We start from the raw sequence: 72089 nt of genomic DNA, 5'->3' as shown, positions 1-72089 counted from the left end.
TAAGAAATCGGAATAGAATTGATAACCTGCAATTTAGAAAACACATGTATGCAATTCAATCAATCCCAAAACTCAATTGAGTCCTCAATATTTCAAGGTTCTCTAAATTAATCCTAATGGGCAAAGTTTTTGAAAAACTTTTGAAAAATATGGTTTTGAGAATAAATATATGTATAGTTTTCATAATAACAACATAATTTAATCAAAACACAATAATTTGAAAATTAATTTTTTTTTATTTCGAAAATTTAGAAAATTTTGAAAAAAAATATTGTGTTTTTGATGAAATTAGTTGTAATATCTAGTTTCTAATCACTAAATAATCAATGCCCGATCAAAAATTCAACCTAGAACTAATTAAAACTAGTTATATGTTCATAAATTGATAAAAAGAAGTTTTGGAAAAATACCTTGAATGATTTCGGATTTGAGTGAGATTAGATGAAGTTTGCACGTTTTTTATGATTCCAACAGGTTTAGAGGATGATATTTGAAGTGAATTTCGATTAAAAACGTTGATTTGAGGCAAGAATGGAGATTTGAGAGAGTAGAGGGAAGAAACGGCGTGAAGGAATAAGAGAGGGTTTGAGCAAATATTGGGTTCTGCCCGTGTTAAAACCAGAACCCTAGGGGGGTATCGATTCCCCTGTGGGGGGAATCGGTTCCCCTTCAAAGGGGGAATTGGTTCCTTTAAGGGGGGATCGATTCCCTCTGCACCAAAATGCTAAAATCCGATTTTAAACATCTAAAATGCTAAATTAATTTCCTCTAGTGGTATTGGAAACTCATATATTGAAAATTAATCATGTTCAAACAATTCAATTAATCTTTAAACGATATTTGAACATAAAATTAATTTTTCATCAAGAATCATAAACTCCCCCTAACTAATAGCAATGAATGCAATCAAAAAAATTATTATTATAAGCATTTTTCATTTATTATTAAAAGTGCTAAAATTATTTTAAACACTCAGTGAAGATAGATTGGTCAAACCTAATTCTCTCCTAAGTGTCCAAAATCGTTCCTTGTCTAAAGGTTTTGTAAAGATATCCGCTAATTGGTGTAAAGTATCAACAAATTCTAGAACTACATCTTCCTTAGTGACATGGTCTCTAATGAAGTGATGTCTTATTTCAATGTGCTTAGTTCTAGAGTGTTGGATGGGATTTTTAGTGAGACAAATAGCACTAGTATTGTCACACTTGATAGGAATGGTACCTACTTCAATTCCATAATCAAAAAGTTATTGTTTCATCCATAAAACTTGTGCACATCAACTACCAGCTGAAATGTATTCGGCTTCAGTGGTAGATAATGCAACACAATTTTGTTTCTTTGAAAACCAAGAAATTAGCATATTTCCAAGGAATTGGCAAGTACCAGAGGTGCTTTTCCTATATAATTTGAATCCTCCATAATCCGCATCAGAAAAAGCATGCAAGCTAAAGCTAGAGTCTCTAGGATACCAAAGTCCTAAACTAGGAGTGTCTTTAAGTTATCTAAAGATTCTCTTAACAGCTAGTAAATGTGATTCCTTAGGACATGATTGAAATCTAGCACATAAGCAAACACTAAACATAATATCCGGTCTACTTGCAGTTAGATAAAGTAGAGATTCAATCATTGACCTATATAATTTAACATCTACACATTTACCTCCTTCATCTAAGTCAAGCTTTGTTGAAGAGCTCATTGGAGTGTCATGAGGTTTCCCATTTTCCAGTCCAAACTTCTTGAGCATATCTTTAACGTACTTAGCTTGACTGATGAAGATGCCATATTTTCTTTGCTTGATTTGGAGTCCCAAGAAAAATGAGAGCTCCCCCATCATGCTCATCTCAAACTCACTTTGCATTAGCTTAGAAAATTCTTGGCAAAGAACATCATTAGTAGAACCAAATATTATATCATACATAAATTTGAACTACTAAAAATCTTTACCTTTATGCTTCAAAAATAATGTAGTGTCAACCTTCCCTTTTGAAACCCCTTTTTCAATTAAAAAATTTGACAATCTTTCATAGCAAGCTCTAGGAGCTTGCTTTAAACCATAAAGAGCTTTTGTCAATTTTAAAACATGATCCGGAAAATTTGAATCTTCAAACCTGGAGGTTTTCACATACACTTATTTTTTATAAACCATTTAAAAATGCACTTTTAACATCCATTTGATATAATTTAAATTCATTGAAACATGCAAATGAGCAACAAGTCTAGCCTTGTTTCTCACTATATTACCACTCTCATCAAGCTTATTCCTAAATACCCATCTAGTACCTAATAGATTTATTACTAGGCCTTTCAACTAATGTCCATACTTTACTTCTCTCAAATTGATTTAACTCTTCTTGCATAGCCATAATCCAATGTTCATCATTTAATGCTTCTTTAATATTCTTAGGCTCTATGCATGAGATAAATGCAACATAATTACAAATATTTCTAAGAGAAGATCGAGTTGTTACCCCTTTTGATGGATCACCTATAATTTCACCATCCTTGACATAGTTGTACTCTCTTGGATAAGATACTTCCCTTTCTTCAATGGTTGGATTCTCAAGAGGATCATGAGTTTCCTTTTTTCGTTTCTTCCTTTGATGATGGTTCTCCAATGTCATGTCTAACGTCATTTGTATTTATAACACCTACATCATCATTCACACAAGAATCCTTCATCGAAAGGGGATTATCATCGAAAACAACATGTATAGACTCTTCTACAACTAAAGTTCTTTTATTAAATACACGATAGGCTTTAGAATTTAAGGAATAACCCAGAAAAATTCCTTCATCACTTTTAGCATCAAATTTGCCAAGGTTTTCTTTACCGTTGTTTAAAACAAAACATTTACATCCAAAAGGATGAAAATAACTAATGTTAGGCTTTTTATTTTTGAAAATTTCATATGGAGTTTTCTTTAAAATTGGCCTAATCATTACTCGATTTACAACATAACAAGCGGTATTTGTGGCTTCCGCCCAAAAATATTTTGACAAATTATTTTCACAAAGCATGGTTCTAGCCATTTCTTCTAAAGTTCAATTTTACCTCTCAACAACTCCATTTTGTTGAGGGGTTCTAGGTGCTGAAAAATTATGGCTAATACCGTTAGAGTTACAAAATTAAGTAAATCCAAGATTTTCAAATTCAGTTCCATGATCACTCCTAACACTAGTTATAGAGTAACCTTTTTCATTTTGGATTACTTTTGAAAAAGTGATGAATTGTTCTAATGCTTCATCTTTAGTATTTAAAATAGAACCCAAGTATATCTAGAATAGTTATCTACCAAGACAAATGCATATTGTTTTCCACCCAAGCTAGTAGTTCTAGTTGGCCCAAAAAGATCTAAATGGATCAATTATAAAACTCTACTAGTTGATACATCATTAATGCCATAACCACTATCATGTTCATCCTTAGCAACTAGGCATAAATTAGTCATTCAAAAGAATCTAAATGCATGTATTGTTTCCTATTCTATGACCAACAAGCATAATCCGATTAGATGCAATGTCAATGACTTTACAACCGTTAATTTCAAATAAGACATTGAATCCTTTATCGCATAATTGACTAATACTCAATAGATTATGCTTTAATCCATTCACATATAAAACTTTTTAATTTGTATGGAAGAGGTATTACCTATTGTACCAATACCTTCAATGTGACCTTTTGAATTGTCTCCAAAGTCACTTCTCCTCCATTTTTGGCGTTAAGCTCAATGAACCGGCTTTTGTCTCCGGTCATGTGTCTTGAGCATCCACTATCAAGATACCATGAATTTGAATTTGTTTCTCATGCCTTGTAGCAATGCTCCTTTCCCTACAAACATAGATTAATTTTTGATTTTTGGTACCCAAATTCTTTTGGGTCCATATTCATTCGTTTCCAAAATCCTAGTCCCCTTAGGTATCCATTTGTGTATGATATTTTTATCTTTAGTAGTAATGAGTTCTTTAGGAACCCACATACTTCTAACGATTTTTCCATTAGAGGTTCTTTGGGGACCTCTATGATTGTAGTTTCTAAAACTTTTTCTAACAAAGTTGGATTTGAATTTCCACCTTTTTCAAATATTTTGTTCCAACTTTATCAAAAGAAGTTTTAAGATCATCAATTTTCTTTTGATGATCATCATTGATCTTTGAAAGTAAATTTTGCAAATCTAAATTTTTCTTTTCAAACTCTTCTAGTTTGATTTGCAAATCTTTGATTTTACTTTCAAGATCGTTGTTGGTTTTGGATATGAGTTTGTTTTCATTTTTCAATTTTGAAACATCATTTTTATATTTTAAAAATAATTTCTCATAATTCGAAGCCAACCCATTATATTCCTCTAATAACTCATCATAGGATAAATCATCAAAATCGGATGAGTTAGAGGTTACCTTAGAATCTTCCCCAAATGCCATCAAGCACAAGTTAGCTACTTCTTGTTCCTCTTCATCAGAACTTTCTTCATCGCTCCATGTAGCCACATGAGCCTTGTGCTTATTCTTTGATTGACCCTTTTTCTTCAATTGTGGGCAATCATATTTGACATGCCCTGCTTTTTGCATTCGTAGCAAATGATTGACCCTTCTCTTTCAGTTCATTTTTGAAGCCTTCATTTCGTTTGAATTTTCTTCCTCAATAATAAGGTCTCATCATTTTTCTGAACCGTTTGGCAAACAATGTCATTTCCTCGTCATCGTCATCGTTATTTGAACCACTCTCATCTTTTGTGGATTTGAGAGCAACTCCAATGTTTTTCTTCTTCTCCTTCTCCTTTGGTGTCTCGTCAATCTTGTCGAGGTCCACCTCATCTTCGACCATCATTTCATGAGTGAGGAGTGACCCAATTAACTCTTCAAGAGTTAAGGACGTTAAGTCCTTAGACTCGATGATTACCGTCTTCTTTGATTGCCACGATTTTGGGAGGGAGTAAACTAACTTCCTCACAAGCTTTTCATTTGAAATGATCTCTCCATATGATTTGAGACCATTGACAATCGTTGAATATCTATCCGTCATAGCTTTGATATCTTCATTTGGTTTCATCCTGAAATTTTCATAGCTATGCGTTAGAATACTAATTTTAGATTTTTTTACCTCATCGGTACCTTCATGAGTGACTTAAAGTTTGTCCCATATTTTTTTGGCGGTTGTACACGATGAAACTCTTATGTATTCATCTGGTCCAAGAGCACAAAAAAATGATATGGATGGCTTTGGAGTTGAGCTGGAACATTCTTGTCTCTCATTCACTCCACAACCTTGGATGAGTGAGAGGTTTGATGTATCCTTCTTCTACAGCATTCCATGCTCCCATGTCACTTTCTTGAATGAAGTACATCCTTCTATTCTTCCAATAGGCATAGTTAGCTCCATTGAAGAAAGGAGGCTTATTGACGGGCATCGAGTCGAGACCGGAGTCTAAGTTTGAAGAGGAGGCCATTGATGACTTTGATTATCGATATAACTCTTCCCGAATCAACTCAAGAGGCGATTAAACCTTCAAATGAGTTAGGCTCTGATGCCAATTGTTGATTAATCGATTGACTGAATCGACCAAGAGGGGGGTGAATTGGCAATAAATATTTTGGTGGAAGCTTTTGCAGAAAATTGAAAGAAATTGCACAGCGATTTAGAGTGGTTCGACTTTATCAACCAAAGTCTACGTCCACTACCTTAGCTATCCACACTAAGGATTTTCCAACAATTCACTAATTTGTTCTTTCTTTTGAGGCCAAAGAGATAACCTTACAACTCCCTCAGATATACCTCAATTCTTGAGAACACTCTTTTCTCAAAGAATACAAATTGCAAACTTACAAGAAAAACCTCACAAGGCAAATATGTTTTGCACAATTCTAGAACAAAGAAAGAACACTCAAGAATAAATACAATTGAGCACAATAAGTGTTCTTGAAAGCAAAATGAATATTGAATGAAAATAGGCTTGAAATGCTCAAACTTGAGGTTTGATGCTTTCTCTTTGATTCTCTCTTGATTCTAATTGCTTGATGTTTCTTGTTATTGATCAATGGCTTCTAAGCTTGCTTAAATACACCTTGAATCACTTCTGAACGTTGGGGATAATTAGAGAAAATAATATAGCCGTTTTAGTGTGAAAACAATTAATAAAACAGTTTGGAGCGTAGGGGGAATCGGTACCCCCGATGGGGAATCGGTTCCCTAAGTGTAAAATTTAAATATTTCGACCGTTATACAAGGGGGAATCGGTACCCCCTGGGGGGGGGAATCGGTTCCCTCCGAGCATACTAGAATTCTCGGAGCCAAGCCATTCAGAGGGGAATCGGTTCCCTCTGAGCAATCTGGAATTTTTGGCTTTGAAATGGTTCGAAATACTTTGTAAAATTATTTTGAAATTGTTTTAAGATTAAAACTTTATTTTACACTTTGAGTAAGGATTAAAAATGATCTTTGAAAGATTTGGAGTAATGTTTTGATATTCGAATAATTCTATCGAATATACTTAGAAAATCATTTGGAAAATCTTAAAATTCATTTAACTTAATTTGTTATATCGAAATATCAAAATGTTTTCAACAAACTATAAATACCCTAGCTCATTTAGCTTCAAAATCATCCCAAAGCATTCTAGCTTTCTTCCAATAATAGAGAGAATTTAGAGAGTTTCTTAAGAGTTGTTTTCTCCTTTTTATCAAGAGAGAATTATCATTGATTTATCCTTGGTAGATTGAGAGAAGTTGTAATTCTTATTTTCTCATAGTGAATTCTTCTATCGTTGCCCGTGGTTTTTACCCGATACTATTTAGGGGTTTTCCACGTAAATTTTATGTCTCTTTTATCTTCATTTTTATTTTCTCAAATTATAAGTTGTGATTTTGCTCTATTCGATAGCCGTCTTTCGCAACAAAAAGTGATGTGGAGGCTGAATATTCTACCCTTTTGAAGAATGGTACCTAGGTTTTGGAAACATTGCCGCCCACTCGTAAATCAGTTGGGTGTAAATGGTTGTTCAAAGTGAAACGAACACCAGATGGCTCTGTGGATCGGTTTAAAGCCAGACTTGTGGTAAAGGGCTATTCACAAATTGTGGGAAGTGATTTTCGACGATCAGGCAAATTGACATCAACAATACTTTTTTAAATGGTGATTTGTGTTGAGTTAATCGATCTACGGAATCGGCCAAGAGGGGGGTGAATTGGCAATTAAAAATTTCGTGGAAGCTTTTGTAGAAAATTTAAAGTAATTGCACAGCGATTTACAGTGGTTCGACTTTCTTAAACAAAGTCTACGTCCACTACCTTAGCTATCCACACTAAGGATTTTCCAACAAATTCACTAATTTGTTCTTTCTTTTGAGGCCAAAGAGATAACCTTACAAAATCCCTCAAGAGTATACCCCAACTCTTGAGAACACTCTTTTTCCCAAAGAGAAGATTACAAATTTGCAAACTTACAAGAAAACCTCACAAGGTAAGATGTTTGCACAATTCTAGAACAAAGAAAAGAACACTCAAGGATAAATACAATTGAGTACAAAAGTGTTCTTGAAAGAAAATGAATATTGGATGAAAAATAGGCTTGAAATACTCAAACTTGAGGTTTGATGCTTTTCTCTTTGATTCTCTCTTGATTCTATTGATTGATGTTTCTTGTTGTTGATCAATGGCTCCAGAACTTGTTTAAATACCCTTGAATCAATTCTGAACGTTGGTGATAATTAGTGGGGATAATAGAGCCGTTTAAGTGTGAAACATTAATTTTTCTAGGTGGAGCGTCTCATGCATCGATGCATGATCAAGTATGCATCGGTGCATTCGTGTAAAATTCAAATATTTTGACCGTTGAACACTTGATGCATCGTGCACCAAGTGTGCATCGATGCATGAAATGCATTCGATGTTTGAAAATAGCCTGATGCATCGATGCATGGCTTGTGCATCGATGCATCAAATGCATTCAATGTTTTGAAAATATTCAGAGTGCATCGATGCATGGAGAGTGCATCGGTGCATGGAATGCATTCGATGTTCAATTAATTCATCGATGCATCGACTGATGCATCGGTGCATGCCTTTGAATAATTGATTTAAGGCATGTTTTTGGTTCAAAATACTTTGTGAAAATTGTTTCAAAAATAGTTTAAGTACAAATCACAATTTTACACATTTAGTAAGGATTAAAATTGATCTTGAAAAACTTGGAGTAATAATTTGATATTCGTTAATTGAATCGAATTTGTAAAATCATTTGTGAAATCTTAAAATTCATTTAACTTAATTTGTTATATCGAAATATCAAAAAATATTTTCAACAATCTCCCCCTTTTTGATATAACAAAACATTTGAATAATTTTAAGATTTGTTTAAGAAATTATTTTTGAAATCGATTTTGAAAAACTTACTCCCCCTTACTATAGCACATCTTAAATTTTCTCCCCCTTTTTGTTAAATCAAAAGACTCTATATAAACGTTTTAAACAAGAATTTGAAAAACATTAGCCAATTGATTTATTAATAAAGCTGCTAAGATCACAATCAAAAGAGAGATTAGCCATTAGTTTCATAAACAATATTCATAATAAAATGAAATGGCATAATTGGTCATATATCTAATGATGCAAAATAAAAAATTCAAACCAAATATATTAAAATTAAGTTCAAACATTCAAGCATCCAAACATCCAAACAAACATAAACATTCAAATCAAAAGTTTAACAATCCAAGTTCTTAAAGTTTAAAACCAATATCATCAAATAACGTTTAATCATCCATAGCGGAATCGGAGGAGGAGGATATGAGCTCTAACTTCAAGAGTAAGAGCATCCATACGATCACGCATCTCCCTCTGAAACTCAGTAATCGTAGACTCCATGGAAGCAAAACGCAGATCAAACGACTCTAGAAATGATTGGAAATAAGGTGGCGTTTGATCATCTTGCCGAGCTGGTACTTCCTCGTCAATATCTCTCATAAGCTTTTGAAGCTCTGGATCATTATCAGCGTCAGGAGCTGGAGGAGGAGGAGGAGCACGAGAAGAACTAGTAGCAGCTCGTGAAGAACTAGCTCCCGGGGTTTGCTTACCGGGTCGAAAAGACCATAGTCCGGTGTTCTCATCCAATTTCCAATCCGATTTCTTTAAGGATGTGATATTGATTGGGTTTTGGAGCAGAATAGGATTGTCAAAGGAGACATCTAGGCCGAGTTTGATAAAAAAATTGCTTATTAGACAACCATAAGGTAGGGTTTATACATGCTTTGAGGGAATGATGTTTATGATATCGACAAGCGCGCTAAAGACAATATGTGGAAAATTGATTTTCTTTTTGTTCTTTATACAGTGCATCCACCATAAGTCTGTAGTACATAGTGTGGAGTACCGACCTGCGGATGGTCTAAACCACCAAGAGATCATTAAGTGAAGAAATCGATCGTGGTGAGACCTAAAGGTACTGACACTAGCATTAGGGAGATATGGATATTCCACATCTTCCTTCTCATTAAATAAACCCTTGTCATCTAAACCAAAATGAGATGCGATGGATTCAGAAGTAATAGTGATATATTGTCCTAAAAGATAGGATCTAATCGCTATAGTACCGCCTGAGTTGTGTTCTGAATACAAACCGCATTGGAATAAAAGATGCGGACAAGTTGGTGAAAGACGATGGGTTGAAGAGAAAAGAGTTTATCAAACTTCCATCGGCGAAGAATTGAGAGGTATTCAAATTCAAGTTTTATCATAGCTTGTAGAGAAGGAATACGCTCTTCCCTAATACGATAGGATTGGAAGGAGTTCATGTACCTAGAGTACAATTCATCCCTACGGTTTTCAGGCATGTTAAAACAAGTACTAATGAGGGATGAAGGAATATTGGATGGATTTTGAGGTCTAGGAGCGGGAGGACGGTTTTGGTGAGACCGACTCAAGGATGATCTAGGGCGTTTGGGATTAGACATGATTAGGGAAGTTGAAAAAGAAATATCACCTGCAATTTAAAAACACATGTATGCAAAAATTCAATCCCAAAACTCAAATGAGTCCTCAATAATTCAAGGTTCTCAAACATAATTCTAATGGGCAAAGTTTTGAAAACTATTTAAAATTAATATCATAATACGCATAGTTTTCATGAAAACAACACAATTGAGTCAATAATTTTCGAAATAAATTTTTTTTTAAATTCAAAATTTCCAAATAACTTTGAAAAATTATGCGTTTTTGATGAAATTCGTTGTAGAAACTAGTTTTGAATCATCATATAGCCAATGCCTGATAATTATTTCAAACTAGAACTAATCTAAACTAGTCCTAAGTTCAAAAATTTAATGAAATAGAGTTTTTGTGAAAATACCTTGAAAAATTCGGATTGAGGGGAATGAGGAGATGTTTTTCGCGATTTAATGAGTGTAGCAGGTTTGTAGGATGAAAAACTTGAAGAATCCGATGTTTTCCCGAAGATTTTGAGCAAAAATAGAGATTTGAGGTGAGAGTGGGACGAACGGCCGTGAGTTTATGTTTTAGGTTTTGAGAAAAATGAAGAAGATGAAGATTTTAAACCTAAAACCCGACGGATGCATCGGTGCATGGTCTTATGCATCGATGCATATTCAAGGATGCATCGATGCATTGTTAAATGCATCGGTGCATGAAGCACAAAAATGTCAAAAATCCGTTTTAAAACACTTAAAATGCTAAATATTTGGCTCTAATGGTAATGGCAACTCATATATCAAAAATTAATTATGTTCAATCAATCAAATTAATCTTCAAACTTTATTTGAACATAAAATTAATTTTTATTAAGAATCATAAACTCCCCCTAACTAATAGCAAGAATACAATCAAAAATTATTATTATAAGCATTTTTCAGTATTTATTAAAGTGCTAAATTATTTTAACACTAAGTGAAGATAGGTCAGTTAAACCTAATTCTCTTCTAAGTGTCCAAAATCTTCTTTATCTAAGGGTTTTGTAAAATATCCGCTAATTGGTGCAAAGTATCAACAAATTCTAGAACTACATCTTCCTTAGTGACATGGTCCCTAATGAAGTGATGTCTTATTTCAATATGCTTAGTTCTAGAGTGTTGGATGGGATTTTAGTGAGACAAATAGCACTAGTATTGTCACACTTGATAGGAATGGTACCTACTTCAATTCCATAATCAAAAAGTTGTTGTTTCATCCATAAAACTTGTGCACAACAACTACCGGCTGAAATGTATTCCGCTTCAGTAGTAGATAATGCAACACAATTTTGTTTCTTTGAAAACCAAGAAATCAACATATTTCCAATGAATTGACAAGTACCGGAGGTGCTTTTCCTATCTAATTTGCATCCTCCATAATCCGCATCAGAAAAGGCATGCAAGCTAAAGCTAGAGTCTCTAGGATACCAAAGTCCTAAACTAGGAGTGTCCTTAAGGTATCTAAAGATTCTCTTAACAGCTAGTAAATGTGATTCCTTAGGACATGATTGAAATCTAGCACATAAGCAAACACTAAACATAATGTCTGGTCTACTTGCAGTTAGATAAAGCAAAGAGCCAATCATTGACCTATATAATTTAACATCTACACATTTACCTCCTTCATCTAAGTCAAGCTTTGCTGAAGAGCTCATTGGAGTGTTATGAGGTTTCCCATTTTCCTGTCCAAACTTCTTGAGCATATCTTTGACGTACTTAGCTTGATTAATGAAGATGCCATCTTTTCTTTGCTTGATTTGGAGTCCCAAGAAAAATGAGAGCTCCCCCATCATGCTCATCTCAAACTCACTTTGCATTAGCTTAGAAAATTCTTGGCAAAGAACATCATTAGTAGAGCCAAATATTATATCATCAACATAAATTTGAACTACTAATAAATCTTTACCTTTATGTTTTAAAAACAATGTAGTGTCAACCTTTCCTTTTGAAAAACCTTTTTCAATTAAAAAATTTGACAATCTTTCATACCAAGCTCTAGGAGCTTGTTTTAAACCATAAAGAGCTTTTGTCAATTTAAGAACGTGATCTGGAAATTTTGAATCTTCAAAACCTGGAGGTTGTTCCACATACACTTCTTCTTTTATAAAACCATTTAAAAATGCACTTTTAACATCCATTTGATATAATTTAAATTCATGAAAACATGCAAATGCTAATAACATTCTAATTGCTTCCATCCTAGCTACGGGAGCGTATGTTTCATCATAGTCTATGCCCTCTTCTTGAGTATAGCCTTGAGCAACAAGTCTAGCCTTGTTCCTCACTATATTACCACTTTCATCAAGTTTATTTCTAAAAACCCATCTAGTACCTACAGTAGATTTATTACTAGGCCTTTCAACTAATGTCCATACTTTACTTCTCTCAAATTGATTTAATTCTTCTTGCATAGCCATAATCCAATGTTCATCTTTTAATGCTTCTTTGATGTTCTTAGGCTCTATGCATGAAATAAATGCAACATAATTACAGATATTTCTAAGAGAAGATCGAGTAGTTACCCCTTTTGATGGACCACCTATAATTTCACTATCCTTGACATAGTTGTACTCTCTTGGAAAAGATACTTCCATTTCTTCAATGGTTGGATTCTCGAGGGGATCATGAGTTTCCTCATCTTTTGTTTCTTCATTTGATGATGATTCTCCAACGTCATGTCTAACGTCATTTGCTTGTACAATACCTACATCATCATTAACAGAAGAATCCTTCCTTGGAAGGGGATTATCATCGAAAACAACATGTATAGACTCTTCTACAACTAAAGTTCTTTTATTAAATACACGATAAGCTTTAGAATTTAAGGAATAACCCAGAAAAATTCCTTCATCACTTTTAGCATCAAATTTGCCAAGATTTTCTTTACCGTTGTTTAAAACAAAACATTTACATCCAAAAGGATGAAAATAGCTAATGTTAGGCTTTTTATTTTTGAGAATTTCATATGGAGTTTTCTTTAAAATTGGTCTAATCATTACTCGATTTACAACATAACAAGCGGTATTTGTGGCTTCCGCCCAAAATATTTGGCAAATTATTTTCACAAAGCATGGTTCTAGCCATTTCTTCTAAAGTTCGATTTTTCCTCTCAACAACTCCATTTTGTTGAGGGGTTCTAGGTGCTGAAAAATTATGGCTAATACCATTAGAATTACAAAACTCAATAAATCCAAGATTTTCAAATTCAGTTCCATGATCACTTCTAACACTAGTGATAGAGTAACCTTTTTCATTTTGGATTATTTTTGAAAATGTGATGAAATTTTCTAATGCTTCATCTTTAGTACTTAAGAATAGAACTCAAGTGTATCTAGAATAGTCATCTACCAAGACAAATGCATATTGTTTTCCTCCCAAGCTAGTAGTTCTAGTTGGCCCAAAAAGATCTAAATGGATCAATTGTAATACTCTACTAGTTGATACATCATTAATAGATTTAAAAGAAACTCGTTTTTGTTTTCCTTTAGCACAAGCATCACAGATTTAATCATTATCAAATTTAAGCTTAGGCAACCCTCTTACTAAGTCTCCTTGAATTAACCGTTGCAAAACACTCATACTAGCATGACCTAGTCTCCTATGCCATAACCAACTATCATGCTCATCCTTAGCAACTAGGCATAAATTAGTCATATCAATAGAATCTAAATGCACCATGTAAATGTTTCCTATTCTATGACCAACAAGCATAATCCGATTAGATGCAATGTCAATGACTTTACAACCATTAATTTCAAATAAGACATTGAATCCTTTATCGCATAATTGACTAATACTCAATAGATTATGCTTTAATCCATTTACATATAAAACATTCTTAATTTGTATGGAAGAGGTATTACCTATTGTACCAATACCTTCAATGTGACCTTTTGAATTGTCTCCAAAAGTCACTTCTCCTCCATTTTTGGCGTTAAGCTCAATGAATCGGCTTTTGTCTCCGGTCATATGTCTTGAGCTTCCACTATCAAGGTACCATGAGTTTGAATTTGTTTCCCGTGCCTTGTAGCAATGCTCCTTTCCCTACAAACATAGATTAATTTTTGATTTTTGGTACCCAAATTCTTTTGGGTCCATATTCATTAGTTTCCAAAATCCTAGTCCCCTTAGGTATCCATTTGTGTAGGATATTTTTATCTTTAGTAGTAATGAGTTCTTTAGGAACCCACATTCTTCTAATGATTTTTCCATTAGAGGTTATTTGGGGACCTCTATGATTGTAGTTTCTAAAACTTTTTCTAACAAAGTTGGATTTTGAATTTCCACCTCTTTCAAAATGTTTTGTTCCAACTTTATCAAAAGAAGTTTTAAGATCATCAATTTTCTTTTGATGATCATCATTGATCTTTGAAAGTAAATTTTGCAAATCTAAATTTTTCTTTTCAAACTCTTCTAGTTTGATTTGCAAATCTTTGATTTTACTTTCAAGATCGTTGTTGGTTTTGGATATGAGTTTGTTTTCATTTTTCAATTTTGAAACATCATTTTTATATTTTAAAAACAATTTCTCATAATCCGAAGCCAACCCATTGTACTCCTCAAATAACTCATCATAAGATAAATCATCAAAATCGGATGAGTTAGAGGTTACCTTAGAATCTTCCCCGAATGCCATCAAGCACAAGTTTGCTACTTCTTGTTCCTCTTCATCGGAACCTTCTTCATCGCTCCATGTAGCCACATGAGCCTTGTGCTTATTCTTTGATTGACCCTTTTTCTTCAATTGTGGGCAATTATATTTGACATGCCCCGGCTTTTTGCATTCATAGCAAATGATTGGGTCCTTCTCTTTTGGTTCATTTTTGAGGCCTTCGTTTCGTTTGAATTTTCTTCCTTGGTAAGGTCTCATCATTTTTCTGAACCGTTTGGCAAACAATGCCATTTCCTCGTCATCATCATCATTATTAGAATCACTCTCATCTTTTGTGGATTTGAGAGCAACTCCAATATTTTTCTTCTTCTCATTTTCCTTTGGTGTCTCTTCAACTTTATCAAGGTCCACCTCATCTTCGAGCATCATCTCATGAGTGAGGAGTGAACCGATAAGTTCTTCAAGAGTTAAGGACGATAGGTCCTTAGACTCGATGATTACCGTCTTCTTTGATTGCCATGATTTTGGGATGGAGTAGACTAACTTCCTCACAAGCTTTTCATTTGAGATGATCTCTCCATATGATTTTAGACCATTGACAATCGTTGAAAATCTATCCGTTATAGCTTTGATGTCTTCATTTGGTTTCATCCTGAAATTTTCATAGCTATGCGTTAGAATACTAATTTTTGATTTCTTTACCTCATATGTACCTTCATGTGTGACTTGAAGCTTGTCCCATATTTCTTTGGCGGTTGTACACGATGAAACTCTTCCGTATTCATCTGGTCCAAGAGCACAAAAAATAATATGGATGGCTTTGGAGTTGAGCTGGAACATTCTTGTCTCTCCTTCACTCCACAACCTTGGATGAGTGATAGGCTTGATGTATCCTTCTTCTACGGCATTCCATGCTCCCATGTCACTTGCTTGAATGAAGTACATCATTCTATTCTTCCAATAGGCGTAATTAGCTCCATTGAAGAAAGGAGGCTTGTTGACGGGCATCGAATCAAGACCGGAGTCGTAATTTGAAGTGGAGGCCATTGATGACTTGGTAATCGATGTAACTCTTCCCGAATCGACTCAAGAGGCGATTAAACCTTCAAATGAGTGAGGCTCTAATACCAATTGTTAAGTTAATCGATCTACGGAATCGGCCAAGAGGGGGGCGAATTGGCAATTAAAAATTTCTTGGAAGCTTTTGCAGAAAATTTAAAGTAATTGCACAACGATTTACAGTGGTTTGACTTTCTTAAACAAAGTCTACGTCCACTACCTTATCTATCCACACTAAGGATTTTCCAACAAATTCACTAATTTGTTCTTTCTTTTGAGGCCAAAGAGATAACCTTACAAAATCCCTCAAGAGTATACCCCAACTCTTGAGAACACTCTTTTTCCCAAAGAGAAGATTACAAATTTGCAAACTTACAAGAAAACCTCACAAGGTAAGATGTTTGCACAATTCTAGAACAAAGAAAAGAACACTCAAGGATAAATACAATTGAGTACAAAAGTGTTCTTGAAAGCAAATGAATATTGGATGAAAAATAGGCTTGAAATACTCAAACTTGAGGTTTGATGCTTTCTCTTTGATTCTCTCTTGATTCTAGTTGATTGATGTTTCTTGTTATTGATCAATGGCTCCAGAACTTGTTTAAATACCCCTTGAATCAATTCTGAACGTTGGTGATAATTAGTGGGGATAATAGAGCCGTTTAAGTGTGAAAACAATTAATTTTTCTAGGTGGAGTGTCTCATGCATCGATGCATGATCAAGTATGCATCGGTGCATTCGTGTAAAATTCAAATATTTTGACCGTTGGAACACTTGATGCATCGGTGCACCAAGTGTGCATCGATGCATGAAATGCATTCGATGTTTGAAAAATAGCCTGATGCATCGATGCATGGCTTGTGCATCGATGCATCAAATGCATTCGATGTTTTGAAAATATTCAGAGTGCATCGGTGCATGGAATGCATTCGATGTTCAATTAATTCATCGATGCATCGATGCATGGACTGATGCATCGGTGCATGCCTTTGAATAATTGATTTAAGGCTTGTTTTTGGTTCAAAATACTTTGTGAAAATTGTTTCAAAAATAGTTTAAGTACAAATCACAATTTTACACATTTAGTAAGGATTAAAATTGATCTTGAAAAACTTGGAGTAATAATTTGATATTCGGTTAATTGAATCGAATTTGTAAAATCATTTGTGAAATCTTAAAATTCATTTAACTTAATTTGTTATATCGAAATATCAAAAAATGTTTTCAACAATTTGTCTGAAGATATCTACATGGATCAACCGGCAGGGTTTGAGCGACGAGGACCAAATGGAGAAAAATTGGTTTGTCATCTAAAGAAAACTATTTATGGTCTTCGACAAGCTCCTCGGGTATGGTATAAAACACTGACAACTGCTCTTACTGCCAAGTTATGGTTCACTACATCCAAGGCTGATCCCTCTCTTTTTATTCGAAATAGTGATTGCTCTAAGCTACTTTTAATGGTCTATGTGGATGATATTATCATCACATGTAGTGGTCCAAGTGAGGTATATGATGTTGTATGAAAGATAAAATGCATAATTCTCTTTAAAGATATAGGGCAGATTGAGTTTTTCCTTGGAATAGAAATTCAACAGTGTCATAGTGGTCTAATGCTCAGTCAAAAACGATACATTGGTAAGCTGCTTGAAAAGGTTAAAATGTCATGTTTAACCCCTACTCTTACTACCATGGTTCAGGTTGAATGTGGTTGTGTTTTTGAGGATGTTCAAATGTATAGGAGCATTGTAGGTGGTTTGCAGTATCTTACGTTGACAAGGCCAGATATTGCCTTTGCAATCAACAGGGTAAGTCAGTACATGAATAATCTTGGAGAGTCACATTGGTGGGCTGTCAAGTGCATTCTCCGATACCTGCGAGGCACGATGGAGCACGGTTTGTTGTTTCAGCCTTCTGGAAATTTTGAGCTAGTTTGCTATGCTGATGCCGATTGGGTAACGTCTGTTTAAGATCAACGTTCAACCAAGGGGTATTGCATTTACCTTGGTGGAAACCTTGTGAGATGGTGCTCCAAGAAGCAAACCGTTGTGTATAGATCCACCTCGAAAGCCGAGTATAGGAGAATTGCTAATGATGTGTACGAATTAGTTTGCATTAAACACTTATGGAAATTGGATTAAAGGTGCATGGGACACCGATAGTTTAGTGTGACAATTCTTCTGCTGTTTCTATGACAGCAAACTCCACTCATCATGCTCGTGTCAAGCATGTTGAGATTGACATCTATTTCGTTTGAGAAAGGGTTCTTGTAAGACAACTTTTGGTTATTTTTTTGCCTTTAGTAGAGCATATTGTTGACGTGCTTACAAAACCCATACCTTCAGCCTATTTTTCTCGGATGCATGCTTGGCTTGGTGTTGTTTCTTTGTATGATTTTTTCAGAAGAGAGAAGAAAACCAGGAAAGTATCAGAGTAAAGACTAATGTGTGATCAGTTGTATTAGAATAATTGGTTAGTCTATTGAGGAGTTTGTTAGACTGTTAGGCTTTACTCTTGTATTGGGCTATATGAACTGATGTATGATATAGTTTTGAGCTATGAAACTTTAACAAGAACAAATAATCTTTAACAAATATTATTTTCCTGTTTTGTTTTATTGTTCAGTTTCTTCTTCTTCTTTCGTTTCTACTCCATTCATCACTATTTATAGCTTCATTCACTGGAGTTATAAAAGTTCAATAATAACGACCATACAAGGAAAGATTAAAATATAATCAAGAAAACTCGAACAAAAATAGATACAAACAGATCTGATTATATCGACAAATGAACCACAAAAGGGGATCAAACTATTGAAAGACCACAAAAAATCATAAATAAAAAACGTGTCATACAGGCAGACTTATTGAAAATAAAAAACAAGAGTAAATAAAAGGATAATAAAGAATACTAACGGTTGGCAACCAACAATAAATTTGGTGCCTCCAACTATTATCAAAAGTAAAAAGAATAAAAAATAGACGACTTATCAATAAGAGAAATTAGTTATATGATAATGGGTTTTACTACTTTTTATTTGGGTATTTAAAGGAATGATAGACTCAATCCAAATAATTAAGAATTAAATCAAATTAAATACAAATTCATATTACTTTGGTCTCGTTTTTTATATATATTTTATATTGGGATAAATAGGAGTGTTAAAAAATACTCAATCCGATTGACCCTCCAACCTGAATTTAAAAAAACCAAACAATTTTCTTTAAAAAATACATGACTCGTGATTCTTTTTCAGATAGTAGGGTCGGTTCTAAGCTGAATTTTTTATAATTGGGTACCTACCCGACCTGGTAGTTTTAATATATATATAGTTTAAATTATATTTTTATTTTAGGTTACTTAATATTTTTACCTTAAAAGTAAATTTAAATCCCTAATTTCTTTTTAGGTTTGTATTATGTACTTTTAAGTTTTTTTTATTAATTTATCAATATGATATTCGAAGGAAATAATCACGATCAATATTAATATTTTTGATATTTTCTTTTGGAAATAAACTTTAATATATATATATATATATATATATATATATATATATATATATTCAAATATTTATTCGTAAAACTAACTTTAAATCACTAATTTTTGTGTATGAATTGTGTGTATTATGAACTTTTAAAATTTATGTATCTTTTATGTGATTTAAAAAAATTAAATTAAAAAAAAGAAAATATATGATATGGGTATTTGTGACCCGAAAATACGAGTACATGAATTTTACAGATATCCAAACTTAATGGGTCGGGTCATGAACCAAAAAATATGCTACCCTGTACTTCGGTTACTTGAAGTACCCAAATTTAAATACCCCTAGGGATAAACATGAGACCTAGAGTCGATCCTATTTTATCATATTATTTTAAATAAATTTATATTCATGTCATGTATAAAATAACTGAATAAAGAGTCCTATCAGATTCAGATATAGAATGAAAAATATCTAACCAGATTTGATCTAAAATAAAAATTTAGTTATATATTATATATTTAGAGATAACTACAATAATGCTCATCCTTCTATACTTTTCTAATTATCTCTCTATTTTTACTAATGCTTATCTCTTTATACTTTTTCAATTATCTCTCTGCTTTTACCAAATTAAAAAGAAAATTGAAAATAAGGATAATTAATATAAATATTTTTTTTATTTTTTTATTATCCCTAGTTTTTAATGAAAAAGGGAGTTTTTTCCCTAATTTTTTTGAGTCGGGATAAGTTTTAATCTCAAAATTTAAGTCATGTTCATATCAAATGAAAAATCATCAAATGTCGGGTCAAATTGAACTCAAATAGAAACTTTAAATTTTTATATTGAGTTCAAGTCGACTGAAAATCGAATTCATGTCTATCCTTAATCTATTGATGACTTATTCTTCAGTTAGAAGAATTTTGTTGTGGATTTGCTTGAAAATAATAATGTGAGTGGTGTTAAACTTATTACCACACATATTGTAATCTCTCCTAACCTCAAAAATCACGATGGTCTAAATTTGTTGAGTGCTTGTCTACATAAAAGTGTTGTTGGAGTTTTGCAGTATGTTTTAGAAACTAGGCCTACTATTTTCTTCTCAGTTAAAAAAGTTGTTCAAATTATGAAATAACCTAAAGATATCCGTTGGTCTATTGTCAATATCTTAGATACATGAAGGGACACTTAGTTATGGATTGTGGTTTTTGTTCCCAGTAAGATACAACTGTTACTCTTACTTCATTTTTAGAAGTTGATTGGGAAAGTGATGTGAATTATTAAATATATGTAATTGTGTTGAATTTATATTTTAATATAATAAATTTTGGTAGAAACAATTTTGAATTTAATCGAGTATATTAAATATCTATAAAATATTTCAAATTCTAAATGAGTTTGAAAATTGTTTTTAAAATCTTTTTCAACTAGGTTGGATTTTTTCAAATTCATTCACGATTATTTTTGTATTTAAAAGTTAAGTTTCTCAAGATTTTTGGCTAAAAGGATTGACCATTTCTTAAAAAGGATCGACCACTTCTTAAAAAGGATTGATATTTGGATTCTAGTAACCATTGGATTGGTCCAACGCATAAATGAATCAATCCTTTTCTAGGAAAGGAAAAAGAAATCGATTCATTCTCTCGAATGATTAATCCCTTTGAGGTAACGATCGAAAACTTTGAAAAAAGATTGATCTCTCATGTACTAAATGCAATATTTCTATGTAGGCACAACTCTTTAGCTTCCCAACGACTAATAATCATAGAGATGATATAAAGAAAAAGTCAAAGCATCTTATGATATAAAGACAAAGTCAAAGCATCTTAACAATAAGATGAAATATTATTGACAGCACATACTAACTTCAAAGGGTCATTTAGAGCTTAATCGTTGTAAATTTTATTGTATAATGCTTGTGAGTTTCATTGTCAATATTGCTCAAGTATTCTTTGGGTGAGAGTTTAATTTGTACAAACATATTTATCGAAGTGACGTTTTTTCTTTAATTTGATTTATATGTATTTAATCTTAAAGATAGTGTGTACTCAAGGTTTTGCGATATAAATTTTGAGAGAATTTGTAAGGCTACACATTGCCCTTAAAGGTGATCAAATCTAGTGAACCTTAGAAATCCTTAGTGTAGATAGTTAAGATAGTGAATGTAGACTTAGTTTAGAAGTCGAAACAATCTAAATGGTTGTGTAAAATATTCTATCTTTTGATTGCTTACACCACAAATTTTTAACACCCAATTCACCTCCCTATTGACATATTTTGGTTGATCAATCGAGTTAATAATTGGTATGAGAATCTGACTCATTTGAAGGTCTAATAACATCTCGAAAAGATTCTTAAAGAACTCTGCCTATTTCTACATCAACCAATAAAGACAACTTCTACCTCCGATTTTTACAACATTAAAGATTGTTAAAAAAAATCTCAAGACCTTACTATTTCAATTGTACAAGTTATTCTTATGAAAAAAATATAATAATATTATTCATTCAAGCAACTAATTCAATGATATGAGATATTGTTATAGAATAAAAAAGACAAATGGAATGATGAAGAATAAAAAGAAAGGAGAGTTTCTTGTGCCTAAGAATAAAACGAAATGGAATGGTGAAAATAAAAGATAAATTTAACTAAACATTAAGATCTTGGACCGCATGAATATAATAGAGTATCTTATTCAAATGCCAAATATATTTAGGAAAAGTTGGAGGTCACTTATTAAAGTATCAATCAAGCTTCAAGAAAAGATGATGTTTGTTCGATTCATTTTAAGTGAGGGCAGTTTAATATGTATACCAATGATGTTTGCAAATGTTGTGAACACTGTAATGCTAATACTGCCGAAAATTCCTCCCCCCGCCCCTTTTTTTAATCAATGATAAAACCTTAAACTCATTGTTGGTAAACATTCAATGTGCATCGATTATATCCATAAGATTTGGCATTTTACTTAGGTGTGTATATATTCTTAAAATATTTGGCCATAAAAGCTTAAACCCTTGCAATCTCTAGAGTTCGAACTTAAGACTTCTAAAGATAACAACCGTCCTTTTAGCCAACTTAATTTATGCATATATTTTTAAAATATCAAAAATTTAAAATATCAATATATATATATATATATGATGAAATACTCGAAAACTCTATAGTATTATTGAAACTAACCCCTAACCTAGAATTTTATAAATTTATTTTTTCTTAAAATTTTAGTAATTCGTCTCCCTTAACCTAAAATTCTGTGTGTGTTCCAACTTACCTCAACTGTAAATTCTTCTCATTGATTGAGTTTGCAAGTATAACCATCTATGGTAGCTGATATCGTTACATCAGTTGTAGTTCATATACTAACTGGAGAGAGAGAGAGAGAGAGAGAATATGTAGGACCTGCAATCTTTTTGAGTCCTATGATATGACTTCTAAAGGGTTATATGGAGAACTGGATCTTTGTTTCATGCTCCTCATAATTAGGGCAATTGATTGTTGAATGATTATTGGCCCATGATGTTTTAGACTTTCATGGCCATTAATAGCCTCCAGGAGTTTGTCTTATTTATGTCTTTAGGTGGATAGCTTTCATTAATGCATGCCTCGTCAATTTGCTTGAATTACAAAATGCATGTCGCTTGAAATTGGCCTGTATCTAGTATATACTACCAAATCCTTTGGCTTCTTTGGCATAATCCATTTGATCCGATTGAAAATACTTGTTTACTATCTTTTGCTGAGTTGTGTACAAGTTGGATGCTTATAGAAATATTAGATGTGAAACTTGAATTTGATCTGTTCTTGTTAGGGTGAGAGCATTGACGTGCATGAACAAGTATGTTCGTTTACTAATAGTTACTCTAGTTTCGGATTCGGTTTCATATTCAAGACATTGCTGAGTTGATTATTGATATCCTTATCTGAAAACACTTCAATAATGGTATGAATTATTTGTTGGAAAACAATACTACTGCAAAACAATTCCGTTAATAATGACTAGCAAGTAATAATAAATTAATGAAAGAAATTGAACTATGTATTGTGTTGTGGAAAAAGGTATTGTTTTAGAAACAATTTCGTCCAAATTGATGTAATTTCTAAAGTGGACGTTGACCCCTCAAGATTAACACAACGTTCCAAACCTTGTGCACTCGAAGTGAGGAAGTGGAACTCACTTGTGCTGCTCTCTTTGACATAATATTTTTTGATAAGGAAATACAAGATACATAAAAATTTGTGTCTTTGATTAGGGATTGAACAATCCCTTTTATAGGAGAGGTAGAGAAATGAAATTATCAAATGACAATTACCCACCTTAACCACTCATTAAATATAGAAAACCCAATCCCTAAAATAAACTTTCACAATGTGAATTACTAACATTATTAGTATAGTTACCTTGATTTAGAGTCAGCATTTGTTTCTTTAAGGAAAAATGAATTATAGTTGTTATACCTCCTCCACGAAGGGCAGTTCCTGCTGCATTCGCTTACCGAACGTTAAGACCTCCAGAGTTTGTTGAAATCTCTAGAGTTTCATATCTTTTGAAATTTGTTGAAGTCTTCGGAATCTCATGTCCTTCGAGAAGCTACAATCCCTTGGCGTGACTTGTTAGAGTCAAATCTATCGTCTGACAATCATATTTATCTGTCATCCTACATATAGCCATCATGACATTAGGCCTGACACTACTACTAAAAATCAGTATACAAGTCATTACGCATGACTATATCAGATGAAAAATTCTCTCTCTCTCATAATCTCTATCTCTACATCGTATATCATCTGTTTCAGCTCAATAAAACCATCAGCCATAACTTTCCACTCAAATAAAAAAGATGAACCACCTAAAACTACCACAACCCTGCCTTTTGCATCAACAATAACATTGGATGCTTTGGATAGAAAACTATCCGAAACCATGCAAGGGATTAATATAGCACATGATCTGCAAATGATTTTATTTTTATATAATCTTCTTATGTCCTGTACTAGAAATGTAATTGCTGTTTTAGAACATAATTATTATAATTTTGTTTGGACATGAAGTTTTCATGAGTGATGTGAAACAAGGCACCCAGACCAAAAGTGTGACTAAATTAGCATCCAAGCACCTTCATCTATCCAGCCAAAATTTGAGCCCTTTTTATCAAAGAAAACAATAATGTTTTTTTTGGTGGTTTTCATCCAAGTGGGCTCATCAGTCATCTGAATGTTGACCACTAAGCACAACAACCCTGCCTAAACCTTCCCAATCCCAGACCAGCCCATGGAGCTGATGTTACCTCCTCTTAAGGACATATATATATAATTTTATAATCAATAGAGAAAAAATTTAAATTAAATGAGAATTTAAAATTTTTATGAGAGATGATTATTCATGGTCGTTCCCCCCTTATCCATCCCTTCCTCCTCTATACGCACCTAATACCATCAGTTCTTGCTAGCAGACACCAAATCACAGATCTGATATGATCAATTCGATACATTTATACTTTGTTATATACATATCGATCATGTCAAGTGCATGTAGGGATGGATTGATGGAGGTGGGTGGAGTAGCCGACTTCCCTGAAAATTTTAAATTAGCATATATTTTAGATATATTCTTTATATCTTAAATTGATTATATATTTTCGTCCCTCTAAAATTTTATAAATCTATTCCATTATAAAATTTAAAAATTCATCTCTTAATATAAAATCATACGTCCGTCATGTACGAATGATTCATGAAAATTGATTAACTGAGAATATGAGTGGAAATATTGAAATTATGTACAGTCTTAATAAGGTGAAACTATCCGTGAAAGATTCGAATAACAATATTGGAAGGCATCAGCGTCAGAATGAGAGATAAATTACATAACAACAGCAGTTTTTGAAAGCTTCCTGAAATACACGTGTATACAGTTTACAAATAAATACACAAAATCCATTTTATCTGAAATTTTCGAATCTCTTATAAAAAAAAAACAAATATTCTTCTTACGTAAAAGGGGGGGGGGGCCGAACTTGCCGTGTTTTTAAAATATTTAGGAAATATCTCACGCATACTTTATTTTGTTTCCCGGCTAATTATTATGATTAATTAATAATTATAGTGTCCCGTTGCTTTTAGTTTAGAATTACACGAAAAGAAACGGATCAAAGGATCCAATTAAATTAAAAAGACATAAACATTAGCTGTTGTTTAATGATTTTTCTGACCTGGAAATAGCTTAGATCAACAGAGTCTAGTTAGGCTGATAGGGTTTTTAATTTCTAAAAAACAGATTCTCTGTTGTTTATATGTTGCTGTCTTTATGATATGAGATGCATGCATGCATGGATAGAAGGTCGAGTGGGTGGAGGGCATCGTTTTAGAAAATTTAAATTATTATATTTTTAAAATAATTTTTATGATTTTTGTTGATAATTTATTTTTATCTATAAAAATTTTAAAAGTTCGCTGTCTTAAAATAAGATCTTACGTCCGTTATGAGTTCATAATTTATATAAGTTTTGTTCTAATAATTTAATTTTTTTCATATCGTGTTTAATATATTTTGTGGGTGTGTACTATTTCACTTTAAGGTGGGGATTGAGAGTTTGTTTGTTATTTGGTGGATGCATATGATGCAAGTGTTGTTTTAAGGAAATTTGTTTGAGGCCTGGTTGGCTTAATTTGATGATTATTCATTCAAGTTTATGATCTGTCGTTTCATCAAACTTTTTGCCTTTGTAATTCTTTTCCATTGTTATGCTTTGAGATTCATTTTATTTCCGTTTAGGGTTTCATTTAGGGTGTATTGTTTTTTTCTCTCATAAGATCACTGATTCTTCGTTGGAATGATTATTCAATGATGGGTGTACTTTGGGCAAATGAAAAAGTTTTCATCTTATCTAATCCTCCACGAAAAGTAAGAAATTATGCAGGTTGATGCCCATTTTATCTGGGTTATTATTATTATTATTATTATTATTATTATTATTATTATATGTTTTTGGTTACAAGCCTAAAATCGGACCCAACCTATTACAACCCAGCAGCCCAAGACCCAACCAAACTAGGGTTTCATCCTTTTCCCTCTGTCGCCGCCACCAATGTATCACAACCGTTGGATCTGATGAATGATCCAACGGTCCAGCTTCAACCCGAGGACTCCAACCATCCATATCTCACGCTTGAGATGCACACGCATCGATCCAAGAGCCACCACGCGTCGATCAACCTACACGCGCCCGACCAAACTGCTCATCCTTGACTCGCTGGTTCCCAATGTCTACCATCGCCACCAGATTTTACGCTGGTCACCGAAAGAAGACAAAAGAGGCCTCAGGTAAAACCATTTTACCCCCTATTTAACCCATGTCACCGCCATATTTCACTCCTCGGCCAGAGCATCGAAAGAAAAAAAAGGAAAACAAACAAATAGGTTAAAACTTTCAAAATGCAACCAAAAGAGGAAAAAGAAGATTTCGAACGATAATAAAAGAGAACGAGGGGGGATTTCGGGAAAAAGGAGGTAGATCTCGAAAAATAATCAACAACCAAAGAGGGGAGATTTGAAAAAGAGGAGAGGGTTTGTCGAAGAACAAAACAAGAAAATAGAAAGAGAAAAGAGAGAGACTTACCCTTGGAGCCGAGACTCTCACCATCGGAGCGAGAAATTGTCGTCAAAAATCGAAGGTAACCCTTTGTTTGTTCTAGATCTAGGGCCAGGTGTTGTTTTTAGGGTGAATGCATGTCATTTTCGGGTTGGGGAGAGAGAAAAGAGCATCTTGGGTTGGTTTTCTAAATCTCCGACCGCCGTGTATGGCGGCTGAGTGCTCCGATAAGTGGTGGCCGGAGGCTTTCGGCCTTCCCCAACGAGGAAGAAAGGGGAGAGAGTTGAGCCAGCTTGGCAAAGAAAAAGGAAATGAGGCAAATGAGAAAACCATGCCATTTTTGGCCATAGGTTAGGTATATATACTCACTCCTGGACGACATCGTTTTAGGCGCATGGGAAAACCATCTCCGCATCCCTTCGGGTTTTATAACCATTTCGAATTAGCCACTAAATGCATATTTTGATTGTTATGATATGAACTTCAAGTTTATTCCTGTTTACATTTTAGTCATCATGCATGTTCTGAGGAGCTTTGGTTTAATAATTGTTTTGGTCCTAAAATTTTGGGTCTAATACTCTTTAATCCTCAATTAGTTGTGTGTTAACACGTGATATTCGTGTGTGTAGGCCCCATATTATATTATTTAAATTGCTTACCTGTTACCTATTATATGTTTTTTTTACTTAAACATAATGTTTGTTGTATATATATATTTATATGTTAAGTAATTTTTCACGCTTTATATTACATATGCGTATATGGTATATATACGTAGACATGTAGCCTATATTTTCCATATTAACCTTATATGATGTTCGGCGTATTATTTTAATTTTAATATTTTTGTTTTGTTTTATTGACATTTTCAAAACTTTCCTTGTGTTCGATATTTTTATTTCCATTTCGTCTCATTCATGTGTTTATTCTTTGGGTTATTTTAATTTAATCCTTGTGAGCAACCTCTATTTATGATTTTAGCTTATCGTTTGGCATTTAATCTATTTCGACCCTTTATTCTTTATCATTTAGTATTACAATTTGTTTTCGCCCACTCTAACCCATTTTACATATTCTCTCAAATGCTTAGTAGTATAATATTCATTTGTATATTCATTTTTGATACGTATATGGCTATATATTACAAATAATTAGTAATGTACGTTATGCATTGTTTTTATATATTATGATATTATTAATGTATATATATATTTATCTTGATGTTATGAATAAGGTTTATGAATTTTCTTGTATTTCGTTACATACATATTATTTGTTCACATTTTAAGACGCTATTTATTTGTGCGAATAATTTATGGAGATGCGCTTTAAGTGACAAGAAGTGTGTCTCCGAGAACTATTCATACAAAATGGTATATTTTTATTCAAGAAAATGTTTAATATTTTTTATTTAAAAATTTGAGGCAATTTCATTTCGTAAGGAAATCTAGGGAAACACGCTTTAACTAATGAGGAGTGTGTTTTTTAAGATGGTCTGTACAAAGTAATACCCTTTTCGAATTTTTTTTGGATCATAATTTAAATTTATATTCAAATTTGTAAGTTTCAATATTTAGATGACATATAATTGCTTAGATATTGATTTTGGGCGTTGTGGGGTGCTCATCATTGCCCACACGTTAACGACTCCCGAACCCTTTTCAAAATGAGTTTCTGGTTAAATGGATATCACTTTTTATCTTTTAAAATCATTTTTTTAAAATTATTTTAAAAGATATTTTTTAGGTATTCGACCAACTTAACCCAAAAGTCGATGGCGACTCCAAATTTGTTTATTTATGCACTTATTTTAAAACCCAGTATTTTCCAATTAAGTTTGATCGCTCCCCTTCTTAGACCCAAAAGCTTAAAGACCGTTCCGACAACACATATTTTAATCAATTCAAGGTAAAAAAAATGGATTGCTCCCTCAACAAATTTGGGTTTAAGTTCAGTTAAAAGATTACGATTCAAGATAAATTCATGGAGAAGTGAAATCCCTGTGTTCAACATTTAAAAATTGATTTATCGATAAAAATACATATACTTAATATCTCGCCCAAGAAAAGGACCCACGGCTTAGTAGCCCTTCCTTTATTTTCTTAATAAAAAAATAAAATTAATGTTTATACAATATTTAAGTTATCTAAATCCCGTACCATCTCTAATTTAAAGTAAAAAAACTAAACACTTAAATATATATTTGATTTTGTGATTTTTTATATTACTTCAACAAGAATATTAATGGCAATTTTTAAAAGTTAAAATTTAAAATAAAGAAAGAAAAATACTGAAAGCCCGTGATACCCAAACTGGCAAAGAATATCATATAAAACTTGATACAAGGCATTAATGCTGATTCTTTCTGAATATTTTCTAATTATTCTTAACATTTGACCTTCTAATTAATTATTATTATTTATAATCAATTGTACATGTTTCAATCCACTGGAATTTATAATTCTTAAGCTCATATCTGCAACTGTAACAATATTAAACTTAGTATATATTATACAGAGACAAACAAAGGATGGGTTAATCAGCAGCGGTATATTGTAATGGAATCAATTGCCTTGAGTAGAAGAAAATAAATTGCATGACAAGAAGTTGGGTAATTGATTAATTGTAGGTCCTCCCAAAATCAACATAGAAGAAGAAAAAAACAATATCCATCTAATAGTTTGGGGTTTAGATTTGGATGTGTGTGTGGATCCCATAGTTGCATACAATGTGCAATCTAACATCTAGGGCTGTAAATTAGACAAGATATATAAATCTAAATTATTTGAGTTCGATTTGGTTAAAGTTTGGTTAATACTCGATTTGAATTTAACTCAAGTTCTTAACGAGCAAAAACAAGATACTTGATATCCAACTCTAAAAGTTCACCAACAGCTAAAAAGATAATATATTAAAATTTTAATGTTTTAAAATTAAATTATTAATAATATCAGCATTTATATATTGTTGTTTTTTAAATACAATATAAGATTTTCATGTACTTAATGTTTATATTTGAGCTCGAGCTTGAGCTTCAACCGAGCTAAGTCTGAAAATATTTCAAGTTCAAGTTTTGTCAATTTCAAGTCGAACTTCAATTTTTAATATTGAGTTTTAATCAAACTTGACAATTTTAAAATCACGAATTTTCAAATCAAATCGAATCCAACTTTTAACTTTTTAAATCGAATAAAATTCAACAATACTCAAATTCAAATAATCTCATTTACAACCGTACCAACATCCTTAGCAGTTCGCACCTTAGTACCTATACATCGAACCACTTCATTTATATTTATATATTGCAATATCGTCTTTCCTTCTTTAACTTTTTTGTTTTATTATGGAAGATGGTGGGCCATTTGATTTACATGTATAGAATCCGAGATTGATTGATAGATAGCTTGCCTGTGAAAACATTGTCCATTTTTTTTAACTTTCGACAATAAGACATTACAGGACACGCGTCTTCTTTATATATACATCGAAAATTCGAATAATTAGATAATTAGGAAGAGAATTATGAGAGGATGGGGCAATCTCATCCACGTAAAAGCTGAGATGTTGGTACTGGTAGAGTTAATGATGTTGGATAAGTGGGTCTTTTAACATTGAAATTATTACCAACAAAACGAAAAGAATTCTTCATGTGATAGTTATGCTTATGCATGATATTCTTTATCTTTTCTTCTTCACTTTGTGGTGATTCATATTATATTATCCAGACAATAATCCAGGTGTCGATGCATGAAGCATGCAACGTCACCATTCTTTCAAATCCAAATAAAATAATATTTTCACTAATAATTGTACATATTTATTACTGTTGAATGATGTCCTAAATTAATTAAGTTAATGACCAAACAATTAGTAATAATTAGGTTCAAGTAAATACAATTGTCGAAGTAGCTTTTATGACTGCCAATCATGTCAATGGCTGCCTGATCAACGATGCTTCTACTTGTAAATAACAACTTCCCACATTTTCAAGCTACCAACCGAATCTTTTGACGTGCTTTCAGTTTTTTTTCTCCATAATAATTATATAATTTTTCTACTTTGAATACGACATAAAGCTATACATGATTTTATTTCTCTTGTCATGAGATTAAATGTCTAATGGATCAACATTTCAATATTTTTTGATGTTTTTTATAGTATATATTAATTGAAATTAATATAATCGAAATTGTAACAGGAATATGGTGTTTATATCAACTGTTATAAGTTCATTTTTTTATTTAAATAGAGAATTGTAGTCAATGGCTGGACAATCGTTAGTTAATATAAATATTTTCTCTTTGTGAGAAAAAAATGATAGATGCAAGGGATCTTTTCCTTCTTTCAGTCTTGATCGAGAAATCTTATGGTAACTGATTTGAGTGTTGGTATCATGTAATAAACTGATAATAACTATTTGTAGACTAGTAGGATAGACAAGCTTGTTTAATTTGATTGACCGTCGATTGACTCTAACACATCATATATGTTAAAACACATGTAAAAAATACCTCATTCCTTCTTATTATTAACCATTTCAGTACTCTATATTTATATACAATTTGATTACATCAACTAGCATACTAACTAACGTCTAACCAACTGCTAACTAATTAACAAATATGCTAATTAATTTCTAACTTCTCAACACTCCCCCTCAAGTTGGTAGTCTAAAGACATCTTTGACTCCCAACTTGGAAATTAAATACTCATGCTGATGTGCTCCCAAGGCTTTGGTTAAAACATCTGCCAATTGATTTGCTGATGGAACATAAGCTGTGTTGATCACCCCTTCTTGTATTTTTTCTCGGATGAAATGACAATATATTTCAATATGTTTGGTTCTCTCATGGAAGACTGGGTTTATTGCTATTTGCAGTGCTGCCTTACTGTCACAGTAAAGTCTGGCTGGTTGAAATTTCTTTGCACCCAGCTCTATTAACAGACCTCTTAGCCACACAATTTCAGCTGCCACCATTGCCATGCTTCTGTACTCTGCCTCTGCTTATGACCTTGCTATAGTATTTTTCTTTTTTGACTTCCAAGAGATTAAAGAATCTCCCAGTTTAACACAAAATCCAATAACTGACCTCCTTGTCATCAAACAAGCTACCCAGTCAGCATCACAAAAAGCTGTTAGCTAACATTGTCCTGAAGAAGACAACAAAATTCCTTGACCATGATTCTTTTTTTATATACTTAACCACTCGAAGAGCAGCTTCCAAGTGTGATCTTTTTGGTTACTGCATAAACTGGCTTAAATGGTGTACCACAAAAGTGATATCTGGTCTTGTATGAGTGAGATAGATCAACCTTCCTATCAACCTCTGGAAGACTTCTTTCTCACCCTGCAATACTTCATCATCTAACTTCTCTTTATCACTTTCAATCAAATCATAGCCAGTAGAAGTAAGCTTTACATTCTGTTCCATAGGAGTACAAACAGGTTTTACACCTCCTAATCTTGTTTCTTCTATTAACTCTAGTGCATGCTTCATTTGGTTCAACAGAATTCCTTCACTATATCTAAGTATCTCAAAACCAATAAAATACTTAAGTTCCCCTAGATCCTTCATTCTGAAACTAGCATGCAAGATAACTTTCAACTCTTCTATCATGGCATCATTATTTCCAGTAATCAACAGATCATCAATATATATAAGCATGACCACTGTATTTGTTCCTTCTCTCTTTGTAAAAAGTGAGTAATCGAACTTAATTTGAATGTATCCAGCATCAACCAATGCTTCAGTCAACCTCATGTTCCACTGCCTAGATGCTTGTTTAAGGCCATAAATTAACTTTTGCAGCCTACACACCGTGTTCTCCCCCTGGCTGTAGAATCCTTGAGGTAGCTGCATGTAAACCTCCTCAAGCAAATTGCCTTGAAGAAACGCATTATATACATCCATTTGAAACAAAGACCAACATTGCAAGGAGGCAAGTGCCAAAACAGTTCGTATCGTGACAAGCTTAGCAACAGGCGAGAAGGTTTCAACAAAATCTACACCTTCTCGCTAATTGTACCCCTTTGCAACCAAACGTGCCTTGTAACGTTCAATCTCACCATTGGATCGAAACTTGACCTTATACACCCACTTGCATCCAATGGGAACCTTACCCGGTGGCAAAGGAATGACACACCAAGTGTTGTTTAATTCTAATTATTGAATCTCCTTTTGCATGGCAATAACCCATAAAGGATCTTTAATGGCATCATTATAACTAGTAGGCTCAACAATAGAAGTGGAAGAAAGAAAAGATTGAGCGTAAAGTGGTAGATGAGAATAGGAAATATGATTTGAAATGGGATAATTGGTAGAAGTGGATGATTGGCAAGAAACATACTCATTTAACCATAGTGGAGGCTTTGACACTCTAGAGGACCTCCTAACAACCGGATCAATAGGAACAGTAGAAGAACGAGAAGTAACAAATGTAGGAGACACTTGATCACCAACACTATGACTAGATGAAGAAGACAAATTAGAAAGATTATTATGTGCTGAAGACGCATCTGACATAGGCAAGTCAGTGACAAAAAACTCTGAATCGGGTATAATAGGTTGAGAAGGAAATAACCTAGACGCCAATTCAGGTGAATGAAAAGGAAAAGAATGCTCATGAAACCTAACATCCCTACTAACAAAAAAGGTCTTAGAAACAAGACTAAACATCAAATAACCCTTTTGAGTATCCGAATATCCCATAAAAACTGAAGGAAAAGCTCTAGGGAAAAACTTATCACGAGGCTTAGTATTAGTAGAATAACCTAAGAAACCAAAGACCTTTAAATGTAACAAAGAAGGAGGCTTATGATGAAACAATTCATATGGAGATTTCCAATTAAGAACAGCAGAAGGAAGCTTATTAATTAAATAACAAGCAGCCAAGACACACTCTCCCCAAAACTTAATAGGTAACCGAGACTGAAAACGAAATGCACAAGCTACTTCTAACAAATGTTTATGCTTCATTTCAGCTACCCCATTTTGCTGAGGAGTATCAACACAAGAGGACTGATGAACAATCCCAAAAGAAGAGAAAAGAGAATAACAGTCTTTGCTGAAAAATTTAGACCCATTATCACTACGAATGATTTTAATAAAAGCCTCAAATTGAGTAAAGACCAAAGAGAAAAACTTCCTTAAAGAGACAATAGCATCTGACTTAAGTTTCAGTAAATAGACCCATGTCATTCTTGTACAATCATCAACAATTGTCAGAAAAAACCTATGACCACTATGAGTAAAAACTCTATATGGGCCCCACAAATCCATATGAATCAGATGAAAAGGGAGACTAGACCGAGACTGACTAGTTGGAAAGGCAACCTAGCTTGTTTGGCTAAAGGACAAACCGAGCAAGAATGAATTACAGAGGAATCCAATTTACAATCACTCAATGACATATGATGCAATTTGAGAAAAGAAACATGACCCAATCGAGCATGCCAAATAGAGGTTTTATTATTAACAGAAGGCATACAATGAGTTTTAACATTGAAAGGTACCTTAGAAGCAATACTAAGAAAAGAACCAAGAGACTGAAGAATATACAAGCCCCCTTATTTCTTACCAATCCCCAGCATCTTGCCATTGAAGAGGTCCTGAAAGATACAAAAATCAGGATAAAACTGAACAACACAATGTAAGTCTGTTGTCAGCTTGGAAACAGATAACAAATTGTGAGTAAATGAAGGAACATATAGTACATTTTCTAAACAGTGAGAATAATCAAACCAATATGTGTTATAGGAAGAGTTTTACCATTCGTAAGATGAACAAATCGTGAGGTACATGCAACAGGATTACTCAAGCATTCAAAACTAGACAACATATTGTCAGTAGCTCCAGTGTCAAGAATCCAGATAATTGAATTACTTTTAGAAACAGGTAAATCGCCATGAATCATACCTGCAAAGTTAGCAGCAACAACATCACTAGAATCATGAAGATCCTTGTTGAGGAGCTCCAGCAGTCGATTATACTGGTCCGTGGTAAACATCGGAGCCAAAGAAGTAGGCAACGGGGAAGACTCAGAATGAGTATCATTCTGATCAAAGTTAGCCACCATAGCAGAAGAAGTCTTCCTTGCCTTTGTGAACTTGAACTCAGGAGGGAAGCCATTGAGCCTATAACATTGCTAACATTTATGGCCACGAATCTTACAAAAATCACAGACTCCATTAAACCTTGCACGACGAGGATTAGAAGAATTGGAGTACATCGTCGTCGCATCAGAAAGTGGTGAAACGCCATAAGACATATATCTTTGTGACTCCTCCTGAACCACCATTGAATATGCCCGATTAACAAAAGGGAGCGGATCCAGAAGAAGAATCTGGCTCCAAATCGCAAAATATGTCTCATTCAGTCCCTTTAAAAATGAAATAATCATCGTTGAAGAACATGATTCAAGGCTTGCGAAGAATCGACACGGTTACACGAAGAGACAAGAACTAAGGCACTGTACTCATCCCAAAGTAACTTCAGACGCGAATAATAGGTGGAAACCGATGAATCACCTTGAGTAAAGAGAGCAATCTCTCGATGTAAAAAGAATATTCGTGAGCCATCAACCTTGCTGAAACGCTCTTTCAAATCTTTCCAAACAAGTGCATCAGTGGAAGCGAATACTAATCCAGCAGAGAGGTCAGCACCTACAGTGTTCAAAATCCACGAGAGAACGATTGCATTACACCGATCCCACTGCGATTGCAAAAGTTCAGCGAAATCATCCCGAGCACAATCACCGTCGATGAACCCTAACTTACTCTTTGCTAGCAACACGATTCGAATAGAGCGGCTCCAGAGATTGTAATTCTCAATTCCCGTCAGCTGATGCAAAACCAGTATAGTCCCAAGCGTGTCTGACGGATGAAGGTAAAGAGGATGCGTGAAATCAATCGATTCCATAGAAACTGAGAGAGAAAACAGGGAAGAAAGAGGGAAAAAATTAGAAAAGTTTAGCCCCCACACGAGACCTTTCCTCTGATACCATGTTAAAACACGTGTAAAAAATACCTCATTCCTTCTTATTATTAACCATTTCAGTACTCTATATTTATATACAATTCGATTACATCAGCTAGCATACTAACTAACGTCTAACTAACTACTAACTAATTAACAAATCTGCTAACTAATTTCTAACTTCTCAACAATATAAGATCTATTAAAAATCATGTTAAAAAGTTATAATTTTTCAAAAATATAAAATTTCAAGTATTTTATGTTCAAAGATACTTTTCTAAAACCTCTATTGCGGAATTCTCTCAATTAACTCAATAAATTAATTCATATCTTTTACAATTAACTCATAATAATTTACATTTATAGGTATGGTGTTCTAGACATCTATCTAATTATATATTCCCAAATGAGTAAGGCAGGTTATGCCAAATCAGCTTGAAATCCCTTTTGGTGAGCAATTTTAATTAAACAACTTGAAATCCTCCACAGCTTTGTTGACAAAATGATCAGATATTTTATTCAAATGACAAACAAAAGGCAAAAATGATGGATTTGAAAAGACCAGGTTAATAATGCATGCAGATTTATTATAGTTAATGATACAAAAATAAAAGGGATAATATATTCTTTTTAAAGTTTTTTTATTCAAGATTTTATCTTTTTCTTATTTTGTAATGCGAGTGTTCAATTACACAACAATAAGTATTTGATGTTATCAGGGACAGACACAATTTTATGTTGTGAGACAAATTTATAAAATTTTAAGGAGAAACGTACTTATAAAATTTTAAGAGGATGAACACATATTTTTAATAGAAAATAAAAATAAAAAATCTAATCTATATATAATTTGATAATTTTAAAGGGAGTGGTTGTCCCCATCCATCCCTGGATGTTATTCTCCATGCCTAGATTTTTAAAGACATTAGACCATTAGAGTTAGAGGGTTAGGTGTTACAAATCCAAATGTATATTTGTGTAAAACAAGATCTAAGAGGAAAATGTTATTATATCTTTTTAATTTTAATATTCGTTTAATTTTTTATTTTTATATTAATCTTATTATTTAACTTTTAAATTAGTGTCGAATAAAGAGTCTTTATATGTTGGTCAGCATAAAACCCTACCCGTCGAATTAAACTACACACACTCCCTCCCTAACTCCCTCCCTTTTCTATCGTTTACTCTCTTTGAATTTTTGTGTTTTTTCCCCTTGTAGAGTATTTTGAGATTTTAAAATTTTAATTTTGCTTTTTTCTTTTAGATTTATACTCAAGGGATTATTTTGAGATTTTAATTTTGCTTTTTTCTTTTAGATTTATGCTCATATGAGGTGTTGAAAAAAAAAGATTGGTTCATATAAGGTGCCGGGGGAATTATTTTTTGAGATATAGTGTTTGTTACAGTACTAGTAGGAAGATGCAGGGATTACCAAGTGTCTTAGAAAGATGTCTAGAAGACAAGTCTGCCTTACTACTCTACTAGACTTGACGTTCCAACTGTATGCAGTCTGGAGAAGTCGTTATGTCTTCCAAACATCTTATCAAAGACGCTAGGTGATCCAATTGTCTTCTCCCATACATTAGTCATCCCACCCTAATTAAAAATAATAATAACATCCCACATGAGCTTATTTTTTCCACCGCATGATCCCATCAAATTTGCCCATGCTAATGTATTAAAACATTTATTCAAATAAAATAAAATTTTGGCAAAAGCTATACTTAAATATGTTTTATTTGTTAAAATAAATTGTTCCAATTATTGATAAAAAGCTAATAGTATCAATCAGCAACACTCTCATTAACTTTGACACAAATTTCAAAAGTGGATATCATATAAAGCAAATAAAGATTACCTTTTCTCGTATCTTTGAGAGAAAGGTACTCATAGAAGATGCTTTCGAATATTTGACACATGAAGTAGAAAAAGAGATTTAGTTAATAGGGAAAGCTACATAAATCTTGGCGAATTTTTGTATACTTCTTCATGGTTTTAAAAAAAGGAAATACATTTCATTAGAGTTTATATTTTATAGAAAAAATAATTTTTAATTTCAAAATGATAGATAATCGAATATATAATGTTGTTTTACTAAGTCCTCTAACTATTAAGAATTACAAAATGGTTCTCTAATTATATTACATTGCTTTGTGAATCTCTAGACTATTTAAAGTGAAAAGTAGTAATCCGACTATTGATATGTTTCAAACTCGTCATTTTCTGTTAAAAATTGACAAACATCTGAGCTAGACGTTAACCTACTGGATGAGATATGTTAAAATCTAATTGTTGAATCTCAAACATCTATCATATCTCAATCAGTATGTTAATGTCCAACTCAGACAACCGTAATTTTTTATCGAAAAAGGATTAGTTTTGAACATATAAATAGTTGGGTGATCATTTTTTTTCTTTTAATAGTCAAATGACTCAGCAAAGCAATGTCATATAATCAGAGGATCATTTTATAATTTTTAATAATTGGGCGACTCAACAAATAAAAAATTTAACTCAGATTTTTAATAATCGAAGGACCATTTGTAAAATAAAAAATTTATCTCAGGTTTTTTTTCTCCTTAATGTAAAATTTGTAATTAGAATTTAATATTTTCGAGAAATAAAAATCAATATTTATGATTTTAGTACTTTAGAAATTAATATTTAGAATTTATATTTTTGTTATATCACTTTCGAATTTTCTTCGTAAGTGTTGTATTTCTTTTGAATCTCTTCTGGAAGATTGATTTTAGTCCTTTAGGATTTAATATTTATCATTTATATTTTTGAACCAAACACATATATCAACACCATGTTGGAGTTTCAGACAAAAGAATATTTACGCCAAGAAGACCGAGATTGATTTACAATCCCTAAAATACAATCCTAAAATGACTAAGAAGCTCGATCTTTTCAAAAGACACTAAACAAACGAAATAAGCTTACACAATTCAGTTAGGTTGTCCAAATACTAAATTAGATTAACTATGGATGGCAACCAAACTGAATAACATTTAGAACATAAAATCAAATATCACAATCTTGCATTTCAAGTAAGCTTAACATGGAATGAACTTAAAGGTATACAACATGGAATTAGAATGGTGTAATGTACATGGAATATTATAAGTCTTTATTCACTTCAATTGAGCATATCATGGCATAGTTTAAGGATAACTGAAAGTAACAAAAGTACATAATTGATTATCAATCTACATAGCATAGTTTAATTAGCATTTAGCTCATTAGGACACAAGTTACAACATATACTAGATCCTCTACAATATGACTAACTTGAAACAAAATATGGTTATATTCTCCAACATCGTCAAAAGACCGAAGTCTTAAACATGTATTTGAGTTTAATGGACTCCATGACATGTCAATTATATCTGACACTCTTCTTAATGTCTAATGGAAAAATCATGATGTAATTATGCTTTCTTACGTGACAATTTACTAAGCTAAACTTGTAATAACATAGCTTTTTAACCATGGATTAGTACTTAGCATGTTTGAGCTCTAAGCTCCATATTAAACTCGGATTATACATCGAGCCTTTCATTTGCAAGCACAACATAATAGTAATCTTAAATCTTAAACTTAAATAATCATTCTCACCTAGTTTATAGTCGAATACTCTCAATATTTGTAACCATAATTTGACATGCTTATACACATGAACATCATGGCAATATGCAACCAATACTCATATAATTAATATCAATTGAACAACCTAACGATAAGCTTACTAAACATGTTGTTACCGTCCAATTAAACTCTAATCGAGAAAAAGATTACATTTTGAGATTCACGGCAGCAATGAATCTTATATATTATTCAAATTAACATAATTGACAATCGACTCAATCGCGACTACACTCATCACAAATTCGAAACTGCATAATGTCTCATATCACAATTTCATAATCATCAATCTTGGACTTTTCTTTTCAATTGATATTGACTTCCACCAAAGATGTACCTAACATGATTACAGCATAATGTTCATAAAAAAAACACCTTAAATTCAAAACCCTAAACCCTAAATCACTAAAACCCTAAACATAAAAGAAGTTTAGGCTTTGGACTTCCACTAACCCAAAAATCAAGATAAAATTATCTATGAACTTAGAATCATCTAAACTTCACACGAGAACCTTAAATAGAATTTTGAAACGCTAATTCAAATTCTCTCCTTTAGAGCTACAAAACTTGGATTAAAGAATAAAACATGCTAAACTAATACTACATGTGTGTACTACACGAATTCAAGCTTGAAGTTGAGTTTGAATGGCTTGAATCAAACAAAAATAATATTAAACCGATTTTAGGGATGTTACATCGATTTAATTTAATAATTTGATAATTTGGCTTGAAAATGCAAATATGTTTTGATCTAATCATAATTTTTGTTAATAAATTTAAGCGTTAATTTGTTAATTGACTTCAATTTGGACCTTAATTCAAGATTGCTTAATAAATTATGACTTTAATTCTTTCTTTTTAATAAATTATGGCTTTAACTTCTTAGTTTATTTCAATTTGGCCCTAATTTAATTTTTTAATTAAATTTTAACCATCAACTTCTAGTTGTGTTCATTTCAGTACATTTTGCACCTTTTTTTTCATGGTACATGAATTTTTATTTATATTCTTTTAGTATCTAATATATTATAATATTTTTTAAGTAACCCTTTCCCTTGCAACCATTCATTCTCTTTATTAAAAAAAATGAGAAAACACAACAATATTTTAAAGCTACATTTTTTATGATGTGGGAAGGGTGTTTTAGCAATTCTCATATGTAATCTACTCTTAAACTCTAATTTATACTTAGTTTAAACATAAACTTTCAAAATTGTCTTTTCCTGAAAAAGTTTTTAAAAGATATAAAATAATAATTTTACATATATTCAATCCTACCTAATTCAAAACAACAACAACAATTTTATCTTTTAAAATACATTTCAAGACAAAAATAATTTTAAATTAAATTTAAATCAACCTAACCTAACCTATTATTTCTCAATAACATAGGAAGAGGAACGAAATAATAAAAATAATTCAGGGGTTAATTGAGGAGTGGCTACTGGCTAGGGACAGTTGTCCTTAATTTTTTTTTTTAATTTTCTTATATTTTAGATTATTTTGTGTATTTTCTATTTATAATCTATTTTTGTATTATCTTTTAAAATTTTATAAGTTAACTCCCTTTTAAAATTTTATAAGTTTGCCTCCTTAACATAAAATTTTACGTTCATTTCTGGACATATTCGACAATATTTTTTAAGAAAAAATATTCATATTATTTAAATATATTAAAAAATTCCAAGATAATCATTAAAATCACAATGTATCGTAGATTAAATGGCGTAAGTATGGAGTACACATACATCATCAAAGTATATATTATTTTTGTCGTTGTAGGCAACCGATGAAGAATGAGATGATACGGATAACGACAATTCCTAATTAAGAAGAAGTGTCCAAGGAACATGAGAGAAACCCACGTGGAGTTGTGAAGATAAAATAATTGAGCACAATATGATTACACGAGTTCACATGAAAAAAAATACAAAAAGGATATGCAACTTTCTAATTAATAATTAGACATTGAAATATATGATAAAGAGATAGTATCAAGGGACGGACCTAAGGATATAAATTTATAAAATTTAAAAGAAGATAAATTTATAGTCTTTAAAAACATAATTTAAACATAAATTATAAAGAAAATATTTGAAATATATTAGAATTTAAAATTTATAAGAGAGACGATGGTTCCTATCCGCTCCTCCTTCGATCTATTTACGATGGTACCCTAAAAGAAGAAGAGTGCAAGCCCTTAACTTATGGAAGTGTATAAGTAAAAGAGGACACACGTTTGAAAGGGATGGATGGAATAAAGACTAAGAGGGCTTGAAATTATTGGTTTTACAAAAGAGGAATTCGAATCCGTCACTCATTCTCCAACGTCTAACTACACTTGTGACCTAACTCAACTTCACCTCATTGGAACATAAACCCTAACCCTAGAAATTTCATTATCATTTCCCTAGGCCTCTCTCCCTGTTTTTTTATTTGATACTTCGATGTACAAAAATCTTTTATACAAAAAGAAAACATTGCAAACAAATAAAATAGAATGCATGGAAAGGCTTCAAGAAAAATGACTCAGTATGAAATTAAAATTAAATTTATTTAGATTTATTTTTGATGATGTGTTATCGAATAATTCTTTGATAATGATAAAATCATATATTGTTAGAATATCAATTATTATTATTATTAATATTAAATTTTATTTTACATTAATCCTTACGCCATCTCTCCCTCATTACGTGTATCTTAATTTCTGCGTCACATGTTACGTCACCTTAATTTAGTTTTTCGTTTTCCTTTTTGCTTAATATTACATCGAATCGTCATTAATTTATTTTTTTATTTTCTGAAAAATTCAACAATATAGTTATATTGGAAGCAATGTTTGAGCTTTGTTATATACTTATTACTTAAATCATGTTTCTAGGATATATATATATATATATATATATATATATATGTCAATATTTTGATGTGTTTTCTATTTATTAATATTTTCAGTTTAAAATTATCAATAGACATCTAAAATCATTTAATAATAAATCTAAAAAGAATTTACTTATGATGATATTTACTCATAGTATAATTGAGAAATAATTTACATATAATTTATATACGATAAACCTAGCCGCTCATTTTTTTTTTTTGCTTTTTTTCTTAGCGAATAAAGTTTTTATTTATAAAATTATGAAACCAAAGTCAAATTAGAATGCTTCGTTAAAAAATCTTCATATGACTTTATTTACATTATTTTTATTTTGAAATATAATATAAGGATACTTGTGATATAAGATAAAATACTAACCGTATACTCATTAATTCAGAATTAGATGACATTCTAACAAATGAGTCAAGCTTGCTTGGAAGATTATATAGTCAGATGTCACTAATTTGTAAGAAAACTGGATGACCTAATTGCTTATCACTACTACTTATTCTTTACTTGTTCCCGTTAATCATAAATGCCTTAGTCAAAATATTTTTCTTCCCAGGTCGTTCGGTATATGGGAAACATTTATTAATATTGATGTAAAATTAACTTTTCTTCACAGTTGACCTACAATTCTTTTTTATATATTACTAATATTTATTTAGTCTAGCCTTCATATTTCCATCGATATAATTTTTTTTGATAAAAAAATTATATCGATGGAAAACCCATTAAGTGATCTCAATAATAAAATATTTTTATTTTTAAAAAAATCTTGAGTTCGAATAATTATATTTGCAAGATATATATACATTATTAATCAGTAATTTTTTTAAATAAATGTTATTTTATAATCATCTCAAACTATCTAAAAAAAATTATGTACATAAAAGTTTAATAAATTAATTAAGCTTTAAATTACCATTGGTTTCCGAAAAATAATTGAACAGACCACAACCTATTTTCTTGAACTGTCGCATTCTTCCCGTTATTGGTGCAGCAGTAATCTTCTAATGCCGAAAATGACCCTTCATCTTAAGAGCCACCCAACTTGGCCCTCCCACCTTTCACAACCGAAATATTATATATTTTTTTAATAATTTAGAATTATTCAAAGATAATATATGTTTATAATTTTATAAATTATTGAAAACACACCTTCTACAAACGTAATTTTTTAAACATAATTTTTTTTAAAAATAATATATTTTTATCAATAAAACCACAATAAATTTTATATATAATTAGTTATTAATATAGGGTCGCATTCATTAAATAATTTAATTAATTAACATCGGAAGTAAAGGAGATTGTGTTCCATTATTTCAATGTAATTGGAAGTTTTGGGTTGGTGGCAATCCACTCTTCATCTGCTACCAAATACTATCACCAATTATTATCATCGAATGACACTTGTGACAAATATCTTTTTGTCCACATTTTCTACTTATACTATTTATTTTGTCTTTCTCACACTACTCCCTTCAAATTTCACTATGGTTATTCATTTTCAAAAAGATTTCGTAAGCATTTTAAAAACTTTATTTGGTAGTTATCACAATCCAAAAATGATAATAGATTAGATGAGTCTGCCATACTCGACAAGCACCGCTAAATACCATTAATTTTATTTATAAAAATTTTAAATTTTAAAGGACTCCATGTATAATTATAAATTATTTAGAAATTTAAAGGTAAATTATTTAAAATAAAATATTAATTACATTATTTTTTATATTTTTTTGGGTAAACTATACCATTGACCACTTAACTATTGTTCCTTTTTATTCTGACCACCATTTTTGAAACTTTGTCAATCAGGTCACCCAAATATTTAAATACATTCTATCAAGCCACTTGTTATTGACATTTAATGGAAGAGCTAATGTAGCAGTTAATAAAATAGATATAATTATATATTTAGTCATTATTCTTTACTCAATCTATCAAATTGTTAATAATTTTATTTAATTCAATATAATTAATCCTTTAATCATATGATGACACATATCATGACATCACTGGAGGGCATTTTCAATTTAATTTATATTTAATTTTAATAATTTTTCCTTCAATCGAATGGTGACATGTGTTACCATATGATGGAAGGAAAAAAAATTGAATCAAGAAACTACTGGAGAAGGTTGAATTTGGGTCTCCAAAGTCGATTAAGCAACCTCTACCACAACGCCAACACTAATTCTTGATATAATATTTACAACATTTGTTATTTATCTTATACTATAATGAAGGAAAAAAAAGGTAACAGTAAAACAACTCAAACGTTGGCCTATTACTAGGGATAGGCACAGGGCAAGACATGCCAGTTTTTTTGCAGCCTCGTCCCTGACCCGGATTATTTATACTCAACCTCGCTTGACCCGATTAAAATATATTAATATTTTAAAATAGTTAAAATAATATATTTATAATTATTTATTATATTTTAAATGGTTAAAATAATATATTTTACCTTAAACCCGACCTGATTCAAATATATATATATATAAAAGGATAAACTAATAATTTACACCGGATTGGATCAGGTTGATAATTTCTCACCTTAAACCCGCCCCCATCCGGCCTTGAAGCTATCTATTATATAACCCGCCCTAGACTCGAAATTTCAAAAAAAAAACACCTCTATTGGATCGGGTCAAGTCAGGTTTTTTTTTTTTTTTGAAATTTTGGTTCAGGGGTGAGACGAACTGGGTTATATAATAGATAGCTTCGGGCATGGTGGAGTCAGGTTTAAGGTGAAAAATCACATACCTTCCCCAACCCGGTGTAAATTATTAGTTTATACATTTATATTTATATTTATATTTATATATATATATATATGAATCAGGTTGAGTTTAAGGTAAAATATATTAATTTAACCGTTTAAAATATTCTAAATGATTATCAATAGATTATTTTAACTATTTTAAAATATTAATATATTTGAATCGAGTCGTTGCGGAGTCGGATATAAACAACATATTTTCAAGTCGGGGTCAGGGCAACCAAAAAACCAGCATGCCCTACCCTTTGTCTATCCCTAGTAATAGACCAAGGTTCGAGTCGTTTTATTGTTACTTTTATTTTCATTTTTTCTGGCCTTCATTATAGTATAAGATACATAACAAATGCTATAAATATTTTACTATTGGTCTTGACGTTGTCGTAGAGGAAGACTTTTTTTACTTTGGAGACCCAAGTTCGACTCTTCCTAGCAGTCTCTTTAATTCAATTTATTTTTCTTCCATTAGATGGTGTCACGTGTCACCATTTGATTGGAGGAAAAAAATACTAAAATTAAATATAAATTAAATTAAAAAAGCTCTCGAATGATGTCATGACAAGTGTCGTCATATGATCAAGGATTAAATATATTGAATTAAATAAAAATATGACCAATTTGATAGATTGTGTAAGGAATAAGGATTAAATATGTAATTATATCAATTTAATTAACTGCATTAAATGTTAACGGCAAGTGACTTGATTAAATGCATTTAAATAGTTGGGTGACTAGATTGACAAAATTTCAAAAATAGTTGTCAGAATGAAAAGAGACAATAATTAGGTGGTCAATGATATAGTTTACGCAAAAAATTATGAAAAATGATGTAATTAATATTTTATTTTAAATAATTTACCTTTATATTTTTAATTAATTTATAATTATACATTAAGTCCTTTAAAATTTTAAATTTTTATAAATTAAATTAATAGTGGTGCTCAACGGCACCCGTCTAACATTGTAAAATTTTCCTAATAGATTAATAATTTTATTGCATGACATATGATTTTCTAATTATATTATTACAAAAAACTGGATAAGTTCATTCTTTATTTTTTGAAAAAAATATGATTAGTGGACCTCGTATCAAATACAAGACATCAGGCTAATTGCTTTATCAGCCATTCGAAAATTGCAGCAATTGAACAACTATATAGCATAAAATCTCCAAAATGTTCTCTCTTCATTTTCTCTCAATTGTAAGTCGTTCATTTTTTTTTGTATTTATTGATCGACTGCGACACTAAATTTAATATTAGTTATCGACCGTCGATATTTTTATTGTTCTCTTATTTTTTTTTCTTGTTTATTTTAATAAGTCTGCATGTATGACACGTTTTTCTTTGTATGTATGACACTTTTTCTTTTGTATTTTAGCACGTTTTTCGGTCGTTTGACTATTATTTTCATTTATTTTTTTCTAAGGGTTGATTAGACATCGCCACGACTGATCAAGATGACTCTTATATGATATTTTGTTTATTTTCCCTACTTTAGATCATCGGATTATATTTGGATACTCGTTATGCATTCGTGGTTAGCTTTTCACGTTGCTCGAGTTTGATTTACAGATTATCAGTGGCCTTTCAGTAGCTTGATCTGCTTTTGTAGTTCGTTTGCTGATGCGGTCAGATCTGTTTATATTATATCTTTGTTCGAGTTTTCTTGATTAGATTTTAATCTTTCCTTATATGGTCCTTATGTGATCTTAAGTTGTTAGTTTTGTTTTAATTATTATAGAAAATTATCCTAATTATGAATTTAATTTACGATTATGATTGTAAATATTTATTATAATTTAAGATATTTCCTATTTTGAATAAAATTAATAATTTATTAAAAAAATAAAAAAGAAAACTGCAGCAATTATTATTAAATAATCATTCTTATAATAATAAATTGCAGCAACTATTTTAGATTAGTTTCGCCTTCCTGATTTGCTGTCTCTATTCTTTGTTACACCAATCAAAAGGTTGACGTGGTCGGGGACATCAAGTTTTCTGAGCCCTTTTCTATTTATCAAACTATATACGGTCCCCCGAACCCCCACCATTTTATTATTTTACATATATACGGATTAACTGATGGTTGTTAAATATATTAACATTCTTTATAAATTTTAATTTTTTTATATTTTATATTATTAGTGATTAAATTTTATATCTTTTGAAATTTTATAACCCATTTTTAAAATTTTTATGTAATTTTTTTGACATCATGATATCTTCTTAAATGTCACATTCTTTAACATAAAATATTATGTTTGCTCTTAACATATGTATGCATCAAAACATTGTATTTCTATAATTTAATTAATTATACGTAGGAGTGACTATCCGACCAAGTCGAGTTAACATTTTTTTGATTTAGTCGAGTTGATAAATCTTATTTTATAACTCAAATTTTATTTAAAAAAATTCGAGTCAAGTCTAGTTTACAAAATTTGAGTTCTAATTTAAATAACTTTATATAACCATATACAGTATGTGTGTGAGATTATAATTTAATTAATCGAAATTTTAAGTCCTAAGTTGGCCTTATCTTTATAAATTTATGATCTTTTAGGTTTTATTACTACAAAATTATGAAAACTAATCTGCTTATTAAACATATTCCATCATACTTATGATAGTTGTCGCTCTTAAGATTTTGGTTATAAGTTCGAATTGTGAAGAACGCATTAGTCATCGAAGTAACCACGAATTTAAAATATACAACTCGGCTCGAACATGCGAAGTTGAGCTACACTAAATAAGAATAGTCCTGATATGTTGTGAAGCAGTACAAATATATGTGATTGTCTTCATAACATAAAACCAATGTTTAAGCCCTTTAATTCTAGAACATTCCTATCATAAATACAACTTAAAGTAATACATAATGTAAAACGCAACGGTCTGGTTCGATCAATGGTTCAGTCTAATATTGGTATTAAATTGAGCTTCGAAATTGAAAAAAAATAATTCAGTGTCGATATTGGGTCAAGGTATTGATACCAAGTTGAGCTTTGAAGTTGGTAAAATAATTCAGTATCGATATTGTTTATATAATATCAATATTATTCTAAGGTAGTATCGATATCATCGGTGATGAATGTTTAAGATTTTTCAATTTAATCCTTGATTGCTGATGATGATTACGATATCCTCGAATGTGTTGAATTGCATGATTTAGTTACTGATGTGTATAACTAAAACTGTGATTGCAATTTAGTCCCTAAAATCATAACTTGATTGATTAATTATCTAGTATTCGAATTAGGTTAAAAGTTAACAATTTCATTTCTGATAAACAGAAATAACATCATTGATTCGATTTTTAACTAGACCATGTTCGTGACATTACATTTATCTTTAGGTGCAATATGATTTTTAGAAATTTAATCCTTTTTCGTACCCCATCATATTTTTAAGGTTTAAGCAACATTTACAAATCAATTAGGGCATTTCAAGATCATTTACTGAGCTTTTACATATAGGTATCAATAGGAAAATATCGATACCAAATAGGTATCAATAGGAAAATATCGGTACCAAATTGACACATTGAATTTTTACCAACTACTGCGATATATATATCAATTTGGGAGTATCAATATTAGATTAACAATATCATTACTCTAAAAATGAGTATAAATACTACCTTTAGAATTTACCTTGATTTTCAGTAAAATTTCATATCGGTATCGGTATCAAACCTCAAAATATACATTTTTGTCTCTAGCATTTCATTCAAAAAAAGATTCTAAACACCATATTTGAGGCCCTATATGATTTCTAAAGTTCATGGCATCATTATCACATCAAATGATATTATTTTTGTGAGCGTCTAACGTAATTTGCCACCAAAATCATCATAACATGTTTATCAATAAAAAACAATCTAAAAATCTATATTTGATATACAAACATCACATTTATGAATTTGATGAAATATTTCAAAGTTAGTCGCGTAGCACATTTAGGCAAAACACAAAAAGAAAGTCTCTTAATCACTTCTTCAAACTTTCTTCTTCTCTTTCGTTTTAGAGGACTCTCCTACTTCTTTAACTAATCAAACGACGATTAAATAAAGTGATATAACAAACAAAGATTAATGAAAAGTATAACTACAAATTTAAAACTAAAAAGAAAACTCATTGATTGAGCTCTTTCCTCTGTAAACCCTTCTTAAACCCCAACTAGTTTTATAACACTCTCATGAAGGAATGTTGAGCATTTCATTAACTTCTTGAAATGATGAGGGTGAATTTACATTTCTCACGAGTTCATGATGGATTAAATTCACCAAGCTTGATCCTTTCTTCTACCAAATGCTATATTCTTTTCAAGAAAAAGAAGATGGGAAGAAATGCGTGCCAAATCCATTTTTATCCTATTTTTTCAATAAAAAATTGAATGGGATTCGGCTTTAATTTTCTTAAATAGTAAAATTACACCTTTGGCTATTCCGTTAGATTACAAGTTTTTAAAATACTACGAATAATACATTTTAAAAATAAAAAAATATATATTAAAAAGTTTTACCATCGAAAGTCCATACATAATCACATTAATAAAACTGAAGGAGTATATATTTTGCAGTTTCTTCAATATATTCATATGTTGTATCCCGTGAAATCCAGCCCTTTGTTATTTTAATATTAATCAATTGATTAAAAGTACTGGCGAATATTCGATTTCTTATATTACGTGTTTTATTTTCATCCAATAATTATTCTGCAAAATCTCTCCCTTCTTTTCATTTCCTCTTGTTTGGACTCAAGTGGCCCAATGAATAGCAGCTATTTGCTGAGCAGTACATATAGAATATAAAGGGTAAAAATGCAAAAGCAAGATGAATGAAACTTATAGGGCACACAAACTAGAGTTGTCTTGAAAACTAAAGTAAAAGATGTATGATGAAGAAAATGTTGATAAAGTAAAGAGACTACCATTAATCACACAAATTTAGTTTTACACGGTGTAAAAATCTTTTAGTTTTATATAAATTTAGAATCGTTGGATGAATGAAAATAAACGATTGAGATTAACAACAAGAAATAATAAGATATTCAATGAAAAAAGAACAAATGAGTTAATATCAATCATCTATTTTCACTCATCTAACGGTCCTAAATCTGTGTAAAGTGTGCAAGTGGATCATGACCATATATATATATATATATATGAATGAATTGAAGGGGTGACGAGGATGATCACTCTAATGAAAATTTTAAATTATCATATATTTTAGGTATTTTTTTAAATTTCTATTGATTATATGTTTTTGACTCCCCTAAAATTTTATAAGTTTGTTCCTTGCAATTTCATAAGTTCTTCTCATAATATAAAATCTTGTGTTCGTCCATGTATCCTCACACTCTTGCCTTTTTCAATAAAGAAAGTATTTTTATGATTTTGGGTATTTATTATTTTACACAAATAATCCATTTAAATAAAAAGGGGAGTTTTGGAGTGTTTCTCTAATGAATAAATAAAATCATTTGGTTTCTCTTAACCTAATTAAACACCTCAGATAAATAAAGAAGATTTCTTGTAATATTGGTTTTGCCAAATTATAGTTACACAAGCATGGCCACTTTACATGATAGAATATTGTAAGAAATTCTAGTTGGCAAAGGCACTTCATTGTCATTTGTCATATCCTAAACTATAATGGCTATATATATTTATATACCCAATACAGCCTTCCCCTTCCATATAATATTTTCTAGAAAATCATCCCATACCTTCTTTTGCATTCAACCCCTACCTTAAATTAATCAAAGATTTTCTTCTCCAATTTCTCCTACCTTTCCCTTGTTAACAACATAAAAAAAATGGGGCTAAGGGACATTGGAGCTACACTGCCTCCTGGCTTTAAGTTTTACCCAAGTGATGAGGAATTAGTGTGCCATTATCTCTACAAAAAGATTGCAAATGAGGAGGTCTTGAAGGGTACTTTGGTGGAAATTGATTTGCATACATGTGAGCCATGGCAGCTTCCTGGTATACGCTCTCTCTCTCTCCTTTATTTATGGCTTTTGCTTTGGAATCTTATTCCTTCTAAATTGTAATTCTCCCCTATACTCCCATCAAAGCTAAAGAAATCATGGTCGATGGAATAAGTTTGTCTTTTTTGTCGTTGGTGATTTATCTCTTCTAATTTGGATGGAGAGTCGTGATCGATGAATAACAGTCGTTAGCTGGTGTTTATCTGTGGGAGATATGAAGATATAAGAGAGAAGATGATAGTCAAAAAAAAGATGAAATAAATTAGAAGAGATGAATCATCAACAGCCAAATAAACTTATTACCGTCAACAAACATCAATCATTGCCTGAGGCAAACTAGTAAGGTGATGTTGTTGGTGTGCTTTAGCATGTCTGAAAGACAGAGAAAGGAAGACAATTATTGAGTCGTCTTTGATCTCTGGACCCTGGTTCAAGGCACTGGAAAACATGCTTTGCCCTCTGCCATGTTAGCTGTTAGAATTAATTAGAAACAGCAAACAGGTAAACAAATTTTCCCTTGAAAAGAAAATAATGAAAGCGAGAGAGATGGGAAAAACATGGGTTTTCTTAGAATATATACTCACACTGTTTCTCTCTCACACACGCACATATATAGTAAAGAGAGAGAAAGAGAAGTTCATATACATGCAAGTGTATGTATGCTTATAGATATGCATGTGTAAATATGTAATTAATTAATTTATCTTACCAACTTTGTTAGTGAAAACTCCAAATAAGTACTAGATTTTACAACCTGTGATTTGATTTAAGTTATATATAATTTGGAGTAAGTATTGGCTAACAAAGATGATGGAAATATATTCCTCAAAAACCAAATACAAGTGGGTGATTTCAGGTTTCCATTATTCTAAATATCTTCCTCTTCTCAAATAGGGTCTAAAACTAGACTTTGTTGATACAAGGGGGTGGATGGAGTTTGAGCTATTTTTTTAAGTAAAAATTACATAAACAAGTTGTAATCAAACAGAAGCTAAAATTTGCATGTTTACGTGGTGGTTATTCACCCAAGTTTGCTTCTGTGCTTTAATATTTAATATTATTTCGTTTTTTGGTATATTATTTCTTATATATATATATATATATATTATTACTTTTAATACATATTATCTTTCTCTCTATGCGGTAGCTTTGGTGTATTTTTTTATTTTTTATTGATAGAAACAAGTTTAACATTATTTATTAAATTGAAGAATTAATTGTTGGTAATTTAATGATTGAATAATTAAATGTTGATTTTAAATTATATATATAGTATTTTTTAAATAAATATTGAATATAATTAAATTATTTGATAAATATATATTTTAAAGGATGATATCAGGGATGGATCGAGGGGGTTGTCGCCCCCTGAAAATTTAAAATTATCATATATTTTTATGTATTTTCTATTGAAAATATATTTTCGACCCCTAAAATTTTATAAATCTGTCATCTCCTAAAATTTTAGAAGTTTTTCCCTAACCTAAAATTATGCATCCGCCCCTAGATGATATAATTAAAATAAGTAAAAATAATATAGAAAGATTATTTAAGTAAGATTAGGAGTTCAAATTCTGACATTTGTAAATGGAGCAATCTGGAATGATCGTCCCATAATTGGCTTCTACAAAATCCAATCCGAAATAGTCAATCAATAGATCAGATATCGATGGTTAACAAAAAAAAATCCCTAAATTAAATTTTTTTTAAAAAAAAAACAATAATTTTACCTTGAACTCTTCTAACTCCTATTTACTACTCAATAGAGAAGATTATTAGGCATTTAAATTCTTTCAAATTGAATCATTTAAAGTTTTTCTAGCATACAGATCACGTAAATAATGGCTCTCAAAATCCAATCCGAAATAGTCAATCAATAGATCAGATATCGATGGTTAACAAAAAAAAAATCCCTAAATTAAATTTTTTTTAAAAAAAAAACAATAATTTTACCTTCTTCTAACTCCTTACTACTCAATAGAGAAGATTATTAGGCATTTAAATTCTTTCAAATTGAATCATTTAAAGTTTTTCTAGCATACAGATCACGTAAGCTAGCTTTTGAGTGTGGTTTTGGACTAACATATTGAGTTAAATTGAAGCCACTCTCTTTCTCTGTCTCCTTAAATAATTTCTTTTAGCACTTAATTAGTTCATTGAGGCCTGGTTATTCTTAATTTGTTTTCTTTTTGTTTTTAAAGGGAAAATCCATGCTTCTTTCAAAGATCTCATGATAATATATATAATTATATAAATCAATCAATAAAGAAAAGATATTAAAAATAAAAAATTGTAATTATCCCTTTAAAATATTTTAAAATTTTATCTAGGGTATTCCAAGTATATAATAAGACAATTTTTTGCTTTGTTAACGAGTGGTACTTCTTCAGCTTCCGTGACAGGAAATACGCGACAGGGTTTCGGACTAATCGAGCAACGGGATCCGGGTACTGGAAGGCAACGGGGAAAGATCGAACGGTGATCGACCCGATAACACAGGAAGTAGTGGGGATGAGAAAAACACTGGTATTTTATATGAACCGAGCTCCGAATGGAATCAAAACAGGTTGGATCATGCATGAATTTCGTCTCGAGACCCCACATATGCCCCCTAAGGTCAGTTTTCCCTCCCTCGCTGCTCATCTTTTTCAACCGTGGTCATCATATTTCTACTTATAATGCATTGTCTCGAAAACGACTGTGAGAGAAAGAAGGGTTGACAATTGGGGCCATTTGTATGTGAACAAAAAATATCGTGTTTTCTCCATGGAAACTCAAACAAAAGCTAGTGGGCATCTTCTAGCTATCCACTGCCTTTGTTCCATGTGTTTTCATAATCAAGTTCTTATGCATAAAAAATATATTTGAGGCTTATCTTCAAGCCAAAATGGTAATTTCATGGGAACTATATATGTATGTGCATTGTCACATTTTCATATTATATCACTAAGCTAGATACTTTCGATATCTTTGCTTTTATTCCACTTTTTCTTGGAAATTAATATAGTAATTTTCGTCAACTTTTGAGATTCTTTAATAAAGAAATGTAGATAGATAATATATCATAAAAATATCATGTACAGTGACTTTCATTTTAGATAATTAAAAAAATGAAAATTATTTTAGAACATGTAAGATGGGTAATTGAAAAATTCGATTTTTTTATGTTAGATATTCATTTTAATTGTGTCCACCTTGAAACTTCGTTAATTTATGTTTGTCCTCTAAGAAAAAATTTTATTGTTAATATATATATATATGTCCACTCTAAAAAGTATTTATGGATCCGTCTTTGTATGACAGGAAGACTGGGTTTTATGTAGAGTATTTAATAAGATCAAAGGAGCAGAAAACAACACCGAAAGGAGCCCCCACATGATGTACGAGACCTCAACTCAAACAAGCATGGCTTGCGGCGGGCATCAACAAATCAGCAGCTCTGTATCCACCACACCCGCACATCATCAACACCATGGCCAAAGCTTGTTAACCCTACTTCATTCCTCTCGGCTAAAGAACAATAATAACAATAATGATAGCTTCAGCAATTATGAAGTTAGCTCGAAAGTCGTCGACGATGATTACGAGTTCTTGTGGGACATGAACATGGAAGAAAACAGCTTGGAGGATCGTCATCATGTTCATGGCCATGGGGTGGCCGATTCCAACTTGGAGGATGTAGGATTTGAGATTGATAATAGCATGGTTTTCCTATGAAGATATAGACATGATATTTCATATGATTTAGGGTAAAAAAGAAGAAGAAAACAACCCCATTTGTTTATTAGTGATGTTTGTGTGGTCTTTGCCTTTGGATATACAGCTCATGTTACATTGGATGATAAAAGAATATCGGCATGTGTAGTTTTTTTTCTTTTTTAGGATTAGGGTTCATTTTTATTTTGTATACAACATTGGGCATTGTAAAAATTATATGTAAGAACAAAGTATATATAATTTATTTTTCAGTGATATTTTCAAACTAAAACTTCACTTGCATCGTATATAAAATTATGATAAATATTTATTTTGAATAATTTAAAATGATTAAAAAATATTTATTTAAATTTTTCTTAATCGACAATGCATAGACAAATCAATTATTAAACTCAAAACCTTAAAGAAAAAAAAACCTTTTTATTAATCTTATATAATTTTTTCTTCAAAATAATATATTGAACAATAATTGGAAGTACGAATATACACTTGTATTATTGTTATTAGACGAGATGTGGTCCATTTTAAGCATCGGGATTGCAATAATTGAGGGTTCCTCCTCCTGATCTGACCTGGTGGGACCCAAGGGGATGCTCAGATTACAGTTCATCGATTTGACAAGTAAACAGTACCAAGAATCATTTCTGCCTTTCTGGATGCAATATTTTTTTCCTTTTTAAAAATATTTTTGAGAATATAATACTTTTTTGAAAATATAAAAATTGTTAATGAAATATTTTCCCTTTTTTTAAAAATATTTTAGTTTATGACTCTGTTTCCTTTGATGATTCGAAAAAGTATATGAATAAAATTTTAATTGAAGTATTATAATTATAATTATGCAATTTATATTTATTATTTTTACTCAGTAACTAACAATATTTTGCATGAACTAAACAATTTTAATGATTAAAAAATTATTTTTATTTTTTAATATATCGAGTTCGAGAATCTCGTAAGTAGAGATGTATAAATGATCAATATCAAATGATTAAAAATTAACAACCAACTTTTAAATTCATGTTTGAAACCAAGAACACATATCAACACTTCATTCGTGTAACATCCTAAACTAAGTAATAACCAACGATGGATTTAATATGTCATATTGGGCCTTCTAAGTAATACATGTCAAAAATATAAATATATATCACTAATAACATTTAAATGACAATAAGTAATACATGTTGCAAACCAAAACACACTTTTAATGTGACATATCAATATATATCACTAATTAAATTATTTTTATTAAATAAATATGAAAAAATATAATGATTTATCCATAATTAATCTTTTATTATTATCTAGTTTAAATTGTAATAGGAATATAATTAAATTATATTTTTATTAAAATTTATAATTATTTTAGATTTTTTTTAAGATTAGAACACTTATATAAATTTAAAAATTCATCCCAGCAACAACCATCAAAACCAACCATTGACGACCTTATCCTGAAATAATGTATTACATCCACCAACGAAAAATTATGTATTATGTGCGCTCTAAACTCATCCATAGGTAAATTAAATAATCATCCAATTTATTAATAATATTTTAGGTCTCAAATTTTGTCTTAATAAAAAGACTAAAACAACAAGACCAATATACTTTAAATGAAATAAAAAGTAAATTTTTATTTTAATATTTTGTTGATTTTATAAATAAACAAAAAAAAGAGAGAAAGTGATAATTGTTCCTTCTATCTGTTGATTAATAAGAGAAATATGTTTGAAATTTTATAAATTCTTCAAAAATAATATTATTTACGTCAGCTCAAATCCAGTATTTTCCATAATTTTGAGTGGAAATAAAAAGGGAAAGAATTATTCAAAATCTCTAACAAAACCACCCAAAAGAATCGCCGTCTGCAACTGAAACTAACAGAACGACAATCTTCATTGTCGCTTAACTTTGTCTCTTTCCTTTCTGTCTCCGTCTCTTTTATCTTTTTAGCTTATGTACACTCCTACAAACTGAAACAGCTTTTAGCATTCTGAAAAATCTCTAAACAACATATATAATATATTCATATATGTTTCCTTTTTTGTTTGTCCAGACTTGCTCTTTCCTCTTTTAGCAAATTTCCTTTCAGGTAATTAAAGAATACTAAACTACACCAACATGCACAAGTTCTCCACCTTCTGTCCTTGTTTTAAATGTGTCATTTATTAATTAATCATCTGTTCATTATTATTAAGTTGTAAAGGCATTGAAGCTTTGAAAGATTGAGCTGGGAAACTGGATTTGTTTCTCTTAATAATAAATCTTTTTTTCAATACTACCGGTTTGTGTTGATGGGAATAAGTTTATGTCGTCGGTAATTGACGATTCACCCTTTTAATTTGGACGAAGAACGATGTTTGCTGATGTTTTTGTGTGAGAGAGAGACGATCATAAATAAGAAGAAGATTGTGTGCCAGCTTATGGAGGCCATCCCTCTTGTCTGATATTTATAGTGCTTCTAGTTGGTGGTATAGACATAGGGTAATTATAGTTATTTGTAGGTCAATTGAGCCTGTTAGAGGCCTACGTCCGCAGGATATGGACTCCTTGGAGGCTCTGATAAACAAAGGGTTTTGTCTGGTTGGCATTTTCCGGAGATTATTCTCCGGAAGTATAACAGTTTGTTAATTATGTCAATGAAGCACTGCCAATGCTTGTTTAATGGCTTCTATTGGATTCAATGCCCTGTTATAGGATAATGGTTTAGTCCTCTATGTGGTCTTATTTCATGCATTCATTCATTAAGAATCAATAGTTTTTAATTTATTAATGGCTTGTGTTATATATATATATATAAGTAATTCTGAATTTGTAATGCTTTTTTGTTTTTCAAGTTTTGGACATGCAACTAGAGAAGATTCAAGAAAAAATATTTAAAATTTGAGGTATTCTGTTTGCATGAACTATTGATTTGTTAGTTTGGATGATCTGAAAACGATATGACAAGGGTAAGAGCTGACGTGAATCCCAAGAATCGATTAATCACTTGGATTATAGTGTTGGTATTCTGTTGCGGTTGCTTCTATGCATATACTCGAAGCCGCAGTTCATCGGCTGTCGAGTACGGAAGTAAATCTTTGAGGAAATTCGGATCTTCATACTGGAGTGGGGAGGATGATACTAATGCCGATTCTTCAACTAGAATCGAAGAAGATGCCGATGATGGTTTCATTCCAAAGAGTTTCCCTGTGAGTGAGACCTTGATATTAAGCCAACTTGTTTACAGCTTTGCAGCTGTATTAGTTTATGGAGTATCTGATATCACAATTGTTTTGGTTTCAAAGGTTTGCGATGATCGACATTCGGAGATAATACCTTGCCTGGACAGGAATCTTATATACCAAACAAGATTGAAGTTGGATTTATCTGTAATGGAACATTACGAAAGACATTGTCCGTTGCCGGAAAAACGTTACAATTGTTTGATTCCTCCTCCACCAGGATACAGGGTGAAGTGTTGCAGTCTAGTTTTCTTGCATTTCAAGTGAAGTTCTTATGTTTGTTATCATATGCAGATTTAGGTATTATAGTGTTTTCGGTTTCTTTATTGTTGCAGGTCTCGATCAAGTGGCCAAAAAGTCGGGATAAAATATGGAAAGCGAATATACCGCATACTCATCTCGCAACCGAAAAATCCGACCAGAGATGGATGGCTGTCAGGGGTGACAAGATTGTTTTCCCTGGTGGAGGAACTCACTTCTATTATGGAGCAGATAAATATCTTGCTTCAATGGCAAATGTGAGTGATTTTTGTCCTCTAAAAGCACCGACTGTTTGATATATTGCAATCATCATATTCATGTGTTTCAACTGGCAGATGTTGAACTTTCCAAATAACATTATGAGCAATGAGGGAAATGTCCGAACAGCTTTCGATGCGGGATGCGGAGTTGCCAGTTTCGGAGGATACCTGCTATCACATGATATTCTTACAATGTCTGTAGCACCAAATGATGCTCATCAAAACCAGATTCAGTTTGCTCTGGAGCGAGGAATCCCTGCGTATCTTGGTGTTTTGGGGACGAAGAGGCTTCCTTATCCAAGTCGATCTTTTGAACTTGCACATTGTTCTCGTTGCAGGATCGATTGGCTTCAAAGGAATGGGATCCTTCTTCTAGAGCTAGACAGGATACTGAGGCCTGGAGGCTATTTTGCCTTTTCATCCCCTGAAGCATATGCACAAGATGATGAAGATTTGAGAATTTTTCGAGCAATGAGTTCCCTCTTCGAACGGATGTGTTGGAAAATAGCAGTAAAAAGGGATCAAACTGTTATTTGGGTTAAACCCTTGACAAATGACTGTTATATGCAAAGAGAGCCCGGTACTCTACCTCCAATGTGCCGATCCGATGTTGATCCTGATGCCGCATGGGGCGTTCCAATGGAAGCTTGTATCAGTCCTTACACTAATCGTGAGTACTTTTTTCCCTCTGCCCCCTTTACTGAAACTAGACACTTCTCATGTTTTCGACCCTGACAGAAGTTCATAGAGCAAAAGGGAGCGGCTTGGTTCCTTGGCCTGCACGTTTGACAACACCTCCACCCCGTCTTTCAGAGTTAGGATACTCCGATGATATGTTCGTAAAGGACACGGTAATCTCTCACGAGACTTTAATACCTTTTCATGTCTGCGTGATGTATGCCTTATATGATGCATACAGGAAGAAACTATCTTCATGTGTTGCAGGAACTTTGGCAACAAAGAGTCGAACACTATTGGACTATTTTCAGTCCGCATCTCAAGCCCGACACGTTTCGAAATGTGATGGACATGAAAGCAAACCTGGGTTCATTTGCAGCTGCTCTGAATAACAAAGACGTTTGGGTTATGAATGTAGTGCCCGAAGATGGACCCAACACTCTCAAGATAGTATATGACAGAGGACTGCTAGGAACCCTGCACAACTGGTATGTAAACCCCTTTTTATATGCCTTTGAAGTGTTGCATTCGTTGCTAAGAATCGTGTCCCTGGAAACCGACAGGTGCGAAAGCTACTCTACGTATCCGAGAACTTACGATCTGATTCATGCTTGGACCTTGTTCTCCGATATAGAGAAGAAAGGGTGTAGCATAGCGGATTTGTTGTTGGAGGTGGACCGTATCTTGAGGCCGAAAGGTTACTTCATTTACAACGATAAACGGTCGATAGCGGAGGTGATAAAGAAGTATTTAGGAGCATTACATTGGGAAGAAGTGGCAATGGTGGACTCCCAGCTGGTTGAGCAAGATGAGGACGATGTAGTGTTCATAATTGAAAAGAAAATGTGGCTTACAAGTGAAAGCCTTAAGGAATCGGAATAAAGACTGATTTCAATTCAAATTCCAATTATGATTTTATATTGTTTAGTTTCATTACTAGAGGCTTGTGTTAATGCCAATGATTTTTTTTGGGTAGCTTTGTTTTGTTCATTTAAACTATCTGTTTATCTTCACTGTAGAACATAAATGGACATTCTTTTGTCTTATTTTCATCCCTATTCTTTACCAAATTATTCTTCCTCGAGTTCTTAGATCAAGAGCAATTTATTTCGATAAAATGCAGGTTTAAACATCTCTGGAAGAGTTCCTTGTCCTTGGAAATAAAATATGGAATGAATTATGATATAATACAAGTATATATGTTAATTATATGCAAGTTTCTGTGAACCATTTGTCCATAGTGATGATTATCATGTAGTTTATTTTTATAGAAATTTAATAATATTAAACATGACATTTGGTATATACATGTGTGTGTTAATTATAAATAATATATATTTATTTTTAAAATATTGTTTAATACATTAATTATATTAATATATGATAAATGTAAAATTTAGATAAATTTCAAGAGAAAGAGTTCAATAAATTTTATACCAATGTCTTTCAATTTAATATTGAAGGATAATATTATTTTTTAATAATATTATTAGTCAATAATCTTTCATGAATCAAACATATGATATCATAGATTCCAATAATGTTATAAGTCATATTCTCCCCTGATACTATTTGAGATTATTTGGGAATTGCTTTTAAGCATGTTATTATATTGTTCTAATTAATTTAATAATAAATCCTAATACATATTTGAAATCAAACAGATCAAACCTTTTCCTTGCCATATATACTATTTTAATAAAATAAACTGACATATCTTGATTTTATCTTGTATCGAAATCATCCTTCAAAGCTAAATCCAAAATCTAAGAAGCATGAGTTCCAACTTCTTGAAGTTTTAACTCAATTTTAAATTAGAAATATATTTTGGGTCGAAGGAGGGTTTGCACTGATGTTGCTGTCTGTCGCTAGCACCATGGTTTCTTCAACGTAACTAGGACAAGGATTCGTAATAGAGAACTTAAATGCTGTCAAGATGGGCCTACAAAATCCGAGTTAAAAAAATTGTTCAAAAGACTAATTTATTGTGTCTCCATTCCCAGGATCAGGCAGATTTCAACTTGGCTGATGCGGCGGCAAGATGAGAAAGGATTCTATGGCCAACAAACACAAGGAAAACTCCCAAGAAACCCAGTACTTTCAGTGTTTGGAATAGATCCAACTGCACTCACAACATACAAATTTAAAAGCCTTTAGAAATTATACATGAATGAATGAACGAAGCTTACAAGTGCATGATAAAATACTAACCTTTAACCAGAAAAACACGTAGAGCAATAGAACTGCTCCGATGCCAACATGGAAGAGAACGGCAAATGTGGCAGGTATGGGTTTGGTGGGAAAGTTCTTCATGTTCACCCCTAGTCGTAATAACTGTCAAAAGCAAGCAAGATCAATAACGTTTGAAAATAACAATGACTTCATTATTAACGTAAAATATTACTATGACATGCAAGAACTAGACCAGAAATAGTAAACAGTATATATATCATTTGTATGTGTGAGCGCCTTCAAAATTGCAATACTTGATAGCTTAGCAGTTATACTGACAATGAAGTGCCGGGTTCTACCGAGACCACTTAACAAGGCTCCAAGAATGCTATCCATAAAAAAAAAAAGCATTAAATTTTCCAGGCTAGATAGAAAAAAAAATACAACAAAGCATCCCAGAACAGAAACGCAGAAGTTACGAGAAAATACATGGGCTGGGTCCAGAATAAATGTTGATTTAACACATGAATTAAAACTTTCAAACAAGTTTAGGGTAAGACCAATCAGACCAGGATGCAAGGCAACACCAAACAATTTGACCGAGAATAAAAGACTCAAATAAATCAATTAGAAATTCAGACACTGGTAATTTTCTGGTTGAATGAAAAATATAAATAAGTAAAATTGTGAAATACAGGACTAACCCCAATAAAAAATCCAAGCAATGGCAAGATAGTAAGACCCAGGAAAGCAAGGGAAAGCTCTTGAGGTGGACGCTTTTCAGGAGCTCTAAAGATGTGTGTTATTTCTGCTTGGGGTCCATATCTTGAGTAAGGATCTACAGGCTGCGGAGGAGGGCGGGGTGCCTTCTCAGGTGCTTCAGGTAGATCTAACTCGATGTATCCAATAGCTACTAATAAAGAGTTCTCCTGAAGAGAGCAAAAGATGTATATTTATTTGTATGTGTTTGTGGACTCGTATAAATTGAACATTTCTGAAAGGAAGAGCAAAGCAACACTTACCATAGCAGCATCACCAACAGTGAGTTCCATGTCATATTTACCTGAGAGATAGAAGAACTTCTCAACCAGCCCAAGGAAATTCTACAAGACAAGCAATATAGGATTAGTAATTTAAAGAAAACACACATTGAATAAAGCACATATGCCTGAATATTAAATATGTTAGTAAATACCATAAACTATAGATGTGTTCTTGTTTCCCAATGAAAAACAGGCATATCACATGCCATATGAAGTAAGAGAAGAGACATCTCAAACAACATTAAATGTTTTTAATCTGTAACACACATCCAGAAAGATGTTCACCCCATGAAAGAAAAGATACTTAACTAGAACTATCTCAAACTGTTTTCCAGAGTTTCCAACCACAAAAATGTGCTCGACCTTGCTCTCATGTCTCAACTTGAGAAATGCCTGCAAGCCACAAAATTAGCAACAAACTGCTGCAAAGCAAACCACACATTGAAAATGAAGACAAGCAGAACTACCAACCTGATGTGGCCTAAAAGCACGTCCACGAGGAGTGGTCAACTGAAAGGATAGACGCATCTTCTGGAGGTGGTTTGCTGATAATGATACATCATTTTTAGCAGTTAAGTCTAGCCTGTATATGTAGGACGTAGGCAATGAATTAAACTTTACATTAAAGTTCAGTTGAATTAAAAGCTAAAACACTAGGAACCAACTATTAGAAGTGTCATCAGATGTTCCTAAACAATTATCAATTATATAAATTACATGTATTAAAATAACCAAAACAATATGCGAAAAAATACATACTTGTTCTGTGATTCTACACTCCCAAGATCACTGTCAAGAACTGCAATTTCTGAATTTTCAATTTTGACAAGTCCCGTGACAAATATTGGTACTTTTGTTTGGCTTCCCATAACATAAACTTTTTCATCCTCAGGTTCTTGAAGGACAACCTAAAAGATTCAAACTTCATGTCTTAGAAAGATCAATGAACTTAAAGCTTCAATCCAATAATATATGACAATGATACCTCAAAAACAAATGTGTAACTTCCAACATCAATACTCTTTAGCAAGTCGTTCAAGATATGTAGCCCAGATCCTTGGTCAAACTTAAGTTCCTGCATTTCATGAAATTTATGAACAATAAATCAAATTAAACAGAAATAAAGGAAAATGCAAAAGAGACTTTGTAAGAAGAAAGTAAATCCAATAAAATGACCACTACTTGAGGAAACAACATACCTGGCTTTCAACTAGAGATGCATCCTTAGAAACAGAACTAAAAGCACCCACAAGCTTCACGGTTAGAGGTGGTGCATTTGAACCAAGCACAGTAGTAACTCTAACCTGTTTTATTCAATGAGCAAAAATAAAATAAAATAAAATTCATCAATAACAAAACCCCAAACGAGATGGATATTTTCAATTCTGGCATAATCAAGGAGGGTTAAGTATAAAAGGCAAATGAAAAGCAGGTTCAATTACATAATAATTGACCAGCAATATGCACCATAAATTGGACACAGATGAATGAGACATGAAGATGATTACAGTTTGATAAAAAGGCCAGAAAAGAAGTTAGCATACACTCCATCAGATGACACAAGTATCTTCATGAAGATCTAAAACTGATATGTATTTAAGTAGCAAAATGGAAATGCCACTAATCTCAATACCATCAATCCTTGGATGGTAGGTTTTTGCCACTATAGAGGAATTAAAGTCGCTGCTCACGATTGTTCATGTTAGGGATTTTAACTTTGGACAAACCTTGAGTGAGTCTTTTTTGGTCAATGAAAGCACAGCTGATGAAAGTGATAAGATCAATGGGATAGAAACCCTGCATGCCAAGTGAAATTTAATATCTATTAAGTTCCAGAGCTTCATTACATAAAACCAAAGAGAAATGGTGACAGCAGCACACAAAACTACTACTTTTCTCTGTCACGAAAGGCATAAAGTAACTATGAAAACAATTTTACAAACACTGAGCTCAATTCCAGATTATGCAAAATGAAGTTCACAAAAGGCATGCGCATAACTTCTTGCTCTCTTTCAAGGATCAACTAGAGTTACTAGAGAACATATTATTCAAGGGTGACAGAAATTCAACCAAGGTTAAGATTTCACTATAATAAAAGGCTATTTGGATAATTAAATAACAGGAATGGTAGCCAAAAAATATATATCTATCATCAAATTGTATCAAATAAATGAAATACGTTAAAAATGCTTAAAGAAAAACCTTGCCTGTTGCTTTCCAAACAAGCTAAGGCATCTATTTGGTAGAAGAAATCTTTAGCATCGCCAGGAACTCCAATACCAAGGAAGAATTTAGCTAATCCGAGTATTTTGTCCCGTGGAAGCTGCAGATATAAACCAGAAGTATTAGATTGCACTCTGAGAAGAAAAGATAAGTGGGCTAAAATGAATGATAATTGAGTTCTCTCTACAGACATCGATATTTCCGGTAGTCACTGCAGCAAATGCTGTTAGCCCTCTAAGAACTGAAGAGGTGATTGATAAAGGACCTTGATATTCATAACCATCAACAAGTTTATCATCAAAGTAAAGGGTCCCATCATCTGAAAAAGAGAACTAATAGAAATGAAGAACTAAAAAAGAAATATAAAATTGAGTAATAATATTCACTATTTTTTAATTGAGAGATGGTGAATGGAAGTAAAAGGGAATAAAAAGATTTCGAAGAAAACAAGAACCAGAAAAAGAAAAAAAAACACAATGAATCTAGGAAGAGGAGAGATATACATACCATATTTCTCAATGCTGTCAAAAAGCTTGCTTATATCATTTTTTAGAGTACTAATCTGCCAACAATAAGCAAACATATGATACATTATGAAACGCCCAGACTTGACACGCACAGAGAAGAACAAAATAAGACTTTGGGTTAAAGCAATATCCGCTCAGTGGAGCTGAGATAATTCAATATCAAAAGAAATAAGCATAATCAAATAATTCACTTGCTTCAACACAACAATTTGATAACTAAATAAGCATCTAAAAATAAATAAATATCTGGTAAAATGTACTAATCCTTGCTCATAATGCTTTAAAAACATGTGTACTTAGATGCATACACATTTAGAAGCTAGATATCCCACATGACATGGCTAAAAGTTCAAGTAAATCATGGTACAAGAAAAAAACCAATGAGAGAACATCTTATCATCCACATAGAGCTGAAAAGTGATTCAGATTCATAAACTAGTCAATCTCACCAGATCAAAGCAAGAACATTTATACTTACCAAAGATTGGTCAAGTTCTGAAGATGCTAAAGAAACAATTCCAGCGAGAGTTTCAAGTGCTATTCCTGCAAGAATATGACAAACCCAAATAAGCAACTGGTGCACAATCAAACAAAACAATTAATAAATGTGAAGAAAGCAAACAACGGTTACCAATGAGCTAAGACCAAAGACAGAACAGAAAGCAATATGGTACTTGTACCAGACATTGCACTTGAGGGAAAAAGGTTTTAGAACCCAGAAAAATAGTTACCAGCAGCAAAAGCACTAGACTCAGGATTACTTGAACTATAACGCCACCTGCCATCACTCTGGCTGAAAGCCTGGAACATAAAACCATCCATGGCAAACATATATTAATAACAATGCAAATTGGAGTTGGCTCAAGCAGTGAGCCTCCTCCCCAAACCTGAACCTCACCACAACAACTAGTTCCACTGAAATGGTAGGCATCAGTCTGCCTGAATAGATCTGGCGAGGTCGAGCACTTTAACCTCCCCATAAAACTAAATCTAGTTATAACAACAAACCTTGACTGAGCGGAACACTCCTTCAGCATCAGCAAGATGAATATCATCTTTGGAACTCTGATCCTGAATTGGCAAACCAGGCATTAGAAGGTAGGGGCAAAATGAGAAACAACTTAAAAGCTATAGCATTTATAGAAAATAAGCTGGACTGGATAAAAATCATAAAATTTGTTGGAGGTACTCATAAAATTGATTAAATAGATGCATAGAAAGAAGTACATCATAATAACCAGTATTTTGAATGCAATCATTACCTTGATAAGTACCAAACCTCCTACTGAATAGTAGAAGTCAAGCAACGAACTTGCAGCACTGACAGCAGCATTAAGACTTGAAATAATGCCCTTTTGCAAATGAGGAAAAAGGCGGCAACAATAAAAATTAAGCACCTGGGTTAAACAAAGTGAAAAGCTCTTAAACCACATGTCAGCATACCAAATTCAAATAATACCTTAGAAGCTGTCTCGTGTATCTTGCATTCTGCTATGCTATTTGCTTTTAAAGCATAGAAAAGATCCTTTGAGGTTGATGTTGATGACCCAACAGTTTCAGAAATTGAACGGCAAGCTGAAGCGGTTACATCAGGCTTCTTTTCAATTCCAAAAATCTGAAATGTTCTTAGTGCCTCGTATGTTTCTTCCAAGCTGTTTAGACCAATTACATCAAATAAGATACTTCCTAAAACCTCATTCTCGTAGGTCTCTTTTCAACTTCCAATTCAAATAAAAGAAAAACCAAGTTCTCATCAATTTTACTTTTCTTGGAAAAAAATGTTTATGTTTAACTAAGTTGTTATCCATAAACTGAAAAATTAAGTACTAGATTTTTAGTATTGAATTTATAAGCACTGAATTTGTATCATAGAAAAACGAATGTAAACGTTGAATTTTGATAATTATTAATTCCACATGTTTAGCTTCATTACATTTTCCATTATAAGGGACAGATCGAAACAAATAATAAAAAGTAAATTAAATATTTCACTCGTTCTAATTAAATAAAGAGGCCATTAAGTTTTAAACATAAACTTGCCAAAAATGGAGAGTATCATATTATAAACAGATGTAGTCATGCATAACTTACTTATCACGATATGAATTGAGTTATCAAATGAAAAATTTTAACCACTGAATTTTTTTACTCTTTTCAACGAGTTATCAAAAGCATCCTAAGTTGAACATTTCCTTCGAATATATTTCCTTAACAACCAACGGAGATATATAGGTTAAAGAAAACCTTTTGAATGATCCATGATCGGGAGTGAAGAGCTCAAGAGCGGCAGATCGATGAGAATCGGAGACTGGTTGAAAGAGCGAAGCCGCTTCGCAGATCGATACAACAAGCAGCAGAACCAGAAATCCAGCTAGACTTCTGGCCATTTCCTGCAATTAAAATCCAACAATAGTCAGCCAAACTCCTCAAAACTGAAATGGATTTTTCACAAATACCAAAAAAACTTATAGGATTTAAAAAATAATTCAGAATAGATCGGAAATAAACTCTGAAAATACTAGGGTTTATTAGATCGCTAACGTACTATAAATGTAAAAGAAATTCGTCCCTTTTCTTTTTGGTGAAGTCTTCGCAGTCCTTGCTGTGCGTGATTATGGAGTGTGGCCGAGCTAAGAAAGGTAGTAGTAGAAGTAGGGATAAAAGTAAAATTACCAGTTTGTCCCACCAATTTTTCAGGCTAGGCCTAAAAGGTTAAGGCCATAACTTAATTTGGGCTTGAACTTCAACCCACCAGCCATTTGCCTTATGGAGACTGTTCTATTGATTTTATATGGTCTAATGAAAAAAAAATACAAATTATATCCTTTGCTCATTTGAAATTTGAAATGTATATAGTATCTTTTGCTTAAAGTAAATGTCTAATATTATATTTATTATCATTTTAAGTGTTTAGTTCGAAATAATATTAAAAACTTTAAAAATCAATTAACAAATTACATTTTGACATATTGCCTAATTTTTAATTTACTTTAATTTTTTTTTTTAAATTAATATATTTTCAAAAAAATTAACTTTTTTTACTTTTATAAATATCTAAAATTCATAAAATCCCTAAAGCTCATTTTGCCATTAATTATCATCACCATCGACCCACCCACTTATTTGCTACCATTACCCTCTCACTTACCGACCATCATCCACGCTTTTGTAGATTTCAAATTATAATTGCAAATTACAAATTTTTAAATTAACCTAATAATCCAAACATTCAAAAGAATATCTTATTGGACAAATCTTCATATTTCCGCAAAATATTTTCTGATTAATTTAGGAAAATAGAAAAGGATGAAACTGTAATTGGCGAAGAGCAGTTGACAATTCAATCACTATCATTGAAGCCACGTCTCTTTGCTTACCCAAATCTCTCAACATCTGATCATTCCCTCTCTACCTCTCACCTCTCTTCCTTCTTCCCCCAAATATCCCCTCAAAAAGTTTTCAAATATCCCCCAGGAAGATAAACCCTAACCCCCATATCACGACATGTCGTTCGACGACGAAGAGTCATTCGAACACACCCTCCTCGTGGTCCGTGAAGTAACTGTCTACAAAATCCTGCCTCGTTCCACCTCCGGTGGTTACAAATGCGGCGAGTGGCTCCAATCCGACAAGATCTGGTCGGGTCGGCTTCGAGTCGTCTCCTGCAAGGACCGATGCAAGATCCGATTGGAGGATCCCAACTCGGCTGAGCTCTTCGCCGCTTGTTTTATATACCCTGGCCAGCGCGAGAGTTCCGTTGAGCCCGCGCTCGATTCTTCCCGGTACTTCGTGCTCAAGATCGAGGACGGCAATGGGAAACACGCCTTTATTGGGCTCGGGTTTAACGAGCGAAACGAGGCCTTTGATTTCAACGTTGCATTGTCTGATCATGAGAAGTATGTTAGTAGACAGAACGAGAAAGAGGCCAGTGAGACAGATGCTAATGATTCTATTATTGATATTCATCCCGCAGTCAATCATAGATTGAAGGTAGAAAATATCGGGTATTTATTTGCTTTTAGTAGCTTTAAACGTTTAATTTTGTTTGATCTTAGAATGTGGGTTTGCTTATTCTTTATTTTGGTTTATCATATATGTGAGTTATTGCATAAAATAATAGGGTTGAATTTTTTACTTTTGTTAGTATTCTAAAAGTTTAAATTTTTGTTGAGTTGAGAATGTAAGACTGGAAGCGAGGAGGTATTTTTTTTATCCTGTTATTAATGAATTTTTGGCGTCATATTTGGAAGAATGTAGTTTTATGGGCTGGAGCAAACAAATAAGTCAATTGATTTATTCTATTTATAAAGTTAGTTTGAATATTTGGATAAGTGCCAAGTTCTTATTTTTATTTTGGTGTTACTGTCTTGAAGAATCTTATTAAGGAGAGTTTGTTATGTTCATTTCTTCTATTATTATTAAGGATGTGCAATTTCTTTTTTGCCAATGTGCTATGTGAATTTGATTTTGAGGGTTTTTCCCCTTCTGGTTTTGATATCATTTTGCTGAATTTGGATTTTGATGTTACTGTTTTGAGGAGTCTAAAATATTGTGAAGAGGTGGTACAATTTCAATTTTTGCCAATATGCCATGTTAAATAAGTAATTTCTTATATTTGATTTTGTAGGTTCTGTTGTTTCGATATCTTATCATACCGATTAATAATAAATAAGCTTCTCTATTGGTTTGATCATTTATCTTTCTCGTTTGGTGACTTTTGGTTTCTGCTCTAAAGAGAACAAGTCAATCTGTTTTGCTGTTAAGCAATAAGGTTTTTAAGTGCTGTGTTTGAATTCGTTTTAGGTGGATTTTGATCTTGTGGTGTTTTGGGTTATAGGAAGGGGAGACCATGCGAATTAATGTGAAGCCCAAGCCATCTAGTGGAACTGGCATGCTTTCAGCTACTGGATTGTCAGGGGGGTTCTCTGGTAGTGGTAAGCCTAAGACTTTGGGCCTTGCCCCACCACCCAGTGGTTCTGGAAAAATTCGGTCTCCTATCCCACCCTCTCCCAACGACCCTGCTGCTGCTTTTATGACATCTAATAGTCAAGGTGTAGGTCTAAGAGCACCCGAGGAAAACACAAGACAAACTGACCCTTTAACCAATTTTTCTCAACTAGAGGTACGGCTATATTTTAATCCTTCTGATGCATCCTTCATCGTGTTTTTCTTAAATGTAGCATTGCTGGGAATCGGTTATCATAGTGTATTCAGGAGCACCCTTTTTCCCTTTATGCATAGTATATTCTCCACATGCCTTTTCTTTGTTTGATAGAAATTATACTCGTAGCTTCTCGTTTTCCAGATGATTCCTTGTGGTCATTGTTTTTAGGTGTTGTATGTATTTTCCCCCATGACTTATCAATGTTCCCTAGTGGTAGAAATAATGTGGGTATAGGTTTCGAATCGAAGCTCAAATATTAAAAACAGAATATATTATGACCTTTTAAATGTACACGGTGAAACCATGTATGGAATGGAACTCGTCCTGGATGATAGTGTTTTATATGTTTGGAGGTTGTCATATTTCTTTGTGACAGGAATTCATTTCTGTATTCAAATTTAACTACATTGGTAACATTTACAGAGGGATCTTCCTGCTAGTGGATCTGGATCGAGGAAGACCACGGCGTCTGGATGGGCGGCTTTCTAATAGTATGCGAAGCGAGATCCTTCTATCTGATGTTTTGGATATTTGCAGAAAGATGAAGAAATAAAGAAAAGAGATTAAGCAAAAAGAAAGGACAAGATACCGAATACTTCCATGTTTCCAGTATCCTATTGATGCCACATCCCTTTTGCTTGAACTCGTATGTTATTGTTTTATATTATTTAAATATATTTTTATCAAAAAAAATATTATTTAAATATATCAGAGAAATTTATTTATTTTTATGTATAAATTGGCTGACTTTTCAATGATGGCAATAATAATTAGTGATATTGTCATGTTGTGTTTAAGGTGTTATGTAGGTTGTGAGATGTTAATAATTTATATTGTATAGATTGATATGCCTCTTATTACAGTTGTATCATGTAATTGTGTTGTGTTCGAAATTGAAAATTGTAACCAATAATTTTATTAATATATGACAATTTTAAATAATATTAAAACTTTCATTTCACAAATATATATATATATATATATATATATATTAACATGGCAAAATTTATGTAAAATGATTTATTAATATTATGTCATGTGTCAATTATTGATTGGTCTATTAAAAAAAATCTAAAAGATAAATATATATATTAAGCACAAACAAGATAACCTCAGTGATTAAGAAATTGTTGTTAGTCCTTGGGGTTCTAGGTTTTTAATAAGTGTTCAATGTCAAATGATTTAGTATTTCTGAATTGATACTACAATGTATTCATCACAAATTAATAAAAAAAATTGTAACTCGATCTATAAGTTAAACCCAAACTTAAGTGGTCATATGTCCCATTCAGAGATTTTTTTTTAACAACTTATAGAACATTAAATATAATATAGAACAAAATATTAATAATACAGATATATCCAAAACGATAGCAAATACATGTCACCAAATATAACCGAAAAACATATAGAGATATATGTTCGTACAAAATAAGTAGTTGATCTCTCCTGATGCCAAATCTGTTAGCTTACGGTCTGTTGTTATCTGAAAAAGGTAAAAACTACAGAATGAGCTAAAAAGTCCAGTGTGCTCCATACAGTGTATAAAAACATATTAACAAAATATTATAATAAAATTTGTTTATGCAACATGTTTTGAAAACATGAACACTACCCCCATCCTTTCACAATTTGTTTGTGTAGGTTCCCCAGAACCATACACCCCGCACAACCAGTAAGGCCCTGAGCACACAGCCGAGTAGCCTGCTGATAATCTTCCTCCAATAATATTCCCCCCAATGATAGTAATTAACATGAATGTATTCGCGTAAAACAATGAATAATTCTTTAAAAACATAAAAATGTTTCAAGC

The 72089-nt window shown here is 32.0% G+C and overlaps 4 protein-coding genes across 4 annotated transcripts; 3 read left to right on the top strand and 1 right to left on the bottom strand.

The window, feature by feature from the left end:
- The first annotated feature begins 50704 nt into the window (after nt 1-50704).
- Nucleotides 50705-54761, top strand: LOC120188804 (NAC domain-containing protein 21/22-like). The gene is made up of 3 exons (XM_039192197.1): nt 50705-51012; nt 53368-53617; nt 54305-54761. The coding sequence occupies exons 1-3, from the start codon at nt 50828-50830 to the stop codon at nt 54716-54718; spliced, it is 849 nt and encodes a 282-aa protein (XP_039048128.1). The 5' UTR covers nt 50705-50827; the 3' UTR covers nt 54719-54761.
- Nucleotides 54762-57581: 2820 nt separating this feature from the next.
- LOC120188876 (probable methyltransferase PMT3) lies at nt 57582-60087 on the top strand. The gene is made up of 7 exons (XM_039192259.1): nt 57582-57915; nt 58012-58176; nt 58284-58466; nt 58545-59139; nt 59208-59320; nt 59415-59635; nt 59711-60087. Exons 1-7 carry the CDS (start codon nt 57667-57669, stop codon nt 60027-60029), a joined length of 1845 nt encoding a protein of 614 aa, XP_039048190.1. The 5' UTR covers nt 57582-57666; the 3' UTR covers nt 60030-60087.
- Nucleotides 60088-61128: 1041 nt separating this feature from the next.
- On the bottom strand, nt 61129-67764 carry LOC120189093 (dolichyl-diphosphooligosaccharide--protein glycosyltransferase subunit 2-like). The gene is made up of 20 exons (XM_039192426.1): nt 67658-67764; nt 67357-67502; nt 66572-66764; nt 66375-66464; nt 66121-66183; nt 65844-65913; nt 65591-65655; nt 65093-65147; nt 64777-64904; nt 64570-64685; nt 64090-64159; nt 63562-63666; nt 63348-63437; nt 63122-63270; nt 62834-62945; nt 62672-62755; nt 62342-62422; nt 62024-62248; nt 61359-61481; nt 61129-61269 (listed from the first exon to the last, which is right to left on the bottom strand). Exons 2-20 carry the CDS (start codon nt 67497-67499, stop codon nt 61153-61155), a joined length of 2079 nt encoding a protein of 692 aa, XP_039048357.1. The 5' UTR covers nt 67500-67502; nt 67658-67764; the 3' UTR covers nt 61129-61152.
- Nucleotides 67765-68460: 696 nt separating this feature from the next.
- Nucleotides 68461-70985, top strand: LOC120188811 (uncharacterized protein At1g03900-like). The gene is made up of 3 exons (XM_039192205.1): nt 68461-69102; nt 69950-70234; nt 70700-70985. The coding sequence occupies exons 1-3, from the start codon at nt 68617-68619 to the stop codon at nt 70763-70765; spliced, it is 837 nt and encodes a 278-aa protein (XP_039048136.1). The 5' UTR covers nt 68461-68616; the 3' UTR covers nt 70766-70985.
- Nucleotides 70986-72089: the final 1104 nt, after the last annotated feature.

Source organism: Hibiscus syriacus, unplaced genomic scaffold (assembly GCF_006381635.1).
Source record: "Hibiscus syriacus cultivar Baekdansim isolate YM2019G1 unplaced genomic scaffold, ASM638163v2 tig00116951_pilon, whole genome shotgun sequence".
In the NCBI taxonomy this organism is placed as follows: Eukaryota; Viridiplantae; Streptophyta; class Magnoliopsida; order Malvales; family Malvaceae; genus Hibiscus; species Hibiscus syriacus.
The sequence above is the reverse complement of the archived record's forward strand: the minus strand, read 5'-3'. Positions and strand labels throughout refer to the sequence as shown.

Coding starts and splice junctions, on each gene's coding strand:
- LOC120188804 (XM_039192197.1), top strand. CDS start 50,828: ATGGGGCTAAGGGACATTGGAGCTACACTGCCTCCTGGCTTTAAGTTT. Junction 51,013..53,367: donor CCTGGTATACGCTCTCTCTC/TCTCCTTTATTT, acceptor AATTTTTTGCTT/TGTTAACGAGTGGTACTTCT. Junction 53,618..54,304: donor CCCCACATATGCCCCCTAAG/GTCAGTTTTCCC, acceptor TTTGTATGACAG/GAAGACTGGGTTTTATGTAG.
- LOC120188876 (XM_039192259.1), top strand. CDS start 57,667: ATGACAAGGGTAAGAGCTGACGTGAATCCCAAGAATCGATTAATCACT. Junction 58,177..58,283: donor CTCCTCCACCAGGATACAGG/GTGAAGTGTTGC, acceptor TTATTGTTGCAG/GTCTCGATCAAGTGGCCAAA. Junction 59,140..59,207: donor TATCAGTCCTTACACTAATC/GTGAGTACTTTT, acceptor CGACCCTGACAG/AAGTTCATAGAGCAAAAGGG.
- LOC120189093 (XM_039192426.1), bottom strand. CDS start 67,499: ATGGCCAGAAGTCTAGCTGGATTTCTGGTTCTGCTGCTTGTTGTATCG. Junction 65,914..66,120: donor GAGTGTTCCGCTCAGTCAAG/GTTTGTTGTTAT, acceptor TTTATGTTCCAG/GCTTTCAGCCAGAGTGATGG. Junction 63,667..64,089: donor CCAAAAAAGACTCACTCAAG/GTTTGTCCAAAG, acceptor TGAATAAAACAG/GTTAGAGTTACTACTGTGCT.
- LOC120188811 (XM_039192205.1), top strand. CDS start 68,617: ATGTCGTTCGACGACGAAGAGTCATTCGAACACACCCTCCTCGTGGTC. Junction 69,103..69,949: donor CAGTCAATCATAGATTGAAG/GTAGAAAATATC, acceptor TTTGGGTTATAG/GAAGGGGAGACCATGCGAAT. Junction 70,235..70,699: donor CCAATTTTTCTCAACTAGAG/GTACGGCTATAT, acceptor TAACATTTACAG/AGGGATCTTCCTGCTAGTGG.